The sequence below is a fragment of the Protopterus annectens genome, chromosome 6.part0, assembly GCF_019279795.1.
Source record: "Protopterus annectens isolate FY-2018-M chromosome 6.part0, PAN1.0, whole genome shotgun sequence".
Classification (NCBI taxonomy): Eukaryota; Metazoa; Chordata; order Ceratodontiformes; family Protopteridae; genus Protopterus; species Protopterus annectens.
The window spans coordinates 1,494,803,396-1,494,875,484 of NC_056737.1; positions in this window are offsets into that span (position 1 = coordinate 1,494,803,396).

Here is a 72,089-nt window from a genome sequence, read left to right on the forward strand (position 1 = left end):
AACAAAAAAGAGACTCGGGTCTCAAGGTTTTAAGTACATTTATACCAGTACATCATCCTACTATATAGATATATGAAAAAATTGTGTCTAGAGACATCTAAAGGATGTATAGATAAAATAATAAAGTGTATACTAACAATAATTTCACCCAAGAGGAAAGAGAGTTACTCAGAAATTTGCAAAAAGGTGACAGTTTAAGGGTAATGAAACCAGATAAAGGCGGAGGGGTGGTACTATATGATAATTTTGAGTACATTAACAAGATACATAACATCTTACATGGATCAGGGAATTATGAACCTACATCATTGAATGAAATTAACATCGCATATCAGAGAATAGACAGTTACATAGAAGAATTTTTGATTGATGCTAGGATTGATAAAGACACTTATAAATTCGTAAGGGTGAAATGTCCTAGACTGGCTACCATTGTAGGTATTCCAAAAATCCATAAAAATATAATTGATCTGCCCTTTTGACCTATTATTTCTGGCAGCAAGTCCAAAACATATCCCTTGGGAAAATATTTAGATGTAAAATTGAAACATATATATGAAAATATTTCCCATTTAGTCAAAGATTCTTGGGAATTTTTGAGGAATTTCCCTATACAAGCAGGGAATGAGGGATATAAGTTTGTAACTATTGATGTTATAGACCTTTTTTCCTGCATTCCTAAAACAACAGGCCTTGAGGCATTTGGTAATAGTATTAGAAAGTATGCAGGTATAGAATGGGATGAGGTCAGTTTATTCATGGAAATGTTAGGCATAGTATTGGACAATAATTTTATATATTATGAAGGAGAATATTTCAGGCAGACCAGGGGGGTGGCTATGGGAGCCGCATGTGCTCCTGTATACGCCAACCTGGTTATGCTTGATTGGGAAGAATCTGTGCTTTTCCCAAGTGATTTTTTCCAGTATATTGTCCACTATGTAAGATTATTGGATGATATATACATAATTTGGAACCATAGTGAAGAAAGATTATTAGAGTTTATTCAGTTTCTTAATAACAGTAGTGATTTTTTGATTTGTACGCATTCATATAATAAGGATGGTATGGCTTACCTTGATACTATAGTTTATTCAGATAAAGGTATATTGCAGTCAAAAATCTATAGAAAAGAAACCTTTTCTAATGATTATTTGGCATACGAAAGCTGTCATCCCAAGAAATGAAAGCAGAATATATATAAGGGCCAATGTATAAGGGTTATGAGAATGACTACTGAGTATCAAATCTTATTGGAAGAAATTGGACATATCCACAACATGTTTCATGAAAGGGGTTATCCCAGGAAATTATTGGACGAAGTGGATATATATGTATTAAATCTATGGGTACAATATACAAACCCCTGTTAGGGTTAGGTAAAGAAGTGAATAAACGCAATGGATTTAATGAGAAGATGTTGGTAAAAGAAAACAGGGAAGGAATTAAGCAAAGAGCTTTAATATTACATTATATTCCAAAAATAGAGAATGTTATACAAATTATAAAGAATTACTGGTATATAATATCTAGTGATGAGACTGTAAGGAAAATAATAGGAGACAAACCAGGTATAGTGTACAAGTTGGGAACCAATATTAAAAAATATTTGGAGAAGGGAAGTACACAAAGAGATGAAAAACATAGAATACTAATCAACATACTACCAAATGTGGATCTTGTGGCCAATGCTGTTATATTTTTGATAAAAAACAAATAGTATTAAAAATATATATTTAGACCAAAAATTAGGTTAATTAAGGGGAATTGTAATACCAAAATGGTTGTGTATATTGCTATTTGTCAAGAGTGTTCAAGTTACTACATGGGAAAAACTGAAAGGAACCTAAAAAAAGCATATACGAACACATTTATAATATAAGAAAAATGGACCAAAAAAGTGCCTTATTTAAGCACATTGAACAGAAAGGTCCAAGTCATCAATTTAAATTTGCGTTATTAGATATAGTCAGAAATGATCCCAGAGGTAGAGATAATAAAAAACTTTTAAATTATCGAGAAGCATGGTGGCAGATATATACAGATGCCACCACACCTCCGGGTCTTAATGACAGTATTTCATTGAAGGCTATTCTTGAGATGAACATGTAACAAAATTAAAATGCTGTATAAACAACCTATATTTCATTTTTTTCAGTCTTTAGAAGTTTAAGTGTTGGTATCATATAATACATTTTAAGTAAAAAAGTGTAGACATCAGCAGTATTATATTTAAATGAAAGCTCGTAGTTATACTGCGTATTATTTTATAGTTAGGTTGATGTACTGTAACCCGCTGTACTAATATTCAACATTTTTAACATTTTTAATATTTTTAATAATTTTTAACAATTTCATGTTATTCAACATACAACATTGTTGTACAATAGATATGGGTAGGGTTGGAACAAGTGGTTATTTTAGCAGTTCGATGACTATTTTAATTATTGTATTTGATGACAATATAGTTGCGAACAGTCAAATATTTTTGTATAGTTTTAAATGATGTATTTGAATACTAATATTTTATATGTCAGTTTGTATTGCAATACTAACAAGTAGTGTAATAGATTGATTTTGGTGACTAATTTTGTATTTAGTTTAGTGTTGCAGTTGACAATATCATGTACAGTTACTTTAAAAGGTTTGAATGGTTAAAAATCAATTTGGCGCCATTGAAGTTTCAAAAGGCGGACAGTTTGAAACGAATGTGTTCTGAAGAAGCCCATAAGTTATGGGTGAAAGCACTTAACTATTTTAATAAGTCTGCAGTAACTTACACTGAATATCCGTTTACTGTTTTAATGTTTTATAGTATTATGCTTCAAGCGTTAGTTTGTACAACCTTGGACATGAATTTGTAGAGGTTTATTTAGAACTATACGAGTATCTATGTCAATAAACAAGCTATTTTAAACTTGTAGTTGGCGTGCTGTTCAGAACGCAATTGGAGCATTATTTGGCAAAAAGCAGTTTGGATTAACTACGGAATTTTGGCAGCTACTACAGTGGACATTAAAATTTTTACTACAAGTATTTGTTTGGCTTTATTAAGAAATTGTGACAGTAACAACAGTGGTGTTGGAGCACTTATTGGTACTCTGTGGCTATACCATTTTCTGGCAAATTAGTGGCAAATTGTTAAAGCTTGAAGTTAGAAAATAATGACAAAGATTTGAGTTTTAGGTGTCATATTCTTCAGAAAATTCATGTTAATGCAAAACCTGTTATTCTATCAACTTTCTAAGTTTATATGAGCAATATTTCAAAATTGTCCTTATTTGTACCAGTTTTTATGGCTTTGTCCAGATTTCTTACTTTAAGAGGTTGAGAGGTATGCAGATGGAAGGTATATAATACCTGAATGCTTAAGAATTCAAGGTCTGCTGACATATGAAGATAATATTATAATAATTACAAAAAGTAAAATGTGAATAAACATTGTAATAATTTGCACAAATGAGTATCTAGAGGTGGTAGTGGTGGTTTTAAATAAAGAGAAAAGTAAATGTTTAATTGATGTAGTAAAGATAGGGGGTAAACATTTTACAGTGAATTAAATTTCTGTGTTCGGTATAAAATTTGGGAATAAAGATGTAAAACAAACCTGTCTTTTCCAGGAAGCATATACATTTTTATTCCGAATAAAAGAACTTATTTGATAAATTCAATACTGATGGGAGAATATCATACATAGTGTATTTATATTGCCAACAGTATTTGAGAAGGAAATATTGCAGATATGTTTTTCATATATATAGGCTTCTAGATTAAACACAGTAAAAAGAGAAGTTTTGTATGCAAACAATGAAGAAGAAGGACATTTAGAGTAAATTAATCCAGTGGTATATGGTGCTTCATTAAAGTTTTACAAAGTGTTAAAGTGGATAAATGAAAAATATGAGAGATTAGTACTAAAAATGTATAAATATGATAAATTTTGAGGAATGGTAAAAAGGGTAAAAGAGAAAAAGACTGTATAAATGAAGAAACAAAATGTTACCAAGAAAAGCAATTTTGTGCAAAAGAAAAAATTGATGACATAGACGGTGGTGCAGTGGTTAGCGTTGTCGCCTCACAGCAAGAGGTTCTCCCGTTTGATTTTCGGCTGGTGCGCCTTCTGTATGGAGTCCACTTGACCATGAGGAGGACATGCAATGTTTAAAGACATGCAGATAGGTGCATGAGTGAATGGGTGTGCCTTCTTTGAAGGCTGGGCATCGGGCTGGCAACTTGGCACGGTAAAAATCCACTGTCAATCATTAGCGGACCAGAGTTCCGCTGTGGCAACCCCTAACTGGGAAAAGCCAAAACACTTTACTAGAAACATATTGAAAAATATGGTATAAGAATGTAATCATAAAACATTACTATCCACAACCTTGGTGACATCTAACAGATGAAAAAAATAAAGCTGTGAAAACAAGAAACAAATGGTGTAATCAGAAAGAAGAATGTCAAGATTTTTGTTGTGTGTGTGTGTGTGTGTGTGTGTGTGTGTGTGTGCGTGTGTGTGTGTGTGTGTGTGTGTGTGTGTGTGTGTGTGTGTGTGTGTGTGTGTGTGTGTGTGTGGAGACTGGCAATAGATAAATTGCCAGTTAAAGGAAATATACCATATAAAAAGACAAGTGATAGAATATGTTTACATTGTCAAGAAGAAGAAACTAAAGTGCATGTGTTTTTGAAATGTAAAATATTAAAAAAAAATGATGGGAAAAGTATGTAAAGAAGATTTTTTGAATACATAAAAGAAGTGACTAAAATAAACATGGATAACATTAAATATGGCTATTATATGAAGAGAAGTAAATAATATTTTAAAAAAATAGATAAAAAGTTATTTTATGTTATATGGGTTACATGGAATGAAAGAATAAATGAAATTATGTTTCATGGTAAATAGATTTTAGCAACAATATTAAGTAAAATCAGATAGTGGTTATGAAAAAGGAGTGAGAGTCTAATAGGGGAGAAAATTTAGTATGATTGTAAAAGAAATTATGAATATGTGTAAACAGATTTGCATGTTTATATATTTGTAGATTTGTAAATAATAGTAATTATGTAAATATTGTATCAATAAAGGACCCCTAATCTTTTTGATTGGTGCCATTGAATCTTTTACATCCAGCTGAGCCACAGACAACTCAAGCATGGAACCTCAGTTTTACACCTTATCTAATGGATGACTCTGTCTGGACTGCAGCACCCATCTAATGCTATACTACAGTATCAGCAATCTAATTACCTGGAGTAGGAATAGAACACACAGTCTGCTGGTGTTCCAGCACCAAAGGTGAACATACTTCTTATTGTGCCACTTACAATGGTAATATTATGGAAAGAGAACTGTCTCACAGACAGAACATCTAGTCAGGTTAGGAAGGAACATTTCCTTAAAATGTCTTATCACCAGTGGTGTGCCACACATTTTAGGTTCATTCCTCTTCAGCATAAACATTACTAATGTCCACACTGATTCACGAGTCTCACTGAAAATGGCAAACTCAGAACTGTAATATTAACTTCCTAGCTGATACCAGTATCCTACAAGATGGCTTTACCTGCACTAATTTCATGAACAATGAACTCTCTTTTAACCACCATGAATCAGTTTTTGCTAGAAAATCATACCTAGCTCAACTAATTACAAAATGTATATACTTTCTAGCCAATGGAGGATTTGTCCTCCTCCTACTCGGACTTACTCAGACCAGCAATAGAATGCATTGTCCCTTTGGCATGCAACTATCCAAATGTTTACTACTCAACTCGAGAAAGCAAATTGATTCCTGACCAAGAAATTCTCAGGCATGGCCTCCTTAATTTACACAGATTACCTAAATGCCCAGCCACTATAATTTGTCTCCTACAGATTACTGCACAGTGGTGTTTGCTTGGCTTACAAGACAATGAAGGGCCAGATCCTAGTAGACCTCTTATATATATTATGAAAAAACAATAATGCCACAGTAACTGTTGGAAGGACATGTGTTTACATTACAGTGTAAACAAAACTTGTTAGAGCCATAGATATCTCCAGAAGTATATTATATGCATGAAATATGCTCCTCTGTGACAAAGTTGCTCATTAGTATTATTTAAAGCCAGTCATGATGTGTGGCTACGGGTCTGAAAAGTCACATCTGGGCTTTCCTGGTACTTTATTATAGATAAGGAAACAGTGGAAAAAAATGAACTTAAGAACTTATTAACTGAATCTGAATGGACAAGTGAAGGGAACATTTCAAATTAATATATGACCTTATCAGGATATACATTAACAGACATTATAAAAAAAAAAATCTACTTCAAAACATTTTGTGAATTCTTAGATTAAGAAAACTTCATGTTTCTAAGCAGTATCTGAAGGCAAGTACATATAAATAGTTGTGATACAACTCATGGGCTCTGGCTTGTGAAAAATCTGAAATCAAGGATCACATTAGAAGAATGGTAAAATATTCCGCATATGTCATATAATTGAGTAAATACAAAGAAAATGAACTAAGAGATGTAGAACAAGACGGTTGAGTCTGCTATGATATGACACTAATAATAAAAGAAGCACGTGTTAAAAGTATTTACTGTGGATGAAATAGTAGAACAACAAACACCACTGACATATTATATAGTTTAACACAATAAAATGTAATACATACATGGCTAACCTCATGCAGGAATTAAAAAAACATGATCGTCCTGGATTAAAAGACTACTTCTGAATTAAAGGAGAATTGTTAGACAGTGGTAAATAACATACAGGTTTCCTTAGTCTATGAAGATTGATGAGGGCTGAAGAAAACAACAGAGGTAACCATTGTTGTGTCTTTCGGCTTTTTCCCGGTTAGGGGTCGCCACACCGGAACTCCGGTCCGCTAATGATTGGCAGTAGATTTTTACATGCTGAGTTGCCAGCTCTGACGCACAACCTTCAATGAAGGTACGCCCATTCACGCATGTCTCCACACAGAAGACGCTCTAGCTGAGAATCAAACAGGACAGTGACTTACTGTGAGACGACAACACTACCGCAGCACCACCACCACAGTTTAAATTAAAATAAAATAAATGAATGTAAGAACAAGCATAAAATCTGTCACCTAATTTTATAACCATAAATAGGAAATAATTTCTTAGAAATTGATTCCACATACGACCTTATTCCTGGATATTTTTTCAGCTATTCTACCAGACACACACACACACACACACACACACACACACACACACACACACACATGTTTCATATGGCTCAGACTAGAAGTTTAACTAGTGTGTGTTATCCTAATTTTCAGTAGTGATAGATGCATGCATACATACATACATGCACACTGACAATGCTTAGTGGTTTGAGAAAACAACTCAAAGTTTAATTCTTAATAATTTGGCATTTATGCTTAGCTGTAGTTTTACTTGTATATAAAGCTGGCATTTTCAGCGTCAGTGACTCATCAGGTAACCTACATCCCTTTGGTGCCGGAGGATCAAAAGGATGTTGGTTCTGTTCTCACCCCTGGTGACTGGATTCATTTTCTATTACTGACACTGCAATGCAACAACACCTTTATTGAATTAGCACTTGTGACAATGGCAAATTTACATTTATATAAACATAATCAATCTGTATTAACAAGTTCACATTTACAAACATTATACTTCACATATATTGCTATGTCTAATATAACCTAAGCAACTTTACACAAATTATTCAATTCCTTCCCTTTTTTTTAAACAAGAAACATCTTTGTTAAACCATCACTTACAACATAGGCAATCATACATTTATATAAATGAAAACAAACCACACCAACACAATCCTGCGGGTACTGTCATTCATGTACAATTTTAAACAGAGGTCCCAACTACTTGAGATGGTGGCAGCACAGGTAGATGTAAAAGATGACACTACACCTCCGGAAAAGGCACTTCATTTAATTTTCCATATACATTTTCATATTACCTAAAACAAAATGCAAGAAAATAACTTTTGAACTACAGAGCAATAAGTAAATACTTTACTCCTTTAACCATATATTAATATTCAAAATGTTTCCTCCAAACCCTAGATCCACAGCTGCTTATTTATTCTTCTCATAATAATTTCACAGTCACACTTTTTATTAAACAGCAATTATTCACATCCAGATCACAATCTGCTGTTCTAACTGTGACTGACTATGTGAGATTAGAGGTAGTACAGTATATACATTTTGATATGTATCACTGTGATGAATTAAAAGATACTAGCTTACTATAATGCTGCTTTCTGTTTATGTACAAAATTTTTGCAGCTATAATAACCAGTGAAATTTAAAAAAAATATTTTGAAACGGAGTGTATTTGGTCAGGGGGGATAATGCACTAAAAGAAAACACTATTGCAGTTCCAACAAATAACATCCAAAAAATGTTTATTTTTATTTTGTTTACCATCTCAGCCTTATGTTGTCTGAAATGTCTTGTTTATCAATTACTACATTAATCAAAGGACAGGTGTGCTTATTTTTCTGAGGAAGCAAATTGGCTGAGATGCTGTTTTTAAATAACAGTTATAAAGAAGTAAAATGTCAAGAGAAACATTTGTTGAACTCTTTCCATGTCTGAAATAGTGATACCCGTTATGTAAAACAGTTAATACATTTTGGTGGCATCTGAATAGCAAAAAATCTTAAATCTGTCATTGCCAGTGGAGACAGTTTAATGAGCGACCTTTGTGTCTGCATCTGCATGACATCCCCTATTTTGAGCGAACAAGAACACCAAATCTATTTTCTTTTTGTATCAGAAATATTCCACATCTGACAGAAATGGCAGAGTGACAGATAAATTACTGTGCTGATGTTCAGATATTTTTCTATAAAGCAAAGAGTACTGGGAGAATGTCTACAAGGCATCACATTCTTAATAAGATCTTATTTTTAAAGTACCTTATGCTAACTAGTCACAGTTTCTTGTCTCGGATGCTTCAATATTTAGCTTTGTTGAAAGCTGAAGACTAGTATACCTGAAACACAAAAACACTAGTCTCAGTTCGTGTGATTCACATATTACACAACATTTTTTTTGGTTTCTCTTAGCAGAGGATAGAAGCCATACTTTGAAATATTTTCCAGGTTTCATGTATCTCATTCAATTTACATAGATGAACAAAGCAGTGACTTCATAAGGTGCTTTCAATAAGAGCAGTTATTTTCTATCAGTAACTATGAAACTATACATGCTCCTAATTTAGGTAACACATTTGTCTGACAAAACAAGTAAAATGGTCACACAGAAAAAACCCATAGGCAAAGACATCCAAAAACACCTTCATAATACCTTAAACCTCATACAGAGGAGGCCTTTGGGAAATATGCAAATGACCTTTTAATGACATAAAAGTGTTTCACCTACATGCCTTCCGACTGCCATTAACTTTTAATTTTATAGCTTTTATTGAGACATTCAGATCAATAAAGCCATAACCTAATAGCTATAGACATAACATATTTCACTCTATTCAGCAAGAATCAATATAGCATAAGTGAGCAGTCAGCTTTGACTGAAAAAAGTTTCTGAATAATTACAAAAAAAAAAAAAAAATCACACAGAAAACCTCATAGTCAAAATATTCAAAAACACTCTCACACAACAATGACTTCATGGTGTAATACCTTAAAGCTCCTATGAAGCAGACCCCTGGGAAATATGCAAAGGGCTCCTTGAAGTGTTTCAGCAATATTGTTTCTAAATAACCACTTTCTTTTTATGCCATTATTGAGGCATTCGGACCAACAAAAATACACTATACTAACTGTAGACATCTGTTTGATCTAAAAAATATTTTGGTTACAAATGTATGTCAAATAATTTTTTTATTATATGTATGATATTCATTTTACTGGAGGGTGTCTTATACTGGTTTAAGCCACTGGAACTCATAGAGCTAATGTGCATACATTAACAAAGGTGAGCAAATTTGGCTATTTGGTGCACAGGATGGACCACTTATAATAACACACATAAGGTAAGTTTAGTTAGCCAGTGTTACCCATCGGGACCTGGAAGTGCAGCTTAGGAATGAGCAGCATTTTGCCTGCTTGACTATCCTGAGAGATGTGAAGACTCCTACAGCTAGGTCTGTAGACAGTGATGGAGACTACAGACCCTACTTCTGCAATAGACAAGTCTGGAGAACCATACCACTAGAGACCACAGTAGACTGAAAGGTCTATTCTGGTATCATTGTGTTCTAGCATGTTTGGGCATGATTGTGACTGTTGCATAGCAAAAAAAGTGTCTCGCTGCTGTGGTGATTGTACTCGCCTGGATCTCACCTCCGCTCCACCCAAGCCCTGGATTAAAAGACTACTTTCGAATTAAAGGAGAATTGTTAAACAGTGGTAAATAACATACAGGTTTCCTTAGTCTATGAAGATTGATGAGGGTTGAAGAAAACAACAGAGGTAACCATTAAATTAAAATAAAATAAATGAAGGTAAGAACAAGCATAAAATCGGTCACCTAATTTTATAACCATGAATAGGAAATAAGTTCTTAGAAATTGTTTCCACATACGACCTACTAGCTCATACTTTAATATATTGTTGAATTTAAAAAAAATGATTTTATTCCTGGATATTTTTTCAGCTATTCTAACACACACACACACACACACACACACACACACACACACACACACACACACACACACACACACACACACACACACAAAATGACCTTATGTTTTATATGGCTCAAACCAAAGTTTAACTAGTGTGTGCTATCCTAATTTTCAGTAGTGATAGATGCATGCATACATACATACACACTCACAATGCTTAGTGGTTTGAGAAAAAACTCAAAAGTATAATTCTTTATAATATGGCATTTATGCTTAGCTGTAGTTTTACTTGTATATAAAGCTGGCATTTTCAGTGTCAGTGGCTCATCAGGTAACCCACATCCCTTTGGTGCCAGAGGATCAAAAGGATGTTGGTTCTGTTCTCACCCCAGGTGACTGGATTCATTTTCTATTACTGACACTGCAGTGCAACAGCAACTTTACTGAATTAGCACTTGTGACAATGGCAAATATACATTTATATAAACGTAATCAAACTGTATTAACACGTTCACATTTACAAACATTATACTTCACATATATTGCTATGTCTAATATAACCTAAGCAACTTTACACAAATTATTCAATTCCTGCCTTTGTTTTAAAACAAGAAACATCTTCGTTAAACCATCACTTACAACATAGGCAATCATACATTTATATAAATGAAAACAAACCACAACAACACAATTTTGCGGGTGCTGTCATTCATGTACAATTTTAAACAGATGTCCCAACTACTTGAGATGTTGGCAGCACAGGTAGATGTGAAAGATGACACAACACCTACTGAAAAGGGTAGGAGCTTTTTATTTACACACTTCATTTAATTTTCCATATACATTTTCATATTACCTAAAACAAAATGCAAGAAAATAACTTTTGAACTACAGAACAATAAGTAAATACTTACTCCTTTAAACATATATTAATATTCCAAATGTTTCCTCCAAACCCTTGATCCACAGCTGCTTATTTATTCTTCTCATAATAATTTCACAATCACACTTTTTATTAAACAGCAATTATTCACATCCAGATTTTCAATTCATTATTTATCAATATCTTACCCATCGTATATTTTCTTCTGTCATAAACTTGATAACATATCACAGCCAAATCTATGTTCTGAAAACATCCAAGCATGTCTAAAGCTTTCCAATTCTTGTTTAACCCTATCGCATTCCAGTAATGCCTCTTCAGTCAGTTCCTCTGTCTTGCTTTTTCACATAGTCATTCACTCATCTGTTTGTGTTTCATTTGCCCTTTGACTGGTAATTTTTGCAACATTAATCTCTATAGGAAATCTATGTTTCATTAATCCATCTAAATCTAACTTGCCATTCCTTAATTGCCATTTTTAATACTCACACTTTTTTATACATGCAGCTTCACATAGTACATTTCTCCCTGCCATGCTTTCCTGCTTTTATTTACACCTCTACCCTAATGCAACCAATGTTTTATTTACACCTCTACCCTAATGCAACCAATGTTTTATTTACACCTCTACCCTAATGCAACCAATGTTTTATTTACACCTCTACCCTAATGCAACCAATGTTTTATTTACACCTCTACCCTAATGCAACCAATGTTTTATTTACACCTCTACCCTAATGCAACCAATGTTTTATTTACACCTCTACCCTAATGCAACCAATGTTTTATTTACACCTCTACCCTAATGCAACCAATGTTTTATTTACACCTCTACCCTAATGCAACCAATGTTTTATTTACACCTCTACCCTAATGCAACCAATGTTTTATTTACACCTCTACCCTAATGCAACCAATGTTTTATTTACACCTCTACCCTAATGCAACCAATGTTTTATTTACACCTCTACCCTAATGCAACCAATGTTTTATTTACACCTCTACCCTAATGCAACCAATGTTTTATTTACACCTCTACCCTAATGCAACCAATGTTTTATTTACACCTCTACCCTAATGCAACCAATGTTTTATTTGCACCTCTACCCTAATGCAACCAATGTTTTATTTGCACCTCTACCCTAATGCAACCAATGTTTTATTTACACCTCTACCCTAATGCAACCAATGTTTTATTTACACCTCTACCCTAATGCAACCAATGTTTTATTTACACCTCTACCCTAATGCAACCAATGTTTTATTTACACCTCTACCCTAATGCAACCAATGTTTTATTTACACCTCTACCCTAATGCAACCAATGTTTTATTTACACCTCTACCCTAATGCAACCAATGTTTTATTTACACCTCTACCCTAATGCAACCAATGTTTTATTTACACCTCTACCCTAATGCAACCAATGTTTTATTTACACCTCTACCCTAATGCAACCAATGTTTTATTTACACCTCTACCCTAATGCAACCAATGTTTTATTTACACCTCTACCCTAATGCAACCAATGTTTTATTTACACCTCTACCCTAATGCAACCAATGTTTTATTTACACCTCTACCCTAATGCAACCAATGTTTTATTTACACCTCTACCCTAATGCAACCAATGTTTTATTTACACCTCTACCCTAATGCAACCAATGTTTTATTTACACCTCTACCCTAATGCAACCAATGTTTTATTTACACCTCTACCCTAATGCAACCAATGTTTTATTTACACCTCTACCCTAATGCAACCAATGTTTTATTTACACCTCTACCCTAATGCAACCAATGTTTTATTTACACCTCTACCCTAATGCAACCAATGTTTTATTTACACCTCTACCCTAATGCAACCAATGATTTATTTACACCTCTACCCTAATGCAACCAATGTTTTATTTACACCTCTACCCTAATGCAACCAATGTTTTATTTACACCTCTACCCTAATGCAACCAATGTTTTATTTACACCTCTACCCTAATGCATCCAATGTTTTATTTACACCTCTACCCTAATGCAACCAATGTTTTATTTACACCTCTACCCTAATGCAACCAATGTTTTATTTACACCTCTACCCTAATGCAACCAATGTTTTATTTACACCTCTACCCTAATGCAACCAATGTTTTATTTACACCTCTACCCTAATGCAACCAATGTTTTATTTACACCTCTACCCTAATGCAACCAATGTTTTATTTACACCTCTACCCTAATGCAACCAATGTTTTATTTACACCTCTACCCTAATGCAACCAATGTTTTATTTACACCTCTACCCTAATGCAACCAATGTTTTATTTACACCTCTACCCTAATGCAACCAATGTTTTATTTACACCTCTACCCTAATGCAACCAATGTTTTATTTACACCTCTACCCTAATGCAACCGATGTTTTATTTACACCTCTACCCTAATGCAACCAATGTTTTATTTGCACCTCTACCCTAATGCAACCAATGTTTTATTTACACCTCTACCCTAATGCAACCAATGTTTTATTTACACCTCTACCCTAATGCAACCAATGTTTTATTTGCACCTCTACCCTAATGCAACCAATGTTTTATTTACACCTCTACCCTAATGCAACCAATGTTTTATTTACACCTCTACCCTAATGCAACCAATGTTTTATTTGCACCTCTACCCTAATGCAACCAATGTTTTATTTACACCTCTACCCTAATGCAACCAATGTTTTATTTACACCTCTACCCTAATGCAACCAATGTTTTATTTACACCTCTACCCTAATGCAACCAATGTTTTATTTACACCTCTACCCTAATGCAACCAATGTTTTATTTACACCTCTACCCTAATGCAACCAATGTTTTATTTACACCTCTACCCTAATGCAACCAATGTTTTATTTACACCTCTACCCTAATGCAACCAATGTTTTATTTACACCTCTACCCTAATGCAACCAATGTTTTATTTACACCTCTACCCTAATGCAACCAATGTTTTATTTACACCTCTACCCTAATGCAACCAATGTTTTATTTGCACCTCTACCCTAATGCAACCAATGTTTTATTTACACCTCTACCCTAATGCAACCAATGTTTTATTTGCACCTCTACCCTAATGCAACCAATGTTTTATTTACACCTCTACCCTAATGCAACCAATGTTTTATTTACACCTCTACCCTAATGCAACCAATGTTTTATTTACACCTCTACCCTAATGCAACCAATGTTTTATTTACACCTCTACCCTAATGCAACCAATGTTTTATTTACACCTCTACCCTAATGCAACCAATGTTTTATTTACACCTCTACCCTAATGCAACCAATGTTTTATTTACACCTCTACCCTAATGCAACCAATGTTTTATTTACACCTCTACCCTAATGCAACCAATGTTTTATTTGCACCTCTACCCTAATGCAACCAATGTTTTATTTACACCTCTACCCTAATGCAACCAATGTTTTATTTGCACCTCTACCCTAATGCAACCAATGTTTTATTTACACCTCTACCCTAATGCAACCAATGTTTTATTTACACCTCTACCCTAATGCAACCAATGTTTTATTTACACCTCTACCCTAATGCAACCAATGATTTATTTACACCTCTACCCTAATGCATCCAATGTTTTATTTACACCTCTACCCTAATGCAACCAATGTTTTATTTACACCTCTACCCTAATGCAACCAATGATTTATTTACACCTCTACCCTAATGCATCCAATGTTTTATTTACACCTCTACCCTAATGCAACCAATGTTTTATTTACACCTCTACCCTAATGCAACCAATGTTTTATTTTTCTACTGTACTCTTTAATCTCCTTATTGCCATATACCCTTCACTTTTTCCCTGTGCTCTCTGTCATCAAAAATACTTTGTATTTCTCCCACATCAACATCATTCCTCCTATATTTCCATTCTTCTTTGATATCCTGCATTATACCAGTCCGGCTTACTTATAGAGCGGACCACATATTGGAGACATAAGGGAAAAAAAAGGGAGATGGAGTCTGCTTTTATATTAATGAAGGTTGGTGTACTATTGTCACAGTATTAAGTAAAATGTGCTTCCCCAACTTAGAAACACTTTTTGTTAATTGCAAATGTTTTTATTCATTTATTCTGGTAAGTGTTTACATTCCACCTAAAGCCTGTGACACTACAAAAATTGGCTAATCGGATAACGAGCATGGACGGAAATTATCTAAACTCCCTTCCGATTATTCTAGGAGATTTTTAATAAGGCAGATCTCAGCCACAAACTTCCCAAATTTATACAGCACATATAGTACCCTACCAGAGACAGAAACATTGTTATACAGTGCTAAAATATGCCTATCACACTGTCCCCTGTGCAGCTTTGGGTTTCTCTGACTACTGTTTGAGTCATTTGCTCCCAACTTATAGGAGTAAGTTAGAATCTGCTAAACCTGTGATGAATACATTAAGAAGGTGGACTGTTGATGCAAGTCTGCTTTGATTGTACAGAGTGGAGTGCCTTTGAAGATACTGCTGCTAATTTACAGGAACTGACAGACACAGTAACATCTTATGTTAGCTTTTGTGTAGTTATGTGTGCCTTCACCAAGATCTGGTTTAAATTTAACAGCAGCAAACCATGGTTCACTGCAAAACTCAAGCAGCTTCATCAAGCCAAGGAAGCTGCTTATAGCAGTGGGGATACAAAGCTGTTTAGACAGGCAAGGAGCACACTGACACAATAAATCAGTTTGCCTAAAAAGAGTTACTCTGAAAGGCTGAAAAATCAGTTTTAGCCAGTGATCCCGTATTAGTGTGGAAACAGGAAACCATCCCGCTATATTGTAGTAAATCACCAGCTAGCTGACAACTTGAATGCATGTTTCATAAGCCTCAGAATACAAATGACACTATTTCCAGCTGACTAAGTATACAGACTAATACGACCCCCCCCCCACACACACACACATATTCTCTCATTCAACCTGCATTAAGTATCTCTGAAGAGAATGCGTGTTGGCTTTTAAAGGACAGAACACTAAGAAAGCAATAGGTCCAGATGGGGTCTCACCCTCTTGCTTAAAAATATGTGCTGATCAATTGTCCCCTGTTTTTACTTGGATTTTCAACAAATCATTAGTGCTGTGTGAGGTTCCCTTATGCATCAAACAAGCCACAATCACTCCAGTCCCCAAAATATCCAGTATAGCAGGACTGAATGACTATAGGCCCATTGCACTGACATCTATGGTCATGAAAATCTTTGTGAAACAGGTGTTAGCTCACCAGAAGGACATCACAGCTCCCTTCAGTTTGCTTATCAAGAGATGATGCAGTCAACATGGGTCTGCACTACATCCTGCAACCCAGAGACATATGCAAGGATTCTGTTTGTGGACTTCAGCTCTGCATTCAATACAATAATCTTGGAACTTCTTCACTTGAAACTATCTCTATCGCATGATCAACACAGATGCCCCCAGGGATGTGTGTTCTTCCTACTGCTCGTCTCCCTTTATACTTATGACTAAACCTTTAAGGAGCTGTCTTTGAAACTTATTGAATATGTGGCTAACACAACCATTATTGGGCTCATCAGCAATGGTGAGGAGTTTGCATATAGATGGGAGGTTGAGCAGCAGGCCCTTTGTTGTAGTCAGAACAATCTGGAGCTTAACCAATTAATAACCATTGACCAATGTAGGGTCCATCATAAAAAGGGCACAACAGCAAATGTACTTCCAGTGACAACTGAGGAAGTTCAACCTCCCACAGGAACTGTTGATCCAGTTCTTCACAGCAGTCATTGAGTCTGTTCTCAGCTCATCCATAATAGCTTGGTTTGGATCAGTCTCTAAACATGATAAAAAAAGACGACAACAAACAGTCAGCATTGCCGAAAATATCACTGGTGCCAGTCTGCCCATCTTACAGAACCTGTACTATTTCAGTCATGAAACGGGCAGGGAAAATCATCAGTGACCCCTCACATCCAGACCACAACCTTTTTGAACTTCTTCCATTGGACACACGTTATAGATTAATATACACCAAAACAAAACAAGCAGATATAAGCACATTTTTCCCACAGGCCATCAAGCTCATAAATGGTTAATTCAGCTTAATCAGGCTTCCAAGGGTCTTGCAATACTGTTCACATATTGTTAATACCTGTTTTTCAGTGTTTATTTCAGTATTGTTTGCACTGAGTTGCACTTTGTATGTATATGTATGTTTATATTCTCTGTCTTGTTTTTTTTTTTATCTCAGATGTGTGATTAACAGTTGTGTGTATGTTGATTATATAACTTATACTTGGAGAGTCATCAAAACCGAACAGCCAGTTAATATGATTCTAATATCTCTTACCTGTCTTTCCTCAACCCCATTTATTTCACAATTCAGCACCTTCTCTATTATGTTCTGGAATCTCTCCTGTAATATTTTCTTGAACAACTTATGATCTGTGTTACTCATTGTAAGTGGCCTCCAGTTTCTTATATTTTCTTTGCCTCTCACTTTTTTTTAAATAAGCCTTATTACCCAATTCATACACCTCTCTGACATTTATTCTCCAGTCAAGCTACTTATCCATAATTTCCACTACTGCATACATTTGCTTATCCTCCATATTGCTATAAAATTTCCACACAAGCCACCTGGCCATGATACTTCATCCATATTTATTTCTTTTAATACCTTGAGAAATGCATCTCTATATATCTTTAACTTATTTGTCGATGCTATATCAAACTTCTTAATTCCCCACCTCATTTTTTTGCTTTTTACTTGTGTCTCATGCTATTCTCCCACATATTCAGTGACAGCTTTTATAATCCTCTCTAAATCATAATGTCTGTACCAACCTTATCCTGCATACATGTCATTTTTTCCTTCCTCTGTCTTAATTTCCCTATAAAAGATTGTGTCACTTTCTCTTTTCTTGTTTGCACGAAATGTCCCTGGCTCTGCAACATACTTTTTATTTTCCCAGTTTTTATGTTATAGACAACTCTCTGTCTCTAAGACTTATTTTCCTGCATGTGTAAAGTTCCTTCATATTCCTGCATTTTACATACTCATCTTTTGATTTCTCTAAAACTGCCCTGCTCTCTTCATATATTCCTTTTTGTACTTCCCCTAATACACTATCCAAAAAAATTATCAAGTTTTGTAAAAAAGTCTCATAGACCAATGGTCCTTCCTTAAGATTTACATTTTATACTTAAACTCTTTTGTGTTGCAAATCCCCCCTTGTCTTCTGTAAACTAGTGTTTATCACTTCCTAATTCAACCCATATAGCTTCATGATCATGAAGATACACCTGCCTCTTTCTTTCCTGTCGCTCTTCTAAACCCTTCAAAAATAACATAATCAATTTTTGTTTTCAAATATCATTTTTTATATGTATATATTCTTTCATTTTCTCACTGTAATTTTCCATATTTTATCATATCACTGCTCATCTTTACATCCCGAGTTATCTTCCCTATAGATTTTTTCAAATTACAGTTAATGTCCCCTATCAATTTTAGCTATTAAATATTTCTTTATTTCCTCAAAACCATACATTTTCTCCTTAATGTTAGTGAATGCATGTACCACAATTATTTTGTACACCTTCCCATATGATATGTGCTTGCTGTGGGCGTGTCATATGTTTATGCAATGGAAAAAAATCTTACTTTGTTGTATTATGTTTAGTACTACTATTAGCATGCCTTTTACTCAAAATGTAAAGTTTTATACTTAAGCTTTTCTTATGTATGTAAAATATTTGTAAATGTTTGCCTTTTGTATTATGCTTGTTTCTACAATCAATTTGAACATTGATCACTACACTTTATGTATCTTGTTTTTACTACCATGGCTCAGGTTGTAGTTGAAAAGCATTGTCAGACCAGTCCATTTAGCTGTGTAAAAATTGTTAAATAAAGCCATACATATATTCATAAATAAATACAAATTTGACTGCCCAAAGCATACATATTATTGTTACAGCCTCAGCTGTTGATTCTTAAACAATATCACTATATTTGAAAGAGACACTTTTCAAATGTCCACACAATTTCTCTCTACCACTTTTCCATCTGTTCTTTTGGTACCTTATATAAAATTCTTAAATATTCTGACTGTATCAGCTTTTTGCTTCATATCAGTGACTTTGCATGCGTTACTTCATTCTTTATTCTATTAAGATTTATTGCAATAGTAATCAAGTTATCCCTTCCTCTTCTTTGCAAATTTCCTTTGCAGTAACAAAAACTTTCATTTCCTTACCCAAATTCCAGTAGTTTTATTATATTCTATCTGTTCCTCCATCTTCTACTGACTTTCATCTTGGCTTTAAAGAATCATACTATATTTGTGTTTGGACATTTTACTACTTCTGTGTACTTTTCTCATTAAATATTGCAGTTAAAGTTTCATTCTTTAGTCAACTGTGTTCTGCTTCATGCACTCATGAGTAAATCTTTACCAAAAATCAACATTCTAATGTACAATATTTTCTCCCACCCCCAAAGTTGTTTCATCATTTTCACCAGATTCAAGCAATAGCTCACATTCCAAACAAAATTGCCCCATCCCCAACATCTTCTGCATGCAATTGTCCAGTCTTTAAAATGAATATTAAATTGATCCTCACTGTGCTTCTTTAATTAGGGCAAGAGTGTATTAAATGATCATCAGCACCAAAGAGGAAAAAAGCATGTTTAGGCTGTCACCAACATTTTACCATCCCTTTCTTTCCATTTAACAAAATAACATTGTGCAAATGTTTTATTTAACATTTGTTTACTGGGAAAGTCCGACTTGGAACAAAGCCAATTTTCAGCGGCGGCCTGTGGAGAAATGTTTCAGACGCATGTCTTTGTAACATGGGAGGAAAACGGAGTAGCCAGAGGAAACCCACATGAATGAAGGGAGGACATGTAGACTCCACACAGAAAGCACCCCAGCCGAGAATTAAACTGGAAAACCTCTTGCTGTGAAGTGACAACACTACCACTACACCCCTCCACCGTCCCTAGTGTGGCATTCTGCCATCAGTTGTATCTACATTAACAAATACCTTCCATGCCCCATTCATTAAATGTCTCTCAACAGTCATTTTTAATTTCAAAAACAGTCTGTCATTTCAGTTCAAAATAGTTCTCTATTTTCAGTCACATCTGTTGTCCTAAATTGTACCAAAACATTGTTTTTTTTCCCCCAAGCAAAGTTGCATTTCAAGTGGCTTTGTGACTCTTCCATGACACACAAAAAGGATTTTTTGTCGAACAAAGTTAGAAATGTTTCCGCCATTTCAAAAGTCTCTAATGTTATTTCACAGAAGGACTCAGTATAAATGAATCAGAGTTCTTAGATCCCTAACAGGACCACTGGAGAATGCCAAACAGCAAACACATTAAAAGAATCTCTATTTCTGCTCTGAATTCTCACTTCAGGTTGTCTCCCTTCTTAGTTTACATTCTGGTATATTATACTATGTCTTCTGTTAGCGGCAACAGTAGCTGCATTACTTCCTGGTTTCTCTGCAGTTTCTTTTTTTTTTTTTTTTTTTTTAATTTCTTTCTGTGATGTGCCTCCTTCACTTCTGCTTACATCAATTTCCTGGATCCTGTCTTCTCCTTTCCAACTTTCTACCAGCACTGACTGAATATTGTTCCTGTGTATCATCAGCCATTTTAACAGGATTACTTTACTGCCACAGACCAAGATAAAAACAATTCATCAAGCAGCACTTTTTCTTCCAGTATTTCTATAAAATTCTCTGTGCCAGCTTCCTGAAGAATAATCATTTCAGACTTTGGAAATTCTATTACCCCAGTGTTTGTAACCTCCACATGTGAAGCAGCAATTGCAGAATCTACATTTTCTTAGACGTTTCAACATCTTTATTCCAACTATTCCCTTGCAGTTCTTCTTCTTCCATCCTTCCTTTTTTCCTGTAGTAACTCTTCAGCTCTACATAGAGGAAAAGATCAAAGGAATTTCACCAGAGTCTTGGTCCGATTACCCCTAGCCAATAACCTGGTGGAACTAACTTCACTGACAAAAGGTAAATAAAAAAAGAAAGAAAGAATGAATGAAAGAATGAAATAAAAGAAAATAAGTCAGATTCTACCATTCTGTTGATTTCTAGACTCATAGATTCATAGATTGTTACTAGGACAACAACCTGGAAGGGGGGGGAGGGGGGCTGTCTAAGCTTAGCCAAGTTTTTTTTTTTTCAAAAAAATAATGACAGCTTGCATCCAAACAGAACATTGAGGGACAGGCATTTATAAGCTACCTCTGTCCATAAGGGACATGGGTGCCAGGCTAGATGTAAATTTCTATTCCCCATCCACTGGTCTAGGTTGTGCTTAAATTGGGTAATAGACAAACTCAGCTTCACATGCATGAGAAGCCTGTTCTATAGGAGAGGTATTCTCTGGGCACATATCTGTCTATCCACATGTTATGTTTAAGTCACAGACAAAATTCAGGTCCCTAAACCTTGTATTTCTGATACAGTTTGACTTAAGAATATGCTGGATGCCTTGTAAGCCAGACATATGTCATCCCTCAACAATTTATAGGAGACTGAGTTGAGGGACTGGGTTTTAGGGTACTCTGTACAGGGCAAGTTTGTTACGCCTTGTAGTCTTTATGTAAGGAACCTCTGAGGTCACTCTAGTTGTGCATATGCACGGTCAGGTACATACCTAAGGGAGAATTGTACTCTATGATTGGTCTGATAGGAGCAGAGCAGTTGTCGTTTGTCTTTCGGCTTTTTCCCGGTAAGGGGTCGCCACAGCGGAACTCCGGTCCACTAATGATTGTCACTAATTGAAGGTGCCAGCTCGATGCCCAACCTTCAACGAAGGAATGCCCATTTACACACGCATGTCTTTCGAATGCTACCCACCCGTGGGGAGGACATGCAGACTCCATATGGAAGGCACTCCCAAGCCAAGCCGAGAATCAAACGGGAGAACCTCTTGCTGTGAGGTAACAATGCTACCGCCGTACCACCGTGGAAACCTCTGATAGGAGCAGAGTACAGTGGGATAATAACCTCTGTGGACCTAGATGCCATGCCCTTACTTATAAGGTGTGCAACATAAAAGGATTTCCTCATCACTGTGGACACATGGTGGTCAAAGGTAAGACTATTTTCTATTTGAATACCCAGATCCCTGGTCACTGGGTTCACACTTAGGGGAATATTATCAACATGGTAATTAGTTAGGATGGTTGACTTCCCAAAGGGTACAATTATGCATTTCTTAGCATTGAGTTTAACACCTTGGCTTTGGTACCAATTGTTAGGCACAGATAGACCTTCTTAAAGAATGCTAGGTCTGCAGCGGAGTTGATGATAACCCTCAGCACCTGCTTCCACATCAGAGAACTAGATGCAAAAAAGGAATGGGCCAGGTACCGATCCCTAGGGGGCTCCACTCGTAACTGTCCTTTTGGTGGAAGTGGCCTCACATATTTTGATCTCTGAGTCCAATCAGTGAGCCAGTTGGCTATCAAGTGGGTGATAAAAGGGTTTATAACTAATTTAGCAATCTTGTCTATAATGCCTGATTTGGGTATTGTATTAGAAGCCTTAGCCAGGTTGAGGTAAGCTGTGTGCATAGTCTTCACGTAATCTCTTTCTATGGTGATCCTCTCAAAGAAGTCTACCAGATTTAATAGGCATGGCCTTCCTTTAAGAAAGCTGACTGTGATGGGTCCAGCACTTGCAGGTTACCTGTGTCCTCATTTATTATGTCCCTGATGATTCTTTCCATTGCTTTACATATGAGGCTTGTCAAGCTTATGGGCCTGTAGTTACCTGGATCTGTGATTGGACCTCCTTTGTCCAGGGGAATTACTGTAACCATCTTCCTTAATCTGATGGTAGGCTCCAGTTGAAAAGTGATTCAAGTGGACCTGAGAGGACATGTTATCAGGTCCCATGGATGCAGTATGTTTGGCCTTAGAAAGTGCATTGAAGACCTGTTCCCTAGTAATTGTTGGGGGATTATGGTATGTGGTATTACCTTTGGATTAGAAGGGCAGGAGTGAAGGAGAATTTTGAACTGAAACTTTCAGCCAATAGGTTGGCAGTGACCTCTGACTCAGTGCAGGTGATGCCATTTACAACAGGTTCTGCAAATTGTTGCATATTTCTGTTGAGGTTACAGGCATAGATGTAGAAAGCTTGGTGGTTTTCATTTGCTGAGAAGCTATTTTTGTTCAAATTTAGCCTTTGAAGTATTAATTAACCATCTTACCTACCTGTGTAGATTGGTCAGGTTTTTTTAGTATGTTGTATTTAGTTTGTCCTACCTTTGGCCAAAATATTTTTCTTTTGTTGACAATCAATTGATATTGTCATTCCACCAGGGTGGCTTGTCTTTTGAATTTGTCTTATTGTTAATATGATTGGGCACAGCTCACTGTATACAGCTATCAGTAAGGTTGTACAGGGATTTTGTAAATAGCTCTGCATATATTATGATGTTTTATGGTTTGGGGGTGCTTAGAATTTAGACAAGGTGCCACTTAATAGAGAGAAGTTAGCTTTGGAATAGTTGCTAAAGGTTTTGGTTTCACAAAGTTTGGGATTTCATTTTTCTTTCAAGCAATACTGCCGTATGGTCAGATCTGATGAGTCAGGATATTACACTAAACGAGGAACACTGGGTGAATACAAGGTCAAGGGCGTTTGCATGCCTGGTAGGAGAATGGATGAACTGTTCCAGGATGTTGGTATTAACAAAGTTGCGGAATCTCTGGGCTTCTACATTAGAAGTGGTGGAGGATTTCCAATTTGTAGAGAGGTAGTTGAGATCCCTCATGAATACTGCATTGTGTTGAATGGTGAGGGACTCTTGAACATTGAGATAGGTAGTACGGGTTTCCTGGCACATGGAGAGGGGCCTATAGTTTGCAAGGATATGGTATGAGACCTTGTTTATGGTGACTTGTACATGTATGAGTTCCAGTAGGTCATACACTTTAACTAGTCTGGATGTGAGGTTTTTTTTAATATAGACTGCGACTCCTCTTCTTTAGTTCCCTCCTGTGCAGTAGCTAGTCTTAAGGTGTGAACGACATTATAACCGTGCACTGCTTGAGTACCCTCCATTACTTTAACTATCCCTGTTACTGCACAGATGTCTACAGTGTCTGGGGAGAGGAAGCCTTGCAGGGAGTTTTGCTTCTTGTTTACACTTCTAGCATTGAGTAGTACCACTGTCAAATATTCTTTCTTAAGTTCAGTTAAGTCAGGAGATTTATGGGATGGGAAAGGTCTTTGCAAATATCTGAAAGCCTAGGTGGGATAAGTGCAGACCATCCCTGATAAAGCAGAGTGGACTGCCATCCATGTTCTGCCAGGCCATTAGATGTTTCTCCCCCTTGGATTTACACCAGAAGCTAAGCCAGTTATTAAAATCAATCATTTTATGTTGGTAACGTGGCATTATCCTTGAAAAAGGTGGTATGTTGCTCAGTGCTGAGCTCATACCTGCCTGAGACACATAATCAGCAAGCTCAATTATGTCTCACTTTATGTAATCAAGGGAGGTATGTCTCAGGTTATTAACACCCACATCATCTATGACAGAGTCATACTGTTTATCTGTGCTTCAGTGACCTGAGTGACAGTGTGACTTGACAGATCCTAGCCCCAGAAAAGCAGCTAACAATGACTCTTTCCTTACTCAGTCTGATAAAAGGGACATTGGTGTGCCTCACTATAGATTCACCAATGACTAGCAAAATTGTTTGTGCACCAGTTTGCCTTAAGGGCTTAGAAATAGAAGAACTGGAAGCAGTGTTACTATATGTAGCTGTGGGTGGTGTTTTATCAGAATGTTGCAATGATGGCCGAGGACCCTTTTTTCTGATTTTGCTTTGCAGGAGGTCTTAGTATGTCAGGAAGGTTACCTGTAAGGCCTCAGCATAAGTAATTTCATGTGCAGGACCAGTATGTGGTGCAAGTGGCACTGACAACCTGTATAGAATTTGTTTTGGTTGTATGAGAGAGTTTTGCAGCCAGCATTATATTGTATTTACACTTCTCACATAATTTATTTGTTTTATTAAGAATAAGTGGGTTGTCATTGTACAAGAGACAAGTTCTACAGTGCCTCAGAATACCCAACTCAACCAGATTGACCACAGAGAGAGTTGGAAGTGCATATCCATGGCTTGTGATCTACTAGGGAAGAGTGAAATAAATTCAAATATTGAATAGGTCAATAACACAAAGAACATTTAAGCAACACTTAGCTATGCACAGAATAGCTGCTCTTATAGTTAAAAATAATCTAAACAGTAAGGGTATTTTAAGGGAATCTTATACTGTGAGAGATTGGTTTCTTCACAGATTACAAGTGTGAATTACACTGTCAGATATCGTTGCCTATACATATCACTACTAGACTCTGCTGTGTGGAGATCAGCAGCTTTAACTAAATACTAAAAAAATGTCAAAAACGTTCATTCTTTCAACACACAAACACCCAATGAATGCAGCTGTGACAAAACAATGCGAAAAATAACTGCTGAAACAGTGTATATGATAATGTAAGTCTTTACTTGCTTATAGGTTATTAGCTAAGCATTGTGCAAGTGTGATGCTTATATATCAGAGCAGATTAAAATAAAATAAAAAATTACACACACACACACACACACACACACACACACACACACACACACACACACACACACACACACACACAAACAATGCCCTGCGACCAATCAAATTTTACCCAATCTAGGCCAGAAATTTACTTAGGTCCCCATTTTCTGTCAATAAAGTCGGTTCTAACTAAAGACTGTAAAAAAGATGAAAAAAGTGCAGATATTCAACACAGAAACAATTGATTAATGCAGCTGTGATGAAAACAATGTGAAAAACAAGTAACAAGGCAGTGGATATGGTAATGTATGTCTTAGCTTTTGTAGAGTTCAGCAGAAATCAGCAACACTCTTCTTTTCAAGTAGAGTGGTCACCAAACATCGCCAGACTCCTCAGAGCTGGTAGGATATGAACCAAGCGTTGTACAACAGTGACACTTAAATAGCAGTGAAGATTAAATAAAAAAACACAAAGAGGGTCCTATGACCAATCAAAAACAATACACTCATCTTTCATTTACACAGTCCTAGGCCAGAAAATGAACCAGGTCCCCTCAACTCTGACTAAGGTATAACCAAGGCAGTTCCATCTAAAGACTATAAAAATTTCAAAAAGTTCAGATATTCAATGCAAGAACACTTAATTAATGCAGCAAAAACAATTGCCAAAACAGTGGATATGGTAATGAAAGTTTTGGGTTTTGTAGAGATTTACAGAAGCCAACAACAGTCTTCTTCTCCAGCAGTGTGGTTACCAAACTTCGTCAAATCCATCAGGGACAGAGATTCAAATTTTAAACAAGCTAGCCCTCTAGCCAACTAAATAAAAGTACAATAACTTACACCAATGTTTTATGAGGAAATGCACCATAGATGAGTGAAAGCTGTTGAAATGGAATGTACAAACCATAGTGTGCCAAGTTTTAGTTTTACAGTAATTCTTTTTATTTTTATCATCTGGTGAGTGCAGTGGTATCTTTGCATCACTGCATCATGGGAAAAATGTTGGGTCAGTGCTTAAGATATTTGCCACACAGCTTCAGACAAGAAAGTATAACCTTGATATCTAATCACTGCCTATGTGGAGTCTGTAGGGCCTCTTAGTGTTTATATAGCTTCTGATCAGGTACTTCAGTTTCCTCCCACATTACAGACATTCATATGCAATACAGCTTACCCTTTCCCCTTTCATTGCACAACATAACTACAAAGGATACATGTAGGGCCATTAAGCTTAAATTAAGAAACACATTTAAAAAGCCATGCATGCATCTCAGCACTAAAAAGGGATTTTTCCCTGCCAGTTAAAGATTTACAGTTTTGTAAGTTGATTTACTTTATGCATACATGCATGTATTTAGCAGAGGAACAAATTAACAATAATTTTATTTATTAACAATAAATGAAGAATTACCATGGAAATGATTATCAATGGCATAGGAAACCTTCTTACAGTGAAACCCACCTAGTCTGGTTTCATAAAAAACAGGTCCTGCTTACTGAACTTGGTGACTTCTTTGAGAAGTTTACCAAGGCAGTGGTTGAGGGCAAAAATGATGCATACTGCCTACCTTGAACTGGCTAAGGAATTTGATAATAAGGCATTGTAAACAAATTTGTGGAATTAGGCATAAACCCCTACATGACATGCTGGATAGCCAGCTGGCTGACAGATTGGAACCCAAGAGTTAGGATAAAAAAATGACACCTATACAAGAGATCAGTCACCAGTGGTGTCCTTCAGGGCTGTTTGCTTGGTCTGCTGCTCTTGAGCATCTACTTCCGGAAAGTAAAGGCTAATGTCAAGGCCCTCTAGCTGACCAAGTTTGCAGATGATTGCAAACTAGGAGCAGTTATAGAATCCTCCCAAGATACGAATATCTTACATGAAGGTCAAACACAAACAAATGACTGGGTGGCAAAGTCATGGCATAAAACTCAATGCCAAAATACTTAATAGAACCTTTTTGGAAGTTGGCCACTCTGGGAAACTACATTATCAATGAAACAACCCTAAGAGTAGATTCAGTAGTGAGGGATTTAGGAATGCATGTAGATAGTAACCTGGCCTTCAACGAGCATGTGTCTGAGGTAAAAAGAAAATCATTCTATATCATTCAACTTATAAGTAAGAGCTCTAGTTCTGGGGAGGTCATTATCCACTTTTATTTGATCCTCATAACAACCACAATTGAGTGTAATGCCCTCTTTGGTATATACCTGTCCAGAAATATGCTACGACTGTAATGCCCACAGAGGTTACTCACAAAAAGAATAAAAGGAGTAAACACAATGCCATATGTATATATATATATATATATATATATATATATATATATATATATATATATATATATATGTGTGTATATATCATCTCAAAGTCCTGTCTCTGTACTCTGTTTCTTACAGAATGCTGAGAGGTGATCTGTGCCTGCCATACAGGACATCCTTGGATCCTTCTCTGATGGTCCTTATCCAAATCTGCAGATTGAACAGCATCAGAGCTATGAGATCAAAGTACATAGGCTTTGCTTACTAAATAAATAGAGCATGTTGGTGAGGCAGGTTTGTATCTCAGAGAATTCACATTCTCTAAAATAGACTTCCAACCTATGTTAAACAGAGCCATCCTCTAACCCTATTCAAGTGTAACCTGGATGAGTAAATGGGTAATCAATTGACCCCGGGTGTGGACTGGCACCTATTTCTGTGATGGACAGCAGCAACCATTAAATAAAGCCCTACCCAACATACACCCTTTAGAATAATCTCAAAAATACAGTAACTTGTGGGATACATCATTTGGGTTGCATGGCTTAGCTTATAGTGGCGCTAGTGATTGTTAACCTAGTTATGACATCTAGCTAATATCCCACTGGACTGCCACCAGTTACATGTGACATTCTGCCATTATCCCACTGGACTGCCACCAATCGATGTGACATCCCTTAATATCCTGGGTCACTAAATAAGGAGCTTCAATCCTCACTACTGACTCCACTGTGAGACTGACACTTAAACAGGAGTAATATTTCACAATTTAAGCAGGAGTGATATTTTACAATTTTCCCCTAAGAGCACAACAGGAACACATTCAATAATCTGGGACTGTACTGTGCACTTCTGTACACCCCTAAAGTAACTTCTTATTACACACTTCAGAGCAATGTGTCCCTCTGATATACTGACACTCAAAGTAAATTTAAATCTCACATATCCAAACACTTCTGGGAAAGCATGATACAGACATCTAGCTGTGTCCCTTCTCCAAAATAATATGGTAATGCTGCCACCAATCAGAGTGTCTTCATGCCCTTCTTAAGGGGTGTCCAATTATGAAAATTAAATACCAAAATAAATTATAGCTATGGTCAGAAGACACCAGGCCTTTCGAGGTGACCTGGGGAATATCAAACAGCTATAAGTACTTTCTAATCTCTAAAGAAAAACACTGATTTCCAGCCACAGTGTAAAGTAATGAAAAACTTTTAATAATGAGTAAAATGATTACAAGAATGTAATCAATAAACAGCAGATTTCATTCACCAGTTATATAAAATTAAACCGTAGAATAGAAGCCCATCAGTCTAGAAAAACTCTACATGAATAACTTATCTAACAAGAGAATACTGTCTCTGAGCAAATCTAACACATAACAGCAAGGCAATGGCAGGCTTACAGTTTTTGGTGAGTTCTCTTTTCTTCGGGTATCACTGCACAGCACTGTAACTGATTGCAGTTATTCACAAACTGCTCTGAACATGACTAACTGAACAATTTAACAGTCTCAACTGTTTTACTTTAAAAATAACAGTCAGCTGTTTGGAAAAGTTCTTTTTCCTGTCAATCAGCTGTTCAAAGAATCACCTAGCAACCAGGAACATTCTAATGATATCACCTACTATTTACCTGATTCTCCACAGTTTGTACTTTAGAATGTCCCTCACAAACAAGCATAATTAGAAATGTATCAAAACACTGGCAGATTCTTTAAACAGTCTATTTAAAGAGGGAAATACACAACATTTAAAAAACGTATTTACATTTTGACAATTAGACATGCTATCATATAATATAAGTTAATCTGAGAATATACACACATCTCCTGACAGACATGCTACCAATTACAGTGTTTTCATTTTCTTCTCACTAGTATACACCTATGAACCTAAAAAACTTATGTTTGCAAACACAGGGGTGGACATTGAGCCTATATAGGATTGTCTTCATACAACCTCAGGCAGTAGCTATTAGAATCACAAAGTAATTGTTGTCACAATTGAGTTCTCATTGGTATGAAATGAGAGCAGTGTTGTTTGTTGCAGTTTCCCAAAGATAAATGAGTTACATGTGAGTATTTGGTAGTTAGGTTTGTTTAACATCAGTTCTAAATCTTCAAACCTTTACAAATCTGAGTTGTGTGTGACACACTTGATACTTTAAAATTCTGTTGGTATGACTTTTAATCAGTGTATATGCAGAGTTAGCTAAAGAAAAATGCAGGTTCACTTTATAGCTAACATAGCTTTATCATTGCATAAATAATAGTAGTTTTAGGAGGTTAATTTCCCTAGTGTACAAAAAAAAAGGGAGAATAATGCAGTTCACAAACTATGTCTGTTGCAGATAGTTATTCAGTGTTTTGCCTTTGACCAAAAATGAGAACACTTTACAAAATCTAAATATGAACGGTGGAGGTACTTCAGAAAGAAGCCATATATCAAGTACATGCACAAAACATAAGGAAATGGTGTCCTTAGTAATACTATACTGCTTATGTGATTCAACTCAACATCAATTTGTAAATGTATATTCCTTTGTACAAATTAATTTTTATTATCATAAAAAAAAAATCTCAGCCTTTTACTAAAAAGATGATAATATCAGTCTACACAATTGTAATGTATGCAGGAGTGGTAAGTAATTGTGTGACCTATGCCATGGTAGTAGATAATTCATTTACTGTAGTGTCAGCTGTGCTGGGGTGCCTCTTGTGCGGAGTCTGTATGTCCTCCCTGTGGTCGCGTGAGTTTCCTCCGGGTGCTCCAGTTTCCTCCCACATCCCAGAGACATGCAGTTGGTGGATTGGACACTCTAAATTGGCCCTAGGTGTGAGTGTGTGCATGTGTGTGCCTTCTGTGGAAGGTTGGGCCCGGGCTGGCAACTCAACATTGTAAAACTCCACTGCCAATCATGAGCGGACAGATGATCCGCTGTGGCGACCTCTAACCGAGAAAAGCCGAAAGAAGAAGAAGTGTCAGCTGTGCTTCACAGACTTTCCTAGAAAAATAAACTGTCATTCTGTTGAGGGTGGTGTGGAAGAGACTTGTGCAACTTGTGCTATTTGCTGAGTTGAGGACAGTAGCTTGAAGAATATGTTCAAACTGGATCATTATTAGCATGTATACCAATAATTATTCTGCTATCTGGTTTGATGACTATAGAATGCCTGCACTCTGTTTTAAGATTTTTATGCACATTATCAATGCAAGTTTTGATGATTTCTAAAGAAAAATGTGGGATTGAACCATACTATAAGTACTACCATCAGTTAACTATCATCATAGTGATAAGAATGTCAAATATTTCAAGGATGCCACCTTCACAGATGCAGTGAGGTCTATATTTTTTTTCTTATAGGATTCAGGACTTTTTTATTGGAATGCAATATAGCCTACTCTTAGGTGATATACTGGCAAGCTTGAAATCACCTTCAAACTCAGTAAATTCCACTGAATATGCAAAAATTTACATTACACTATACATCTGCAGCTGTACCGTGAATAAACAAGCACAAGGCAAACCTCAGAAGAAAACCCACATGGTGGAACCATAATATCAACAAGTTTTACAATAAAAGGAAGAGCATTTTGACAAAAAGTAAGAACAGTTCCTAGAATATGAGATTCATTATCGCTGAAATAAACAAACAAGCCAAGTTTGAGGCAATGCTAGCAAAAGACAATCACAAGGCTTTGTTCAGTTATGTTTGCAATCTCAAAAACCTGATGCAGTAATGTATTGAGCTGACTGTATACGATGTGTCCTACACTGAGGCTAAAGATATAGCCATCTAACTAGCTGATAAATTAAGCTTTAAATTTACTCCCTTTCCCCTCCATCTGTCCCTCAAAATATGCCTGAAATTGGCTCACCTCCAGCTGTCACACAAAATCACATCCTAAAAGCACCATTAAAAGCAAAAAAATATTGCATCAGTGGGTCCTGACAACATCCCTGGATGTATCTTAAATAGAGGACACCCCCCCAACAACACTGTTCAATCTTGGCCTCCATACAGGTTATGTAATAGGCGAATGGAGAACATCTATATTCTCTCTCTAGCATGAGGGAGGACCTTCCACAGAGCTATGCAATTACAGACCTATAAGTCTCACCAGCCTCATATATGCAAAGCTGCCGAAAGACTTGTTATGAAACAAATGTTTGATGAACATTTTTCAAAAAAATAAAAATAAAAAATAAAAAATACCCACAGACTAATCTTCAAACCAACTCTATGCCCTGCTTTAGCAAATATCTTACCCTTTTACACCCCCCAAAGAGCCCTGAGATTTGCACACCAGAATCTCCTCTCTGTATACAATCCTAAATGTCCTGCTGGTCACCTTCAACTCTCTTCTTCCCTAACCAAAAGATGGAATTCCCTCCCTTCTTCTCTTAGAAACTCTGACAACTATGAATACTTTAAAACTCAGCTTCATTCCTACCTTACACAGCACTGGACATGTAACCGTATTCTCCCTACTTAACCTACTTACTCTCTTCTATGTTTGCTTCCTCATACAGCTTCTCTACTTATTCATCCACCCCAGGCTGTTCTCCTAAACATCTACCGCACTCTAAATCTAAAGACCCCTTAAACATCTGCCTCCCTCTAAGTCAAATTCAACACCAAATTATTAATAATGTCTTTCTACCTTAAATGTACATAATGTAAATAATGTATATAGTCCCTGATCTCATCCCCTTACTGAAAACAATTAATCTTTAATAACTACCTATATTAAGCTGATGCAGTTTAACTATGGCAATCATACATTTCATGTGTGAACTCCACTTTTATTAATGTTCAACCACCTCTCTAAGAATACTCCAGACACTATAATCTGTGCTCTACTAACAGTGTACTTCCCACCTATTTCTCTTCCATTTCTGCTAAACCTCAATATACAACATTCAAATTTTTAACCCTCAACTAATAATTGCTTTCCCTTTAATTGTGAACTCTTCTCTTGCCTCTATCACTTAATTATTGTACAAATAGTTATCTATACTACTTTGTAAATATGTTTATGAACTGTCTTGCCATTATGCATTTCTACTTTTTCTCATTACTTTGTATTATTTCATTTTTGTTTAATTGCTTGTGATGTGGAGCTTTTCTCCCCGGGCCTCCACTGAAAACCGGCTCTTTGAGCCCAGTGGACATCCCCGGTAATTAAACTGGAAATAAATAAATAATAATAAATAAATTAATTAATAAGGATACAGGGTACCCTTCAAACACTTGACCCATCTCAGTTTGGATTTGTCAAGGTCAGCTTATATTTATCCAGTCTGTTGGACTTTTTTGAAAAGGTCACTAAAGCAATGGATGGAAGTAAAATGGTGCACACATCATACCTTAACCTGGCTGAGGCTTTTGACACAATCATCCACTCAAGTACAGTAGAAAACTAAATAAACTGGATATAAACTCCTGTGTTACCTGATGGAATGTGAATAGGCTCACAGAAAAGGTGCAGAAAATAAAAGTAGGGGAAGCTGCCTCCCCTAACAGATCAGTCACCAGTAGAATTCCCCAGGATTCTGTGCAGAGACCTCTCCTGCTTGGCATATACTTTTCTGAAGTAAAAGCTTTCAAACCAAAGGGCTCTGGCTAAATAAGTTTGCATATAACTGCAAGCTAGGAGCAGTCATTGAATTCTGAATTGATCTAACCATTCCACAGGAAGGTTTTTCCCAAATAAATAACCGGCACCAAAATCATGGACTGAAACTTAATGCAAAAAGCACATTATTGTATCATTTAGGATGTCATCAGCTATGGATGGGGAACTGCCCATGGACACAGTTTGGTATTTGGGAACATAAGTCCACAGTGACCTAACTTCCAACCATCATGTGTCCATTGTCATAAGACTGTTCTTCTATATTACACAGATTATAAACAAAGACATTTTGTCAAAATCTAGGGTTGTCATTTCTCCCCTTTACTAAGCCCTCATTAGGCCAATCATTGAGTATAATGCTCCCGTTGGCATTTATCAATCAAGACAAATGAACAACTGGAATGCCCACAGAGATACCTTACTAAAAGGACACAAGGCCTAAACAGTATGTCCTACCTCGACCAATCCAAAGCCCTGTCACTATACTCAATATCCTACAGACTGTTAAGAGGTGACCTGTGTCTGTCATACAAGGGATGTTCCAACCCACTGTTATGGATTTACTGCACATCAACAAGTCAAATATCATCAGAAATACTCAGTCTAGAGGTCTAAACCTCTTATACAACATCAACAAAATGGGTTGGATGGACAGGTTTATCTTGTTGAGGATATCACTGCTCTGGAACAGACTCCTCATCCACATAAAACAAAGCCAATGCCTATCCATAGTCAAGTGCAACTTGAATCTATGGATACTAATCAGAACATTTACACCAGGACTGTCTCTGTACTACTAATATGTAAAGCCAGCTCCTAAATGCCTTTTCCCATGAATGGGTCCACTCAAATTATCTGTGGTATGATACCAGGTATTTTCATTAGGGGTAATATATAATTATTGAACATGGGTTGGGTAAGGTCAGTTTTGAACTAAATAAAGCAAGTAGCTGCCCTTAAGTTGAAATCAACTCATGATAGGTCACACATAGTTCTTGTGGCATTTTACAGAAGTAGATTGCCAAGCCTTTCTTCTGTGCCGATACTGCTACTACCCAGTTGTTCCCCAGCCAAGTTGGTAATCCTGCACCTTAATGTCTAAGCTTTCAGCACCTTAACCTCTAAGTTTTTAGGCTGTGGTTCTAACCAAATGTGATAGCTTAATTCAAGCACCAAAAGTAAAATTGGCTAATATTAAAATGGCTTGCAAAGGAGCTAACCTAGTACTTACATATTAACCTAAGAATCTGTAACCAGTATCATTGTTTAATTAATTCTTCATATTTTAATGCTTTCAAAAAGGCTCTGCTTCCCTTATGTAGAACAGATTACCCTAATAAACCCACGTGTCATGCTATTACCCCTCACAGATCAACAGGTAAGTTATTAAGAATCAGAGAATGCAAACTGTGTCCTGAAACTGAGCCCTGAGAGCATCAAATCATAAAAGTCAATACTGCAGATATATACATCAAACATCTTATGTTGCAGTGAAGAGTTTTGATAAGACTATTGGTTGTCCAGGTAGATGCAACTGTGACAGCACCTGGATAGTTTATCTTGCAACTGTTCAGCCTACAATGCATTTTTGTTGGTAAAACTAATAGGAAGTTAAAAGAAAGAATTAGAGAACACTAATATGATACCAAAAAGAATAAGTCCACCAATGCCCTTAACAGGCACCACACACATTGTGATGAATTCAGGAAATTTGAATTTTTTTATTGATAAGGTGGTGAGAATGGTTAAAGGGGTTGATACAGATAGTTTGCTTGAATTCAAAGAAATGGTTTGGCAGTTGAGGCATAAAGCTTCTGCCCCCCCCCCCAGTCTTAATGATAATATTTATATTGCTAGTATCCTCAGGATACGAGCTTGTAAGCTGTAACTATTTAATTCTTAGGAATAATATGTTTTTAGCTGAGTATATTCTTTAAGAATTTTTGAAGAATTTGTTTAGAAATAATAAAATCATTTTATCCTTATTTAGGTAATAGTTGAATGTTGAGTTTTATATATATTTTTAATTGTAATTTTAATGAGTCAGTGAGAAAATATAATTTAAGGATTATTGCATCTAGCACTGCATTTGACTGTTGAGGAATCCTAATCCATCCATATCTAAATATTTATTCCATATTGCTCAATTGTACTTTGTCTTATAAACTGTTAGTGCTGCTTTAATATCTGCATTATTTGCTTTGTCCTTTATCTTGCTTTAATATTTAATGTCTTACATTATTGGCACAACTGTTTACCATGAGCTCCTGCACTTCTGTTTCATGTTATAAAATTAAGTTAGTAAATTCATACATTTTGGGAGCCCCCGACAGTGTTTTTATATTAAGAAGTCCTTTTTCAGCACTGTATTGGCAGCAGAGGGTAGCCAGGTTGGTTCTGAGCTGGGAATGATTTTTTGTGAACTCAAAGTGTATGTTTGCTATTAACCGGAAGTGGGATAGCTTGATTGCTTTTTAGTTTACCTGTATAAAGTTGCTGCATCTGTGCAACACTCACACATCATTGGATGGCGCAGTGGTGCAGCGGTAATGTTGTTGCCTAACAAGAAGAGGTTCTCAATTCAATTCTCGGCTGGGTGCCTTCTGTGTGGAGTCTGCATGTCCTCCCTGTGTTCATGTGGGTTTCCTCCGGGTGCTCTGGTTTCCTCCCATGTTACAAAGGCATGTATCTGGAACATTACACCCCGGGCCTCCACTGAAAATTGGCTTCATTCCAAGTCGGACTTTCCCACTTAACAAATGTTAAATAAAAATAAATCACGCAGTGGTAGTTAGCAGTGTCCTTTATAGATGCAATGCAAATTCCCCATTAAAAAAAAAAAAATATATATATATATATAGATAGATCAATAGATACATAGATAGATAGATATCATCTAGGACTTCCTGGGCATATATTTACTCAACAAGCACAAGATTTGCATGAAGAGGGGTGCCACTCTGTGAAATTAGACTGAGTCTGTATTGTTTAACCACGCAGAACCATAGCAAATCTTTTCTCCCCTACAGTGGTTACTCAAAGAGAAGCATAAATCTTTTCATACCATACCCCCTTGAAACCCAGTATATTTATAACTGAAACCATGGATCAACACATTCTTCCTTTCTCTGTAGCCAGCTTGGTAGAAATAGGAGTCTTAAAACAATGTAGCATTTTTCATATTTACTGAATGCCACTTAATTCTTAAACAATCTGATACAGTATGTGATGGATGTACTTATACCCTGTCTCTGGACGTAAAGTTCTCACAAAAAACAGTATAAATTTCAAACAGCTTGTAGAAAACTCACAACAATATACAATACTTGACACACACACCCTAGGACAGACAAATAGACATAGATATGTTGAGGCACTTAAAGTAATCTACAAAATCCAAAACCTCAAAGACCTCCCAGACACAGTAATTGCAATAAATACCCTCAGCAACTTCAAAAGCACACTATTAGAGCAACACCCACCATGTAACATTCAGCCACAAATAACACTGTTTCTAAGGCTAAGCCCATAATTCAGACCACCACACAATCCCAAGTGGGGTGGGAGGTTGGCGTAATGGTTAAGGTGCTTATTTTAGAAATACAAGGTGCAGGGTTTGATTCTGACATGGGGTAATTGGCTAGGCTTAAAATGGCCCATAAGAGCAGTTAGCCTAGTATTAACCTATGAACCCATATTTTGGTTATAGCAGACTCCATTCTGAGGCACACTATTGTCCCAAAGACAAAGCAAGGAGAAAGTTACGGTAATTTGATTTTCATGGGCAAAGACCTGTCACATCATGTACTCACTCATTTGTACTGGTACCTGTGGTTCAATGACTAAGTCTTTGTCCATGTTGGAGTAAAGGGTCTGAGATGCACCCCCCCCCCCCGGGACTATGTGAAGAGAAAAATGACAAAACTTTTGGACTATGAGTCACAGGCCGGTATGAGCCTATCATTCCTCAGTATTCTAATTTCTGCAATAATTATGCCACATTGCCAACAGAATATAATTGACTTTAATAAATGGCTTAGTTTTTGATGTATTTCGAAGAGGGTAAAATATTTGTCAGCATGGGAAGATATGGTTTGACAGACCACTCCGCTTTGCCAGGGATGGTCTCCACCTGTCCCCCACTAGGCTTTTAAGTATTGACTAAAATCCTATCCACCCCACAAAAAGCTTTTCTAGGCATTACCAATAGACGCTATATCACCAGGGCAAGAAAAAAATAAAGATTTTACTTTTCACTGTCAAGGGTCTAAACTAAAAACTACACTGCCTGCAAGCTTTCCTCACCCTGGGGAATACAGGTGACTGTGCTTTTACTGAGGCATGGTTTAAAGCTAGAGAGAGCATGCCAGCAGTGCAAGGCTATAATGCCTACCACATATTTAGTTCTGTTAACACACAGGAAGGGACCAAAGGTAGACGTGTATCAGTTTATTTCAAAAACAAACTGACCTCAAGGCTGGGCAAATAGTATTATATGTTTGTCCAAATTACTAGAGGCAAAGTTCTGGACAGTATCCTTACAAGCTATAGGTCTCCCTATATGGCCCAGGAAACCCATGATACATTCTTCAGCATACTGGAGACACTCACTGTTCAACCCAGCACCATAGTCATGGGTGACATCACCAACTCTACTATAAACTTGTAATCATACATTATCCCTAAAATGCAGGCCAAGAGATACATGGAATTTGTAAACACAAATACCCTAGATGAAATTGTTGGTAATCCCACTAGGGGTGTTAATATCCTAGAACTAGTCTTCATCAACGCGAGGGAAAATTACACCCCCCTCCCCCAAGTATATGGTTAGAACTAGTCAGATAAGACTATAACGCTGTCTCCTTTAAAGCAAAAATAAAGCCTGTGATACCAGGTAACCCTAGAACTTGTAAAAATTATTCTTCTCAGTGGCACCATGGTAAAATTGCAAGCCTCTCCAAACTTAGGGATCTCCATTGCCTTTCACAATCATTCAAAATAGCCTTCAACAATACTTTATACAGCTGTTTAGAGACTGCTGTAGCTACTGAAATAAATCCATGACAAACTCAAAAACCAAACTACCCTGTTAGACAAATTACATCAGTAGATTATATAACAAAAGGAAGAAAATCATAGCCCAAAATATGAGGCATAATGCCCAGCAAGGTAAAAACTCCCTCAACAAACTCATGGGACTAATTAAGTCAACCAAAGCCAAATCTGAGGTAAAAGTAGCTTCCCAGGCTAAGAAAAAACACAAGACAGTCTTGAAGTCCTGTTTGAAACCTGAAAGGCAATACCCAAAAATTTGCTAAACTGATTGTAAGTGGAGCCACCTATACTGAGCTTGAGAACATAGCAAACCTACTGGCTAATATATTCAGCACCAGTTTTACCCTACTTTCTCACTCAAATGCTTCTGTAACAATACTTCCAACCATAGCTTCCCCAACTATCACCAGGGAACAAGTCTACAATACACTGAACTTGGCAAAAGGACTGCATTGGTGAGACTCGATAATATCACAGGATGCCTCCTTAATAGGATGAAGCATGAACCTTTGGGCCTGTAGAAGCCCTATTCAGTTTTACCCTCCAAACAGACGCAATGCCAAGTAAATGGAGGACTGCAGCTCTGAAACTGTTTTTCCTACTACAAAAAGGCAGGATTATTCACAGACCCAGGAAACTACTAACCCATAAGCCTGATGAGTCTCATATGCAAGACTATGGAAATAATTATCATGGACATACTAAATAATGGCATAGGAAACCTTCAGACACTGGATCCAACTCAGATGGGTTTCATCAAGGGCAGGTAATGCTTACTCAACCTGGTGGACTTCTTTGAGAAGTCAGTAAAGCAAAGGATGAGGGCAAAATGGTGCCTACTTGCTGACTTGACTTGGCCAAAGCATTTGACACAATTCCCCACTTAGGCATTGTAAACAAGCTGACTGAATGAGGTAGAAACCCCTACAATCACCCACTGGATAGCCAACCAGCTCGCAGCTAGGACCCAAGAAGTTAGGATATGAGAGTCTGCCTCCACTAAAAGGCCAGGTACTATGGAAATCTCTCAGGGCTGGGACCACTTCTGTTTGGCTAACTTCAAAGTCTTCTGGCTGACCAAATCACAGATAATAACAAACATACTTTAGTTTTTGAAATCCCCCTAGACACAGACATCATCCAAGAGGACCTGACATAGACTAAGAACTGATGTTGGAGTCAGGGTCTTGAACTCAGTGTTTAGAAATGCATAATAGTATCCTTCAGTAAGATGATCATGCTTGCAAATAATTACATGGATAATATACACCTAAAAATAAATTCATTGGTCAGGGATTTGGTGAAACACGCAGACAACAACTTGGCCATTAACCATCATGAGTTTACAGTACCAAGAAATTAATTTCATGTTGGGTAATTTATAAGAAAGGATGTGGTATCCAGGTCTAAAAAGAAAGCAATGTGCTATTGTACTGTCTTCTCATAAGACCAGTCATCAACTATAATGCACCCTTCTGCGTGCACCTAACCAGGCATATACAGCAACTGCATTGACCACAGAGAATCCTCACAAAAAGAATCCATGGCGTAGAAAACGAGTCCTGCATGGACTGCTTCAAAGCATTGTCCTTATACTCTGTCTCATACTAACTGTCAAGAGTCACCCTATGCATGGCCTATAGGGCAACCTCTGATCCTGACTTAATGAGCCTATTGCACATCTGCAATATGATTAGCTCCAGGAATAACCATTCATGAGATTTAAATGTAACCTGCAACATAAATAGGGCAGAGACAGATATGTGTCTCAGAAGCTGCTTCATCTCTGGAACATCCATGTGAAGGAAAATCCCCTGCACTTATTTAGGTGAAAATTGGATTAGTGTTTTAGAGATCTCAAACTTAGCCTTAGTCTGGCACCTGTGGTCTCTGTGGCCAACTTTAAATAACTTCCACATTACTCAAGGGAACAATACCTTTCTAATATTTCTGGGAAGCTTGGCTACAGTTAAAAAGACCCTTTAGAGTCATTAGCCTGGAATTCTCCTACAATTTTATAATATAAGAAGGACATAATTCATTACTAGCAGCAGTAATTGAAATTCCTATATCCTCTTCCACAAATTTCTTTACTGACATATTGACCTAGACAGCAAATCTAGCCAAATGTCATATACTCATTCCTGTCAAAAACCTTGAACAGTGTCTAAGCAAACAAACAACTATGACACAAAAATGTATTAAATAACTACAAAATGTCTTGCAAAAGAGACATTTTTCCCTGTCTCACAGAAGTTGTTATAGAATGAATAAGGCCAAAGTCATACTGTAGAAAAGGTTCACTTCTGACATTATGATTAGCAAGAAACCTGTGAAAATAACTTGTAAACAAATGCTATCTAACTCAATGATTAAGTACAGTCCAGCTCTGTCTGTGTGGCTAGTAAAAAGAAAAACGACTGTCCCTACTCTAACCTACATTGGCTCCATCTCCGAATTCACCAAATCTTTGCTTAACAGTGAACTAAAAAGTTGACCAGTCGCCAGTCCTTGATGGATGCAGCCTGTTTTCGCACCCTTTTTTTGTCTTCTATATAATTCGGTAATAGTATTTTTTTGTTTCCAGACAGGTTGCTGATAGTTCCCTCTAAAAAGGAAATCACACCAAGTCAGTAAGTCACCTGGAATAAGTTTTGAGTTAAGGATCATGATTTGTCTTCATGATCAAGCATAAGTCTCTACCGACAAAAGCAATATAGCTCAGTATCATTACTTAAAGCATTCACCAAGATAAACACAAACATAACGAAAGCAACACAGCTTGTGAGATTCTACTTAGAAAACCGAACCTCACATTCACACAAGCACATATACACACACAAACATATTTTTCAAAATATGCACACACATATATATATATATATATATATATATATATATATATATATATACATGGATACATATACATCTATATCTATATCTATCTATCTCTCTATGTGTACACACACACACACACACATATGCACACATGTATATGTGTGTGTGTGTGTGTGTGTGTGCGTGCATATATATATATATATATATATATATATATATATATATATATATATATATATATATGTATATATAGGTTCACTTCACTATCTCAAAATAATGAAGTCTTGAATGTCAGTATCTCGAGACTAAAATAGCGAAAGCTCAGTTCCGAAAAACACCACATATCCAAATCCGGAAATGTCGAATCAGCAGTTGTTGTGGTGCGCTGTGTTAATGGATAACTGGAGATTCAGGTAAGTGTTTATATTTTAAGGGTTTTGGTTAGGGATTTTAGTGTATGCTAGTGTGTTGGGAAGTTGTAGGTGTAGGCTACGGTAAGAGTGTGAGTGTGTAAGTCTTGAGAATGGTGGTGCTTGTATATATGTGATGTGTGTTTATCTGAATGGAATGTAGCTTGTGTGGTGATGGGTTTCATGTCTTTGCCTTTTTGGTGTGACCTTGGAGTTATTATATATAAGTAGCGGGGATGTGGGGGGCACATTTTGATTTTTCGGCTTTATAGTCTTGACATACTGAAATTCAATATTTCATTATTTTGAGATAGTAAAATGAATCCATATATATATATATATATATATTTATATGTATGTATGTGTGTGTGTGTGTACATGTATTATATATATATATATATATATATATATATATATATATATATATATATATATATATAAAATATATATATATAGAGAGAGAGATGCATATATGTATATATATATTTATACACACACACACACACACACACACACACACACACACACACACACACACACACACACACACACATATATATATATATATATATGTGTGTGTGTGTGTGTGTGTGTGTGTGTGTGGGTATATTAATGTTGTTTGTCTTTCGGCTTTTTCCCGGTAAGGAGTCGCCACAGCTGAACTCCTGTCCGCTAATGATTTGGCAGTAGATTTTTATGAAACGCCGAGGTGCCAGCTCGACACCCAATCTTCAACGAAGGCACGCCCATTTACACACGTATGTTTTTCGAACTCTACCCAACCGCGGGGAGGACATGCAGACTCCACACAGAAGGCACTCCCAAGCCTAGATAAGAATCGAATGGGAGGACCTCTTGCTGTGAGGTAACAATGCTACCGCTGTACCACCGTGGAATATACTATGTGGGTATATTAATATATGTATAAATCCCCAGCAGAGTCCTAGGCTTCTCAGTATATGGCCAAAAGAGAGGCCCCTTCAGAAGTAAAACTATTCTTAGGTACTTAGAAACACAGAAGTTGCAAGCGTGAAAATTAAGTGATTACTGCAATCAAAAGTAGAAGAAAATTACTAGGATGCGCTGCCTGTTATATTGGAAAAATAGGAGGAGAAGAAATACATAGAACTGAAGGTGTTCCTGAGCTGACAGATTTGCAGAATGGCCATAAAAAAATTGAGAAAGTGCAGCGAAAGAATGATGCATTAAGTGTATCCAGAGGAAAAAAAAAAACAAGTCTAATGTAGATAGATAAATTGTCATGGTGGTCCCATACCATAACTATATTCTGAGTTGCAGAATGACTTAGTGTACTGTGAATATATGCAGAGAGAAGAAACACTTCTGTAACTGTTAGGTTGGATCACTTGTGATGAAACAGGAACATACTCATTCTTTGAGAACAAACCTAGAGAAGGACAAAACCAGTTAAAGAATTATTGCAATACTTTATCAGTCTGGTTAAATTAAATACATTTACAATTTCTGTGTAGCATGCCTAGAAATTCAAAAGAATGCATAATATCCTGTGTTCAGAAGTTCATTGATACCTATGCCTATCACTGTAGTCACATTTAAGTGCATAGACAGGGACCGTGTAAGTCCATTATTAAATTCTAGTAAAATCTACTAGTGCACTCTAGTGATTACTGACCATGTTATGTAAATATCGAAAATATAGTGTTATTTTCAGTAACCATTTAGAATGTCAGAATCATTTTGCTGAATCCAGAAAAGTTACCAATTAGAAAAAAGTTTGGTGTTGTATATATTAATTCGGAGATTGTCATTTCGTGGAATATTTATTTGGTTGATTTACATTACATTGGGTGTGAGGGAGGCTTGCCCCGACATTGGGAAGCAATGTGGGACTTGTGCCTCTGCAAAAAAAGAAGTTTAAATGAGATGTTTACTATTCACGCTTCTCCTGTATTTTAATCCTTCTTTTTTCCATATGCTGCTACTCAACAATCCAAGTCTCCACAATTCATTAGGAAGACAAGCCTTGGCAGTTCATCTTTCAACATTTCAAAAGGAACCATTACTTCCCTCAAGGTTAGAGATACCAAAAGAAATACAGACTAGAGAAAACAATTTATTCCCACAGTGATCTTCCAGGTTAGCCGGTGTTTCACAATGGGCAGGAACTGATAAAAAATGCATTTTTGTATCTTATGAAATTTCTGCACCACTCAAACCTGCCAACAACACAATTACTAGTTATTAATTTTATTTTTTCTAATCCCGAATTTTCTAATGGGAGAAGTTATGCTTGTGTGAAAATGTTTTCCTGGAAACCTATTTCATACCCATAAAGCACTCTGTGGGCATAACTGATGAGCTTTTATTGCCCTTTACATTCCATCACACATTCAGTCACCTAGAATGGAAGGAATGTCAAATAGCGCTTGTATTAGAATATTCAATATCAGCGCAGTGACTCCTGAAGATTTTTCCATATATGTATTATAAACTGTTTAAAAAAGTGTTTGGTGAGGTAAAAGAAAATAGCCGAGACAACATAGCCTTTTTTAAAAAATGGAATTTGGGTTTCAGTACCTGCCTCATCATTTCTTCCCTACCTTAATATTCAGGCTGAATAGGCCATTTCTGACAGAGCATGTCATTTCCTGGTACTGAAATTCTCAGCTAGTGAATCATACTAGAACTAAAACTCCTCACTTGTATCCATCAGATCAATAGCATCCTTCCCATCCTTCAAAACTGTTTTGAATGGGGCGTGGCTAAGATGAGTTTTGGTTAGCAGCAGTTTTCTTTAGCTCTGCCACTTTAAAGATTTCTTATAGGAATTTTGTTCTAAGCAATCCTAATTGAATTAATTGGATGGATTTTGACACTTCTAAGTGACATCCAGGATTGTATCAAAAAATGTTACTCATTGCCTGGAATTTTCCTGTCAAACAACTACTTGGTCAATTTTGCTCATTTTCCTGACTAAAAAATGAATTCCTCCAAGGCTAATTCTCACGATTTATTATTTAAAAAAGAGTTTCAGTCTATTCTAGCTAATACACAGGAGTTGTCAATGATACTAGATAGAATGGACACTAAATTGTATAATTTTAAGGAGAAGTGCTCAAAACAAATATAACATATGCATGATGACTTACAGTTGCAGAAAATCCAGATTTTGAGAATGAACAATCAGTTAATGACACAGATGAAAGAGTAACTGATTGAGAAAATAATACTGAGTTTTTGCTGAAGCAGAATACTTTGTTGGTCAGTAAACTGGTTGATTTGGAAAACAGGCCACACAGAAATAATATAAGAATCTCTGGACTTCTAGGCAACATAGAAGGTAATAAGTTTAATTTCCTGACCTCTTGGTTACCTAAAGTCTTAGACCTTCTGGTGGCTTTGTCATATGGAATTTAAAGGGCACATAAATCCTTAGCTTCATCCCCATCTAAGAATAACCATCCCTCTAAATCAACAATAGTAAGATTATTTTCATCTCAAGACAAAGAGCTGATCCTTAAAAACTGTTTGGTCTAGGTTACCAATTAAAATAAATGATAAAATCATCCATTTTTGACAATTATTACTCACCTGTTGTTATTTCTAAAAGGAAACACTTTTGCCTTTGATTAAAGAACTTCAAAAGAAACTAGTAAAGGCTCTTATGTTATTTTCTGTCAGACTGAAAATATTTATTGCTGATGGAATTAAAATATTTGAAGACCTGGACTCAGCTTTGACATACATAAGATCAAATAATATACTGGACAAAACAGAGGGCATGGATTTGTCTGGCATGTCTTTGAAGAGAGCTGCAAAAAATAATAAATGGAAGTCAAATGACAAGAAGAAACTGAAAGTTCTATGACTACTTAGTTAACCTTTTTTTCTTAGTAGTAAAATGTGCCACTGTTTAATACATTTCTGGTTTCCCATACTTCAGAAATGAAAAAGGAATTGTGGATGGCCCTTCCTGAAAGGTAACAAGTATGTTTGCAACTCTTCCTCTTTAACAGTGTTGATATTTTAATGCCTTTATTTTCCTTATATATACAAGTAATGATTTCAGTCTTGCTCATTCCATTACTTATTATAGCCCATGTTGCCTTAATTGCTTCACTAATTTATTCAGGTATTTTATCATAGGATAATAGATATAATAGATAGATTTATAAGTAACTATTTTTTATATCCATGTTTTTCGCATTTAATATATTTTTTGTGTCTGCTGTACTGCTTAAATTGTTTGATCCAATCTTTATCTGGTTTGTGGTGTGTTTCTGGTTTGGGGGCTTGTGATTGCTTGTATGTTTTGAATGAGCAATGCTTCAGTGGCTTGCTTGCATGTGTGTTTGGGTTTGCAGTCATTTGCATTCTTTGGTATGTTTGTTGTGGGCTGACTGGTTTTCCCCTTTTTGTTTTTTTTGTTTTTTTTCGGATTCTGGATGTGGTTTGTCTGGCGGCTTTTGATAGGACTGGGTGGTTGCACTGGAAGGGCTATGGTGTAAGGTCTCTGACTGAGGAATTTCATGGTTGGGTATGCTGATGTGTATCTGGTTCATTCTTGTGTTTTCAGTGTTGTACTCTGTATATTTCAAGGTTTCCTTTTCTTGCTCGAGCTTTCTCTGCTTTCTCAGGTTTGAAGTTTTCTTCTGTGGCTCAAGCATACCAGGTTTTCCACTAAAAACTCCATACTCTGTCTTATTTTCAGCTGAGTGATGTAATTATTTGCTTCCTTGGCTGTTGTGAGCTATGATTGGTTGGTTATTTTTGTGTTTCTTTAGCGGGGAAAGTAGGCATTATATTTATAGATCATATTACTTAAGAAAAGTTTTTACTTTATTTTATTTTCATGTTATATCTTGGGAATTTCATATGGCCTTATTGTGCATAATACTTTGTTATTATAGTAGGGTTGCCATGCCTCTGAACAATACAGTTCTATGTAGTGTGTCTGAGTTTCTGTTTCATATCTCCGGTTCATTTAGTGAAGTTTGCCGATCAGTAGCTCAGTGAACTATGATGTTTGTGTCTTTCATCAGATTAGATTGCAGTGAAGTGTTCATGTTTTCACATTCTAGCTTTGATTTGTTGCCTGTGGGATTCTGATCTTGTGACAAATTAGCAATAATTCATTTAGGACTGATCTCAATCACTAGCAGCATTTATGTGTGTTTCTCATTTTATGCCACTTTGAGAACCCTTGCTATTTTACGTTTTCTTGCTTTATTCACGTATTTCAATTCAAAAAGGGGGAAGAAGAAAGGGAAAGGAAAGAACAGGGAGAGGAAGGGAAGGAAAAAAAATTATATCTGGGGATTGTCTTTGAGGAATGTTTTTTGATTTTTCTGACTCATCAGCTTCATTTCAAGCATAGCATATCATTCTAAACATCGGTTTACAGTTGAGAATTTCATCTAGTTTTATTTAGTCATCCTAGAGACTATTTTATCTTTCCATGTTCATTTATTATTTATTGTCTCATAAAGGATGGCTATCCCCTTTTTCACTTATTCAAACAGCATTGTGTAATTCATTGAGTTTGTGAAGGTGCTCCCAGACATCTTGTCACTTGGAAGTTAGTTCTCTGTTTTTATTTTTGTTTGATTTTTGGTACTGACTGTTTCTTCCTTTGTTCCATTTCCTGGTATGAAGTACTGGTTATTGATCTGACCTATTTTGTAAGAGTTAGAATAAATCATCTTATGGTTTTGGGGCAGTTGTAACAAAATATTTTAATAGTTTTCTTCCAAAGGCATTATAGCAGCACCAGCAATGGGTTATAACTTTAGAAATGTCTATGAAATATAGAATTCAGAGACCACTTTATTAAAATTAATCAGCAATCAATATTATTGGATCCAAAAGAAGTAATTAGATCATTTATTAAAAAGCATACAAAAACTATTTCAATGTTTGGAATTTCAGTCTCAAATTAGTGATTTAAAATGAAATAAGGCCTCGAGTAATGATGGAATCATTCCTGAAATATACAAATTAATGTCTAAAGCTGCGTTAACCTTATTATATAAAGTTTTCTTTTATGTAAAGATTTGCCTAATGTCCCTCCTTCATGGAAGTATGTTCTTATCTCTCCTATATTACTAGCTGATAAAGACTCTACTAAATGTCCTTCTTATAGGCCAATTTCTCTTTTAAAATGCTAATTATAAAATGCTCATGTCTGTTCATGCTAAAAGACAAACAGGATTTATTTTAAATAGGAATACATATGATAATATTAAAAGAGCACTAACCATAACTGATTTTGCAATTTACTATGGTAAGGTTGAAACGGACCCCATCGAATGATAGGATCATCGATCCGTGTCTGCAAAAATGACAATGTCGAATTCCGACATTGTTGAAATACGACTCAACTTCGATCTCAAAACAGGCTTTAACATGGGTCGAGATAGAGGTGAGATTTGTACTTCGACAATGCCGGGTTCGACATTGTCGCTATTCACCCTCCGGACTTCGACTGAACCCACTTCAACCTTACCATAGTAAACCAATTTTGCTAATAACTCAAAAGATAATTTGACTTTAATCAGCTTGGATATAAATCGCGCCCTTGATTCTGTTAATTGGGATTATCTTTTCATTATTTTTGAAGAACTGAATTTCTCTAGCAATTTCATACAATTTTTCAATCAACTGTATAAAGGATCTCAGGCCTATGTTAAGATAGGTACATACACCTCTCAATCCATTCAAATTCTTAAAGGAACTAAACAAGGCTGCCTTCTATCCACTTTGCTTTTAACTCTTGTTATCTAATTTTATAAGGCTTAACCCAGAAATTGAAGGTATTAAATTAAATCTTGATTCAACTTCTAAAATCCAACTATTTGCAGATAACATCCTTCTTACTATTAAAGGAAATAATGGTTCCCTTTCTGCTATCTTTGAATCTTTGGAAAATTTTCAAAGGAAATCTGGTCTAATCTGGTATAATCATAAATGATGGTAAAACAAAAATATTTCCTATCAGTTCTAATATTTAACAAATATATCATTCACGAGGGCAAGCTAACATATTTACAAATAATATTAGCTAATAATACTAAAGATATAATAGATTTTAATTATAATAATAATAGTATAATCATAATAAAGAATCTCATAAACAAATGGAACAAACATTTCTTCACAATGGAAGAGAGGCTTCTATTATTAAAATTATTATTTTACCAAAGATATTATATATTATGCAGTCTTTGTCCTTACTATCCCCTGAATCACACATAAAATAATTCAGTTCACTGATCTTAAAGTTTTTTTGGTTTCCTAATAAACCTGGAGTAGCACTAGCACATCATATGAAAGACTGGTCTAAAGGAGGAATTAGTTTTCCAGATTTAGAATTATACTCTGTCTCTTCTGTAATAAAAAAAATATTTTTCTATTAACTAATAAGTATTACTCAGTGAAATGGAAAAAGCTTCAAGAAATTATTTGTGTTAACACTGGTCAGATATCTAATTCTAATAAAATGTTAATAGTAAATATTTAATTGATTTGGGTGTTAAAAGATTATTTTACTGCCCATAAGTTTCAGATACATTCCTCCCATTACATTTCACTTCTATTAAAGACGTTTAGCAATGTTATCTATAGAAATCCAACTCATAAACCTCAGATGTTCCTTCGTTTTCCTGTTGCTTTTATGCAGAGTAATATTCTTTCTTTAAATTTCTCTAACATGATGTTATTTAAGGATAAGAATTTCATTTATTGGTTTCAACTGTTGACTAATTATAAATTGAACTCATTAGATTACTTAATTACTAAATATGACTTATTAATGATATGCAGTTGGAGATACAATCTTGTACATAGTTTGTGGTTAGTAAAATTGACGTAATGTCACAAGTACAAGAGTTTCTGTCCCTAAATTATTAAACCTTTTGATAATACTGATACAGCAGAAGTTACCTAATAATGGTATGCTTTCTAAAATATATAAAGTAATTAGAAATGAAACAAAAAATTATAAGAAAATTATTGGGATTACTTCACTCTAATCAATAATAACCCACCACATGATAATGATAAAAGAATAATTCTGGAATTGTCTAAAGCAACTACCTTTTCTCTTGAATGGAGATTGTTCTCCTGGAAATTTATGTACAGGTCGTTTTTTGCACCACATAAAATTGAGCTAATCAGTCAGGAAAAAAGTGTCTTGTTGGAGCCTAAGGTGGATTGGTCACATTTTTTTTTGACTGTGTAGCTCTTAAATCCTACTGGTACAATATTAATATTTTCTACAGGTGTTATTTTCTGATAACTTTGTTTTAATCAGATCATTGATTCTGTTTAATACACCGATCCCTGACTATATTAAAACAATGAAATATCCTTTGTTATTGTCCATTTTGGCTGTTCCCAGGAAGGTTATAACTAGCAACTGGAAGAGTGAGACTTCACCTTCTTTCACAGTATTTAGGAACATTGCAATCAAACTCAGTCACATGGAATTGATAACCATTAAAACAAGATCCATCAGAATTACTTCATCTTATAACCTTTGGACTAAGTTAAAAGAACTACTAGACAAACAGTTATTGAATATTCAAGACTAGTTGAAATACATGAAAGAATGTTATAATACTAACTAGTAGACACCTTTGTAAATACTTTAGTTGTTGATTATTTCTCTTGTTCATTTGTATTGTTATTTAAACTTCCATATTGCAGAGTTTTGTCATTACTAGTTTGTTAAAATGTAATAAAAAACTTAAAAATATATATTTTCAAAGCCTTTCTAGCCAAAATACATCTCTGTTCTTGCTCAACACCAAGTTTAACTATATTCCTGAATGTGAGCAAGTACCTGTTCATGCCATATACCTCCTTACTCCCTTCTTCACTCACTTCCTTACATCTGTCAATTTCTCTCCCCAGCTTTCTCTTTAAATATACCATAAGCCTACTTTTCTCTCACTTCATATTGCAATTCCTCTTTGTATTATACTAACTTACCTTAAATTTATCTATAAACTGACCAAAATGTGTGTATTAACTCTTTGTCAATAACTTAAATCTGTTCTTAACCAATATTTTCATATTATGTGTAATGTGGTATAATTATTTAAACTGTAGATGCTTATGTATTATTTTTGAATATTGTTAACTTGTTGTCCTCAAAAAGTTTTGTAATACTGTGGAGCTTTTCTCTCTGGGCCTCTGCTAGAAATGGCTCCCATCCAGTTAGACTTTCCCAGTTATTAAATGTCGACCAATGAATAAATAAATAAACTAATAAAATAAATGGCAATGCACATGAAAAATCATTGCAGTTTGGTCCTGCCAGTAAAGCAGTGCACTTCTAGTTTTACTTATGTCCTCTTTCTGCAGCAACTTCATAGCAAATTACATAATGAATTTCTGAATTCTGAGTATACACAGATCATGTATTCCTAGGAAATATGACTAATACAATACACAACTTTGAATACAGACTTGATATTCATATAAATGCCTTTGCATAGTAGCAGCCATTTAGCATCAAGTAAATTGTCTTACTTCATACAGTTTTATATTGCAAATATTTCTGTTTGTCTCTTCTTCTCAATATTAAGAAGAGGCAAACACTTAGTAATGAAAAGTTTAGATATTCATGTCAACCCCCTCTTCTATCTGTAACCATTGCTTTACTTTGCACACATTTGCAAATGTTTACATTATGCACTATTTTGGGGGCATACACAACATTTGTAGCTACGAAGAGGCTTATTTGGTTAATGGATCCAAGGGAGAGAGAGAACACCGCTATAAATGACAGTAAAACTGTGAATACTTAGAGCCTTATAACCCCAGTAAGTGTAAATAACAAAACAGAGAATTATTCATGCCTTGTATTGTTTTTTAATTCATCAAGAAACTGTCAGATGTGATAAGTAAAATGATATAAGAGCAAAGGAGACCAGTTCTTAAAGAAAGTATTATGAGATCTCATTTAGTTCTAACATGGTGTCCAGTGAAGAATCTGACTATGACAGAAATGTCATATATGGCAAGAAACTGATAAGTCATGATTTTTAATTCTTAGAAGTATGGGGATCATTATGATGGGAGGAAAATTAGATTCTTGAAAGGACATCCTGTAACTAGGGAGTGCTTTTCTTTTAAAAACTGTAGTGTACCATCCTGGAAATGGAGGATTCGTGGATGTTTAATAAAATTTTGAAGACCTATGCTAAAGAAAGCCATAGAACAAAATAGTAACCATGGGGTTCAGTTACATCCCAGCTTCCTGATTGCTGTAAGAGATGTACCTAAAACATCAGCAGCATTTAGCTTGAGCTGCTATATGAGCGACATCCCTGAGATATGCTATACTTAACATTGCAGTAGCACATTTATAGACTTGTGAGAAAGATTGAAAACTGTTATGCCAGTGGTCAAGGGACATACATACAAAGGGCACAAGACATTTAACAATGAGCATATACAAGAATATTAGACACAGGACAGTTAGAACATGGAACAGAGAATTAGTGCTAGCTCATTTCTTTGGAGAATATGTTCCTAACAACATCACAAGGATGCTTTGATTTGATAGAAGAAACTAATGACATGAAATGAAAAGGGAAGACCATAGTGGATATATCATATAAATACGTTAAAACCATTTCTAGAAGCTGATGTTTCCATAGTCAGTTTAGCAGCTGAAATCAATACTAGTAGCAGCTCAAATGTTATCCAAGGCCTAGAAAGAAAATGAATTCTTACTGAGAAAAAAAGTGCTTTTTTTCTAGCCTACCTTGTAGAAAAAATTAAATTCTTTATCATATTGAACCTGGATCATGGAAGAAGGCAAACTTCAAACTATATTATATACAAGACCCTCACTGCAAAGTAGTAGGCGATGTACTGAGAAAAATGGGAGTCACTGAAGAATCTCAAAGTGAGTAGATAATCCGCTCGTCTTGGTTCTTAAAACTGATAGTTCCATAAAATTTGGTAATGATTTCCAGAAAGTGAATAAGATATCCAAATTTGACACTTACCAATGCCCTCATACCCAGGCTAGATAAAACAAAGTTTTTGGCCTCCTGATCTTTGACCCAAGGTACAGGCTGGTTCCTTTTAACTCTGAATCAAAAAGAAAAGACAGCATTCTCAGCCCATGAAAGTAATTTTCTGTGTACTTTCCTACCCCTTAGGCATCATAAAGCTATGGTAAAATTTCAAAGAAGGTTCTTAGCTGTGTGCATTGATGATGCGGTAATCTATTCCATAGTCTGTGAGTCTTTAAGAGAAGCAGGACTTCCTGTTAAAGCTGACAAAAGTAACTGTTATATGAAATAGCTAGATATTTAGGATACGTGACTGCAAAATGGATAAGTATGTCCTAATGGAGACGATAGAAAGGGAATGTAGCCAGTCCCAAGCATAAAGTGAAGCAATTCCTCAGGATAGCAAGCTGCTATAGGAATTTCATAGCCAACTTTGCTACTATTTCTCCCCTAACATACCTAATGATGGATATGACCCCTGTCCATGTAAGATGGACGACAGAAACAATGAAATTTTAACAGATTGAAGAAAAAAAAAGATTTTATGCTCAACGCCAGTGTTTTATACCTTTGATTTTGAAAAACCAGATGTCATCTACAGAATGGCATCTGATGTAGGAATAGGAGAGATGCTGTATCAAGATATAGGTGATAAAGAACAACCCATCGGATAAAGAGGGCATGAATAGGATACTGTGCTATAAGGTGAGAGTACCTTGCCATTCAATGGGGGCTTACTTTATTACAGTACTATTTATTTGGTCAAATATTCACTTTAGTTACTATGCACCCCCCTACAATTACTTCACAAGTAAAAAGAAGGTAACAACAGGTTGGACTGATGGCACTATCTTCAAAATCTGCAAGTTCACAGTTGATCATAGAAGATGAGTGTAAAGAATGGCAGTGTGACTGGATTATAAAGGTCTTATGATACATGATGAATAGTATAGAACTACATGATGAATAGTATAGAACTAAGGGTTCTGTGCTAATTGAGTAAGGGGTCACTGTAGCATAGTGGATGCTAAATAACTAGAAAAAGCTGTGTTTTATTACTACATGAGATGCAAATGTGGTGTCGTTCATTGTTATGCATTATTAGATGAGTATCTGTACTACAAGATACAATAAGAAAGGTGATTTAAAGCACATGAAACATTTTGAGGTGTGATACCTATGCAGGGCAATGTCTGTAAAAAATATTCAGCTGTAGAAACTAAGTGAAACAACTTGATGGGATATTGTTAAATCAGAGGGCCGTACCAAAAATGTAGAGATATTTGTCAGTCATGGAAGGAACTTTACCATGAGTCAGAACTGCTGGTAGTTGCTATCTGGCAGACATGCTGCGTGGGAGATGGTGAAGAACAACAGGAAGGATACCGGAACACCCAAGTGTAGACATGCAGGAATTTACCAACATCTCTGGGAAAGTTTTTCGGAGTTGGAAACCTCAATTAAAGGCATCTTTGTTTTTTCCTTCTTTATAAATCAGCAGTATCTTTGTGTGAGTGTGCGTGTGTGTGTGTGTGTGTGTGTGTGTGTGTGTGTGTGTGTGTGTGTGTGTGTGTGTGTGTGTGTGTGTGTGGGCGGGGGTCCTACAGTGTCATAATTTCAATAGTGGAAAGACACTGTTTCTTAAAAAATGACTGTTGGTATGAATCAGAGGCTAACACAAACACACACGCGTGTGCACACACAGTATATACATGCACCTATGCATGTACTCACACACAAAGATACTGAAATGCACATATCCTTGTTTATGTTCTTTTTCCTATAATGATTTTTTTTATTTAAATACTGACTGAGTAGGACCACACATTTAAAAATAAATATTAGTATTAACCACATTCACAATGTATTTGCTGAGCATTCTGCTGTACATTTTGGACCTTTGCCTCCATTTTTGTGAAAATCTTTATTGTACCAGTCTTAGCACCTTTTACATAGTGGCTGCTCAGAATGCCTTCATATGATTCTTTAAATCTCACACACACACTGGGCTGATGATCATGCATAAATGGCTAAAAAGACAACAGACAGTATGAGACACTCCACAGAGTTACATTATATGGTCGGCATATAATTCTGTTACTAAATGCCAAACCAAACTGCAGTGGTTTCAAACTTTTTTCAATAAGTGTCTAAAGAGCTATCATATGCTGCATTTTGACAAACTACTTTAACAGCTCTCAACATCCTATATCAGATGTAATGGTCTGACAACTCTTTTGACAGTTCAAAGAACACACACAAAAATGAATGGTATTAATTTAAGGCATTCCCTATCTAAGGTCTCCCTTCATATACAGTACAGACCATCACAATATTATTTGGACAACCGCATGTTGCAATTCTGATCAAGGACATACTAGTTATTACACAGAGGAGGAGTAACTATGTGAAGATGCACTTTCTGTGAAATGAAATACAAAAGGGAATGTTACACCTGCATTACAAACACATTTCACTGTTACTGTAAAGATTTAGACATATGTTGAAGTTCCATATGGACCTCTAATTTATTCAACCCATATTGCAGCAGTGCTAGAAAAGAACGGCACAGGTATAGTACAGTGTTTGTGTTCAGGCTGATAAACTGTAAAACAAAATGCGACAGCTCAGGTAAGGTATATGCTACAATCTCAAATGCTAACTTAGTGAGTTAGTTAAAAACACACAACAATCTGCATACACACACACACACACACACACACACACACACACACACACACACACACACACACACACACAAAACACTTCAATACTAAAAACAGGTGCATACATAGGAAAAATAGAGTCATGCATGAATTTATAAATACACACACATACATACACACACACACACACACACACATTGGTGAAGCACATGGAAACACAGGCACATAAAGACACAAACACAAAATCACACACACAGACATACTGGAAGACGTACACATACATATACTGTACATGCAAGTACGCACACACACATATACATACACATACTTACACAAACATCATAGTCACTTATATACACACAACAAAAGCAGACACACACAAACTCATAAATACACACAGCTATATACACACACATACACAGGGCCACATGAAAATGCAGATACAAAAATGTATACACATACAAATTTACTGAAGCATATCCAGAAGCACATACACATGCAGACTTACAGACAAACATAGACAGGCACAATCACAAAACAAAACACACCAACATGGCATTTTCTAAGCACAGTAGTGTTCTCCAGGTAGATATTATAAGGAAATGACAGAATTTCTTATATTGTTGAGGCCTGCTGCATATAGCATTGTACTTCCCAACTCCTCCGGTCATCCATTATTTCCCTGTAATGCAGACACTCCCTGTCATTATTGTTAACTTATCTCACCCTCTCTGTGTATTTATTTTTCATTGCTTTCATCTTTCTTTCCACACTACCCTAGCCAGTGCCATTTATATGCATGCATATTTTTCAAAAGCATGTCTCAGCTTTCACTCAACCTAACTTTTACTAAGCAGTTTACAAAGCAGAAATGAATTAGGCAAGAATATAAAAATATGAACAACAAAAAAAGTCTTACTTGCAGCATGAGTCATTCAGTGACATTCTGAGTAATACACTAAACAGAAAAAAACATATGGATTCTATTAATTGACAAATTAAGTAGGTGAAATTAAAATGTACATATTAAGTCAAAAATGCAAAAATACTCAGCTCAGTAATTTCCAAATTTAGCACTTATTAAGTTATTAAAATAAAATATTCTGTGCTATTAGGAGAACTAGCTCAGCTAGTCTGCTAATTAATTTGGCCCAAGATTCCACAACAAATAAAGCAGCTAAGCTAAAATATTAGTCATTAAATATAAACTAGGCTGCAGTGTAAAAGTTTCCTGGTCTAATAGAAGAATATTCAAGTATTACTCAGACCTCCCACTTGTAGTTTTTACTCTTAGTGTAAGTCAGAAACCCCACTTTGACAAACAATGACAATGTTGCCCTGTCTTCCTTATTTCCTTGATATCGGAAATGGTATCAGAATCTCAGTTCCAAGTAAGCTGGTGAAATTGCAGCTTTTTCATATTTGATGACCAGCAGTTAGCAGAGCTTATTTAACAGAGGGACTGAGCCTTAATAAAGCTAAGTCCACATCCAATAAACTAGCAAGAGTGACTGCAGAAACTTTCCATGCAAAGCACAAGTTATTGTCCCAAGTACGTCTAGTATCAAGTATTTTCTCCTTTCAAAAAAAGCAGCACCAAAAATATTTTTACTGAATGAAAATAAAACTGCCTTATTGCCAGATATGATTATGTGACTGCTAACAATCTGGACAGACTGTGTAACAGCACAAGCAGCTCCAGTTCTTCAAACAGCCTTGAATAAAACCTCTTAATAGGTACATAGGTTCATAGGTAGGTGCCTGGCTATCTGCCCGAGGACATTTATAAGCCTAGCCAGAGTGTGCCGGCTTTCGCCTCCCCATTGATTAATTAACTGATTCTCTGTCAAGCAGAGCCAATGAAGTGATTCCAGGGGTGTATTTTCTATTACCCATCCACTTGTCAAGGTTTCTGTTGAAAAGTGTTAGTGAGGGGCTCTGCCTAATGTAGTTTGGAATTTTGTTCCAAAACATGGGGAGTCTCTGTGACAGGAATCTATCCCTCCAGCATGTTCCATTTATTGTTGTTGCAAGGTTTAGCTCACTAGAGTGCATGGCTCATAGTGACTTGGATTTCTTTAGGTGGGGCATGTCCATCGATTCTTAGTTGGACATGGCTTTGTAAGTCAGGCAGAGATCACCTCTGAGTAAGCGATATGCCACTGAGTACAGCCAGAGTTTTTTCAGTCGAGCTGCATAGGACATTTGCTTGAGGCCAGTAATCCTCTTGGTGAGGTACTTTTGTGGTCTTTCCAGCTGTTGGAAGTGTCTTGTGAGGTACATCCCAAATGGGGCATTGTACTCTATGATGTGTCTAATGAGTGACGAGTAGAAGGGCACTATAACCTCTTTATTTCTAGATGCAGACCCTTTAGTAATTAGATGAGCCACATAGAAGAACTTCTTAACTACTTTGGCAATATTGAGAGATTACTATCTACCTGGGTCCTCAGATCTCTTATTACCTCTTCTGTATTAAGGGGGCTGCCATCTTTGTGGTAATTTGTGGGTGTTTTGTTTTTCCCAAACGGGATGACTATGCATTTTTTTTGCATTTAGCTTGAGGCCATAACTTTGACACCAGGTGTCCATCTCAGTAAGGCCCTTTTGGAGGATGTCTGTGTCAGCCGAAGAGTCAATTAGTTTGCAGTCATCGACGAACTTGTTTAGCCATAGTCCTCCTGTGTTTGCCTGCACTTCTGAGAAGTATATGCCGAACAGTAGGGGTCCCAGGACCGAGCCTTGTGGGACACCACTTGTGACTGGTTTAGAGTCAGACCTGGAGCCTGTCATTCTTACCATATGAGTTCTGTCTGTAAGCCAGTTGGCAACCCATCTTGTGATGTAGGGGTTTATGTTCAGGCTGGTGAGTTTTTCTGTAATACTCGAGTGGGGAATGGTGTCAAAAGCCTTGGCGAGGTCAAGGTAGGCTGCGTGAACCACCTTTCCCTCATCTATGGCTTTGGTGACTGTCTCGAAGAAGTCAACCAGGTTTAGTAGGCATGATCTGCCCTTAACAAAGCTGAACTAGGTCGGGTCAAGTGTTTGGAGGTTCCCAATGTCTTTGTTAATGAGTTCCATGATAATGTGCTCCATAGCCTTGCAGACCAGGATAGTCAGGCTTATGGGGCAATAGTTACCAGGGTCAGTTGTGGCCCCTCCTTTGTGGTGTGGAATAACCATTGCTGTGTGCCATTATATGGGCAAATAGCCTGTGGAGAGGCTGAGGTTTAACAGCATGTTTAGGTTGGGAGGTTAGTTCGTTCTGTAGTTCGTGCAAGATGCAGGGCTGTTTTCACCTGTGTGTCTGTGATTTTTGGGACACTACACTTTTCCAGTATTGTTGTGGGCCCTTTTGGAGGTGAGAGGGGGGTGAAGTTTGCACTGAATCTATCTGCCAGGATGTTGGCAGTATCAGTAGGTTCAGTACACTTTGTGCTATTTTGCACTAGTTCAGTGCATATCTGTGAGTTGCCACTTAGATTCTTAACATAGCTAAAGAAAGCTTTGTGGTTATCTTTTAAATCCTTAGCTATTTTTCTTTCGAAGTTAGCTTTGGATGATTTCACGAGGGACCTTAATTTCTTACTGATCAGGGATGTCTTTCCTTCTTGGGATTTGCTTTTTTTCTGAACTAGTTTCCTCCTTCTATTGTATAGCCTGTTTATGGCAGGGGTCCACCAAACTGGTTTCCTTCTCTTAGAGGAGTGAGTCTTGGTTTTGCTAGGGATGGCACGATTCATGCATCCTTGTAGGTGCTCAAAGAGTGCATTTGTAAAAGTTTCTGCATCTTGGGCAGCGTTATCTTTTAGCGTGGGGGCTGTGAAACTTACTACCTCTGTCTTAAGTAAGATGAAGTTTGCTTTAGAAAAGTTTTTTACTGTGATTTCCTTAGTTGGGGGTGGTGGTGGGGTGTGGACATCCAGAGTGATTAGTTTATGGTCTGATCTAACTAGTGACGGGTTGACCTCCGGTGTGGAGCACCTGTCGCCCATGTTGGTGATAACCCGGTCCAGTATGTTTTCACCTCTGGTAGGGGAGTTATCAGCTGATCTAGGGCATTTGAGTTGATGAATTCCAGGAAGCACTGGGCCTGGGAGTTTGTACTCGAGTAGTTTTCCCAATGAATGGTAAGGTAATTGAAATTGCCCAATATCAGGGTGTTCGGTAGGACCTTCATGTTTTCTAGTGTCTCCAGAAAGGTGGAGTGGTGGTCCTGGGTCATGGAGGGTGATCTGTAGCAGGCCACAATTTGCATTGCAGATTCGCCTGATGTTAGTGGCACATGGATGATCTCAGAGGTATCATGCTGTGCCACTAACCTGGAGGTGTAGGTATCCTTGATGAATATGGATACACCCCCTCCTTTTGTGTTTCGAAACATGTGATACGAGTTGTAACCTGGTAGTCCTGGGGTGCTGTCTGGAGCCTTGAACCAGGTTTCAGTTACTGCACAGATGTCGATGCTCTCCATACTGAGGAGTGCTTCAAGTGCGTGCATTTTGAGATTTAAACTCCTGGTGGTGAGAAGCATAACCCTCAATTTTTTGTTAATTGTGCTGTTTATGGAGGTGGGTTTGACTTTTGAGCCTTGCCTAAAAAAAGCACTATGGGGGCAGCAAGAGCCTTGGCCAGTATTCGAAAGCCTAGGGGTGACAGGTGCAAGCCATCTCTTGTGAAGCAACGCGGCTTATCGAGCATGTTGTCCCAGGCTGACAGACACTGGATCACCTTTGAATGACACCAGAAGCTTACCCAATTGTTGAAACTGATAATTTTTTCTTTATACTGCGGTATCATTCTTGGTGTGGGTAGGATGCTACACAGGGTCAGGGTCATACCAGCCTGGGCTACATGATCAGAGAGCTCTTTCATGTCTCTTTTCATGTAGTCCAGGGAGGTACGTCTCAGGTCATTCATCAACATGAACAATGACAGAGTCATATTTGTACTTGCTCTGGAGTGACCTGAGTGCTTGTGTTATGTGGCGGATTCTGGCTCCCGACAGGCAGCTAACAGTAACCTTCTGCTTGTCCAGCCTAGTGAGTGGGATGTCAGTGTGCCTGACTATAGAGTCTCCTATTACTAGTGTGTTAGGTATGTTATTTCGCCTTAAGGGCTGTGATTGTGCGGCACACTGATTTTGTGTTTTAAGTGTTGTCTGATTTGTGACGGGAAGTGCACGTTGTTTGGGTGTCTGCTTTGGAGGTCTATGATGCTTTTGCAGGTTTTTATTTAGAGCCTCCAAGTATGATTTTGTGTATTTATGTGTATTTTTTGCCAGTGCTGTTTTAGTAGGTCTGTGTGCAGCTGGAGGTGTGGTGCAAGTGTTAACCTTCTCCTCTTGACTGTCTGTTCCAGTTTTGGGTGGATACAGCTTAGCTTCCAGTTTGACTGTATAATTGCATCTTTCGCATATGTTAGTGTTTTGTGGTAGGAGGAGAGGGTTGTCTGTGTACATGAGGCAGTTGTAACATTGCCTCAGGACACCCAGATTCACCAGCTGGACTGGAGAGTACACCTGAAATTGCCCTTTGGTATGCCTGAATAGTAGGGTGAGCTGCTTAGTCGCTTGGTTGGTGAGGGGTGAATAAAGAGCCTTGCCCTGCTGGGCAATCAGTGTCAGGGTATATTAGTGCTTGGTATTAGGTCTGAGCAAGTGCTGGGCTGTAGGATTCTTTTTGAGTGCTAAGGTTGAGAGTTAGACTGGTTTCAAGGGAAAAACTGAAGAGGAGGCTTAGTGGAGCTGGGAATAATTTAACCATAGCTAACTGGCACTGCCCGGTGCGCAAAACCATGCAAATGTGGTTTTTATAGTAGGGAAATGAAAGAGATAGAAATTAGCCCAAAATGGCCAATAAACTACTAACTTCTGGGCTGGAACCACTCCTCAAGGGACAGATAGGTTGCTCAATGCTCACCTCTCTCACAGGTGAACAGAGAAACTTCCTTCTATCCAAGTAAGGTATGGGCAACTCAGAAACTAGTATCACAGCCCTGAATTCAGCACTAGCCTGAAAACCGGACTATACTAGCTTAGAAAGGTGGGAAACAAGGATTTTTTTTTTGTTTTTTTGAAAAGATAAGGCAAAAACAGTAAAAAATACACTTAAAACAGCTTGAAACGATTACAAACTATCAGAAAAGGCAATCGCACTTTAGTGTGTCGCCTACAACAGTTAAACAAATTATTTAAACAAAAAACTTTTTAAAAGTGCAGGAGGTCAAATAAGTACAATATGTGAAAAAAAACAAGCTTTTAAATTACAATAAATGCTGGAAAATCTGCGTTTAGGCGGAAAATAGTTAACTACAGCAAGAAAGTACAGAAAACTGATACTTAATCACTCCAAAGTCTCTCTTCTAAGCGAGAAGACTTGTATCAGTTTAAGGCTTTCTAGTGCTACCCAGTAGGTTAGAAAGTTGAAAGAGATGGACAAACTGTCCAAATGGTCAATATACTACAATTTCTGGGCCAAAAACCTCTCCTCTCATGGTAGACTGGCTACCTAGTGCTTACCATTCCCACTGATAAGCTAGAAGGCTTTCCTCCAACACAGAAAGGCTTGCAGGGCTCAGAAGCTTACGAACAGTCCTGGATACAGCAACTCTGTATCTGGACTAGGCTAGTTACAGGAAAGGTGGGAAACAAGTGCAAGTGCGTCTTTTAAAGCAGAACATTGAAATAGATGCAAAAAAACTGCCCAAATGGCCAATAGCTACAATTTCTGGGGCCAGGAACCACTCCTCTTGTGGTAGATAGGCTACCTAATGCTTACTACTCCCACTGATAAGCTAGTAGGCTTCCCTCCAACACAGAAAGGCTTAGGGGGCTCAGAAGCTTACAAAGAGTCCTGGATACAGCAAATCTGTACCTGTACTTGACTAGTTACAGGAAAGGCGGGGACAAGTACAAACGCGCAGCAAGTTGAAAGAGATGGAAAACTGCCCAAATGGCAAAATAAACTACAATTTCTAGGCCAAAACTCACTTTTCCCATGGAGGATAGGGAACCTAGTGCTTACCACTCCCACTGATAAGCTAGAAGGCTTCCCTCCAACACAGAAAGGCTTGGGGGGCTCAGAAGCTTACTAACAATCTTGGATACAGCAACTCTGTAACCAGACTAGGCTAGTTATAGGAAAGGCGGGAAACACGCACAAGTGTGGCTTTCAAACCCAAAAGTTGAAAGAGATGGAAAAAAACTGCTCAAACAGCAAATAGCTACACTTTCTGGGCCTGGGACCACTCCTCTTGTGGTAGATAGGCTACCTGATGCTTACCACTCCCACTGATAAGCAAGAAGGCTTCCCTCCCACATGGAAATGCTTGGGGGGCTCAGAAGCTTACAAAGAGTCCTGGATACGGCAAATCTCTACCTGGACTAGACTAGCAACAGAAAAGGCAGGAAACAAGTGCAAACACAGGCTTTTAAATCAGAAGGTTGGAAGAGATAGAAAAGCTTCCCAAATGGCCAATAAACTATAACTTCTGGGCCAGAAACCACTCCTCCTGTGATAGATAGGTTACCTAGTGCTTACCACTCCCACTGATAAGCTAGAAGGCTTCTCTCCAACACAGAAGGGCTTGGGGGCCTCAGAAGCTTACCAACAGTCCTGGATACAGCAAGTCTGTATCTGGACTTGATTAGTTACAGGAAAGGCAGGAAACAAGCTTAGAATTCTTTTTTTTTTTTTTTTTTTATTACAGAAAAGCAGCTAAACAGCAGCAAATACAATTCAAATAAATGCAATTAAATTAACAAATGACTAAAAACCAAGTGCAGAAAGCAGTAAATTAGGAGGCAACTAACAGTAATAAGTGCAGAGTAAGAGCGACTGAATAGATAACAGCACGCGGAAGAGCAACTAAGAGTTACAGTAAGAGCAGCTGAATAAAAAAAAAATATATATATATATATATATATATATATATATATATATATATATATATAAAAACAAAGAAACTATAAAAAAGTCAGAGGTTTGTAACAGTGGTTCAGTTTGTTATAAGCAATAAATTACAGCTGTGTGTATACTTACCAAAACAGTAGATATTCTGAGATCGCTGTCACAGTAGCCTGAGTAATAAGGGACATATCCTGCCAGAACTTTCTTGCCTCAGAGCAAAGAGAGAGAGAGAGAGAGAGTAGCACTCTGTCAGCAAGATATGTGCTAAGAAATATAACTTCATATTAGCCTCATGCACAGGTTCTCAAGGAAACTGTGTAAGTATTTACAGTACAAAATGAAAATCACAGGAAAGAGACACCTACCTTCTAGGCAGACAGATATGTAAAACCCCATTCAAAAACCATTTCATTTGAAATAGGGTGGAAAGGGGAGGATCTAAGGGGCAGACAAGCAGAGGTGGCCAAAAGAATGATCCCAATAGAAGAGTACGAAAGATCAGTGGATAACATCTCACACAAATACTGAAAAATCACACGAGTCTGAACCTTAAAAAGGGTCCTGATTCTTGATTTGCTATTGATTAGAAAATCTTTTCCACTTATGTATATAGTGTTTTTCTAGGTTTATCTTCATATCGTCAATCCCAATATGGGCAAAACCACTTCCGCGAATACTGAAGTGTGAACGTCTCCAATGGCGAATTCCATATAACCGAACGGCAAAACCTTGCCCCCTTTTTGACCCATGGTAGCACTGGTGTGGAGGTGTGGCGCAGCCAGAAATGTCGAAATTTAACATTATTTTGACATTTTAAAAGTTTTGTGCTTTGGTTTTGCGGAAACAGTTAGATTAAGTGGCCGGTCGATCATGAGTGATCGACGATATGAAGGTAAACCTGTTTTCTATTATACAATGACTGGCCATTAATATTCAAAAATGAGCACGCTGATTGGCCAGCCCAACCACTGTGCCCATTGTAAATCCGAGAATATACTAACAGAAAAGGTCCGGTCACCCCGGACTTTTTCCCATTAGTATATCTTGTATGTTTTTTTTTCTTTCTTTATGTTGCACAAAAAAAAGAAAATGGAGCACCTAAAATGAATGAGGGAGACAGAGCAGACAAAAATAAAATGGTAATTAGGTATGGTCTGCAAAACTAAAGGAAAAAACAAGTAATCTCCGTGGTATCCCTGAAGTCTCAAAACAACCCACTAAACAAGTGTAGTGGGTCCAAAAACAAAACAGTGTAAGAAACTTCTCTGTGTGGAAGATTTTCAGTCCATATATTTCTAGTTAATCACTATATATTAATCAGATCAGACTAATGTAGTAGAAGTAGCGAACTTAAACTCGTCTTAAGTCAAAACAAAAAATAATAATAGAAAATATATAATTGTACAGCATTATTAAGTATTTGAAAGTAATCCAAGTAAGGCAGGAAGTCTGTTTCCAGTCGAAAATCCTTTATTAAGTACACAGACAAGCGATCCAAGTAAAACAAAAATTTTATCATTATAAATTATATTATGTCCTTGCTCTAACCCTGACTAAATCTGGCAATATAATCATGTGCTAAAGAGGTCTTCTGGCCACCCATGCATTGCTTCCTAATTGTTACTCTATAACAAATCAGATTTGTATATGACAAAATTAATGACTTTTATCATATGTATTGTATCTGTAACAATGCTTTAACTTGTTTAATGTAGCATTTTTTCTGTATGTATGTATGTACGGAGTTTTTCTCCCTGGGCCTCCGCTGAAAATGGACAAGTATGCAGTCGGACTATCCTGGTCAACAAATGTAAAATAAATAAAATAAAATAAATAAATAAACTCCTACTACTTCTTTGTTCAGTGGATCATTCATTATTTCATTAATTTGCTCATAATTTCACTTCAACATCATCTGGTAAATTTTTAGAATGTAGCCAGGCAAATCTTCAAATCACTGACCCTGTGACAGTCACTCCAAAGACAGCATCAGCAGTGTCATCAGCACATTCGCTTACTTAAGACACAGAAGATAGCATGAAACTCAGAAATATTTTAAAACTCTGAAGGAAGTCAGCAATTACTGTTCTCATATTGTCAAAAGAAGCCAGTAGAATCTTAGATATTTGAGCCTAAATGTTAGTATTCTGAAGATCAATGTGGGGGAAAATATAAACTTTATTCCTAAACCTATCAAAGGCTTTTCCCAATTTGTCAGAAGGAATGCAGCCAGATGTAATTAATTTGGCTGAAGATGATTTGGACTAATAAATTAATGCATGGTCTGACCTGAGGTTAGGAAAAAGGACTTTGTGGATCTTGGCCACCTCAAATAATTTATCAGACTGTCATGAAGCACGTGGCTGACTGTCCAGATAAGTCTGGGAACACAAGAGGAATTGCCGCAAGTCGAGAAAAGTTAATCTGTAACAAATCATAATATCTTGGCGGGTATTCTGGTATTTTGTTTATTCTCACTGAAAGATGTCCTTCATTTTGGTAATAGTATCAGAAAAAGAGAAATCTTCAGCAGGAGAGTCTAGAGAAGATCTTTCGCCAGAGTCAGATTTGCCATTCTGTGGAGTGTGACCTTTAGAAACACAGTCCAAGTCTAATTTCTGTGCCTCAGACAGGGAATTAGAATCTGACTAGAAGGAAAATCTTTTTCTTATGAAATGAGTAGAAGACTCATTAGAAAGGCTCTAAATAAATCTTTAAGAAAACCAGGCAACCCTCCTTATCTGCCTTAGGAGAAGAAAAATGTCTAGTTTTATGTTTCCTTTTTCTGGAAGACTTGCCAGAAAAAGTGGGCTTCTTACAATTGATGAAGCTTCTCAGAGTGGTTTATTGAAGGAAGATCACCTGGTCCCTTCCCTGACGCCAGCAAAAATTTGCCTCCATTACCCACAAAGGGCAGTTGAACAGGCACAGAGTATGTGCCTCCCTCCTTCTCCGTAGTGGCTTCTTATGGAGAAACAGCAGACGGATCTAGAGAAAGAGATAAGCAGTCTATGGAATATGAAATGGTCACAGAGGAGTCACCCATCAGGAGATGAGGTAAACTGTAAGCTTCTTGGATAACTTTTCTGTTTTTACAAGTTGAGGAGAAATTGACTGAATTACTGGGACTCAGGTTGATGGCCTTTCTGCAAAAGAGTCTGTTAGGTGACTAGCAGAGCCTTAAAGAGCTGGCAGACAAATTACGTTCTGAGGTAAAATTCTTTTGTGACAAACACCAAACACTCTACCTCAAATCCTAACAGCATTTTTTCTTTGAAAAATAATACTTTACCTCACAAAAATGGTAAAATAGAAGGAAAGCAGGACCATCTCTCCACTAAAATTGGTGTATGGCAAGTGGTTAGCAGAGCTTAGGAGGGTTAGTGAAATACCCTGTCAAGAAACTGAAGTTTTTATATTAAAAGCTTAAATTTTAAAACGTGACATAACATCTGACAGAAAAGTGAATATTTTTTTCCTCACAAAAATAGTTATTTGCAAGGCATTTACCTCAAAGAACCATAACCAAAATTAAAGATTCTGAGACAAAACTTTTAGTGACAGCCATTAACATTTCCATTTCAAGCCTCTACTGTAAATTTCTGACAGAGAAATACTTTTCTCCACAAAATAAATGAATGAATGAATGAATGAATGAATGAATGAATGAATGAATGAATGAATAAAATAAAATAAATAAAAATGATGAAGTGATAGGAATTCCCAACCAGGGTTATTAGTTGTCCAGCCCTGAAAAATTGCTAACCAGCCATTGATTACCCAAAGCCCACAGAGAAAAATACTCTTCAATGGCAAAAAAGTTCAACACTTTTTTCACTCTACCCACTGATTTTATCCTGCTCTTTTCAAGCTGTGCAGTAGTTGGGGTGCATGGAAGACACCCTAAACCTGAGATGCTGCCAGCTGGTCAGATTCTGGCAGGATACAGCAACAGTGATGTAATGAACAATATTATCCAATAGAACTCAACTAACTAACAAATTAATAGGCAAAATGTCAAGTTGAAAAACTTTAAAATGAAGTCTATCACAATTATTATTATTTTTTTTAATATTCAGAAGTTAAAAATAAAATTTAAAAAGTCTAAGTTGTCAAATGGCAGCCATTTGCAGCCACCAGGAGCATCACCAGACTGGACAATGTGATTATTTTTATAGCAGTCTAGTTACCTAATGAGCATGCGAAGATTATTAAGGTTACGTTTGCAGGTGGCATGAAAGTTCATCTTGTGGAAGCAAAAAAGCTCAGTATTTTTGGATTTATTCAAACTGCACTTTGCTGCATTAATCATAAGAATATTAAGGAAAAAAAGTTAAATTGTGGGGGAGTAACAATGCATGGTGTTTGCTTTTTATTTGAAAGAAAAGGTGTTTCTGGTCTCTTTTGCTTCTTTTAACTGTAGACATTGTATAGAATGCTCTCAGTATGCATATTTACTTTGTTTATTTTTTATTTTATTTTATTTAACATTTATTTTACTATGATAAATCCGACTGGACATTAGGTGTCTATTTTCAGTGGAGTCCTGGGGAGAAAAGCTCAGGGAAGTTACAATGTGAATACATAGGTTATTAAAGAGTGACAGTTGATTGCAATAATAGAAGTTGGTTAACAAATGGCAGAATGCTAACATATAAGGTAGAAAACATTAAATGCAAAGCAATGTCATAGTACAGTCAGGAGATCACATACCTTACAGTAGTAGTATAGTATGCATGCATAAGTACATATTTACAATATTTACAGCACTATTACTGCACATAGGTGTCAGTGTAGAGTGAGCATCAGAATTATAATATTTATAGAGTATTTAATGCACATAGGTGACAGTGTAAAGTGAGCATCAAAGGCTTCCTACAGTGGGGTGAGGATTCAAGCAGGGTCATTGCAGCTGCAAACAGGGTTGGCATAAAGGTGAAATTTAAGGAGGTCTTTAAATATGGTTGTGCGATTTTGTAGCCTGAGGTTGGGAGGGAGGATGTTCCATGCTTTTGTGACCTTGTAGGAGAATAGGGCTTCTCCAGAGCTGTTCTTGCATGAATTGACTTCAATCAGGGATTTGTTACTGGATCGTAATGTCCTGTTGAAGTTGTGGAAATTTAACATGCCAGCTAGGGCAGAGGTTCTCTCTGGGTGGTAAACAATTTGATGAGCTATGTTGAGTTGGTGATAGCATAGTAAATTTGGAAATTCTAACCAGTGTAGTTTAAGTAGGGATTGGGAGGGTGATCTGGCATTGGCTGTGAACCTAGCTATTTTACTGTAGAAATATGGAGAGTTTGGTCAGGCCAGTTTTATTAATGTTGGTTAGAACTGGAGAGGCATAAAGTAATAATAGGAGATGAGTTCTGGCTATGGTAGTTCTAGACTCGGGGGTTAGGAACTGTTTGCTACGATAGAGGCATCCAAGCTTCTTGTGTACTTTAGATATGTGTTTATTGTATTTAAGCTGTTGATCAAGTGTGACGCCTGGGAGTTTGGCCTCAGATACTGGAGTGATGAGGGTGTTATTGGCTGAAAGAATGGTGAAGGAGGAGTCATTGTGCTTGTTTGGATAGAATAGCATTAACTGTGTATTTTTGGAGGGGGTTTAGTATCAGTTGGTAATTGTTTAGCCAGTTTTCTATTTCAGTGAAAGATTTTTGAGCTGTACTTTGTAGAAGATGGATGTTGGGTGCCAAACAGATTAGGGTTGTATTGTCTGCATACTGGACAATATTGGCGGCTAAGTGGAGATTGTGATGGGGAGTGGGGGGATAGGGAGTTGCCACATTTGACAGATTGTGAGCGGTTGCTTAGGTAACTATTTAACCAGTGCAGCGTGGGGTTGTTAAGGTTGAGTTCAGAGAGGCAGGTAAGGAGCTTGTTGTGGAAAACTGTGTTGAATGCCTTGGATAAGTCTAGGAAGGTGGCAGAGACCAGTTTTCCTTGGATCCTGTGTGAATTAATGGTATTGGAGAAGTTAATTAGAGCAGTGCTGGTGCTATGGGATGGTCTAAATTCATGTTGGGATTTTTATAGTAGGTTGTTGGTTAGTAGGTACGTAAGGAGTTGATGGTGGATACACTTTTCTAGGATCTTAGATAGTGGTGAGAGGATTCTGATGGGACAGTAGTTGGAGAGCCATCCTTGTGGAGGGGGATGATATATGAGGTTTTCCACAAGGAAGGAATAGTACATGCAGAAATAGATCTTCTGGTGTGAGAATGTAGTAACTCAGTCTTGATTATAAAAAGAAAAGTGTTATAAATGTGAACATGATCAGACTAATTAATGAGCTAGACCCTAATGAGCTATGCAGAAAAACATTTGCATACTTAGAGAAAAATAGTTTCTTAGTTTCAGAAAAAAGGTGATGATATTGTAAAGAAACATTAAAAAGTTAAGCACTGTAGAAGTGGTGTTATGCTGCACTATATTCCAGTGAATGGGGGTAACCAAAATCACTCTGGCCTAAGTAGTACATTCAAAGTACAGGTAAAGCAATAGTACATTTTGCTACTTGTTAAGAAATATTATAGTTTCTTATCATAAATGTGAAAGGCATATTTGCAAGTCCTGCACATAAGAGAAATGACACGGAATTCTGCAAGAAATAAAGCTAATCTTGAAGTTTACTCTAATGCAATTAAATCATATTTACAAGGGCTTTGCCCCACTGCATCTCCTAATATGGGGATACTATATCACACCTACCCATACTACACACACACACACACACACACACACACACACACACACACACACACACACACCCTTAGAGGAAGGAGAATTTTCTCAGGTATGGTAACCTTGGACTGAGGATGATATGCTCCCTGTATTCATATGTTCAGTGTGGCAATTAGATTTCTCAGAATTTTAACACAGACCTAAAATTATTCTCCACTTATGTAATAAACACATCGCATGAAATGGCAAATGTTCTTAATAGGAATGTGGACATAAGATGATATTGCTGTTAATACCAATCTGCAGACATGCATCTGTATGGAGTCATTCACTTATAGTCAAGCAAATATATATAATTAACAGAATCCTCTCATTGTGTAAGCACCTTGTAGAGCTATAACACATAATGTGTGATTATAAACAACCGCACAAAATATATAAATAATGCAAAGCAAAGTTGATAGTGATGCAGATGGTGTTCACCTCTTCCTAAAAATGTATTATTGTTACTGCACATCAGTTTATCAGGTCTATATTATGCTGTTGAAACATCAAAAGAGTGAACGCTCTTAAATCGACACAGAATAACCAAAAATCCTAAACCTTGAATGGCCAGAACAACGATTTTTTTTCCCAGGGAAAAAAAAATTGCTGGGCCATTGTCAGGACTTTGCTGTTTCCTCCACTGTAGTGAGATCTTGGAGTTGGTATACTTAAGTAGGGGGTGTGGGGGGCACAGACCCCTACATGGGGAGGGTGTGTTGGGCAAAGCCTCCCACTTTATTTTGTGTGTAGATTCTTTTTTTTTTTTATATATAACCACAAACAGGAACTGCCAGTAGTCCAGATACCAAAAAAAATGATTTTAATAAAACTCCAGATACGTAAAATCATTAAAGCAGCAGTACAATCCACACTAATATCAAGCAACAATAAATCACTCTAGTACCTCGGCTATTATGCCTTTACTTTTTTTTTGTTGGCCCAGCAATTTTTTTCCCTGGGAAAAAAATCACTTGTTCTGGCCGTTCAAGGTTTAGAAGCTTTGGGTATTCTGTGTCAAAGTAAGCCCGTTCGCTCTTTTGGTGTTTTGATGTTGTAATATAGACGCAGTTCATCAGTTGTACATCATCAGCAGCAGAGTTGGTTTACATTTCATCTGACTCTCCTTTTATATTGCAGTTACTCATTTTATGTATTTATGTATTGGTGTCAGCTGTTGTTCACTGGTGAACTATTGACTTTGTTCTCCACTTCAATGTAATATAATGTTAACATGATATAGATGAATGTTACTATTCAATTATAACAGGGTCTATGCCAAGCAAAACAAAGAAAGGCTAACAGATAGTGGTTCTAATATACTACAGTGTTACGTGACTGAAGACATATGATGGGGTGTTGCATATCTATATAATAGTTTCTTAACTGCAAGTTTCAAGATTTAAGACAACGTGCAAATATCATA